Source organism: Jatropha curcas, chromosome 6 (genome assembly GCF_041381405.1).
Source record: "Jatropha curcas cultivar XTBG-Jc1 chromosome 6, XTBG_Jcur_1.0, whole genome shotgun sequence".
Classification (NCBI taxonomy): domain Eukaryota; kingdom Viridiplantae; phylum Streptophyta; class Magnoliopsida; order Malpighiales; family Euphorbiaceae; genus Jatropha; species Jatropha curcas.
In genome coordinates, this window is record NC_143156.1 from 12,037,561 (window position 1) to 12,109,649 (window position 72,089).

Below are 72,089 nucleotides of genomic sequence, written 5' to 3' on the forward strand. Positions count from 1 at the left end.
TTAAGTGAATTATATAGTAAAATATTATTTCAATTTTTAGAGGTGTATAGAATATGTTAAGTGATTATCATTTTGAAATAAAAATAGAAAATTTATAGTTCGAATCGGACTGGATCAAAATCGCTGCCACTAGACCGGTTCAGATTTTAACATTTTCATGAATCTTAACTTACCTTTAAACCGCCGCTGGCCTTTGAACTGTCGGTTTCGGTTCAAAACTTTAATCTGATTCAGTTTCGATTTGATTTCGGTTCAAAATGAACCGGTGACATGCCTAATTTAAACAGTTGTCGTGATTTTCAATAAATAAAAATTGTGTCCGATTTACTTATTTTGAAAAACTATACTAGTATTACAAATTTCATAAGAAAAAACAAAAATAGAAATAAAAAAAGAACGAAATACCATTAGTTTAAAGAAATAGCGAATGAGCTCTTAAACCGAGAAAAAAAGAAAACTTAAAAAGTACAATCAGGCATGATCGAGCAAATAAGTGGGATTTCCCATGATTACGCATGAGGTCTCCCTCATTTTACCCAATTTCTAATATCTAAACATAAATATTAAAATTGGACCAATTAAACAATTTTTATTTATTCATATAAAATTTATTTTTGAGCATTTTTAGTTTTGGGGAGTTGCTCTCTCTATCTCTCTCTCTCTCTCTCTCTCTCTCACACACACACACACACACACACACACACACACTCTTCAATTTCATTCATTCCTCCTGGCTTCATTAGCAAAAGTAGCTGATTTCATTCCCACCTGAATCATCAAATTCTCTTAATAATCTCAAAATCCCAATATCAATTCAGTCTTTCAGATCACAAAAGTAAGCAATTGATTTTCTTTTTCTTTTTCTTGCTATCTTTCTCTTTATCTCTCTCTCTCTCTCTCTCTCTCTCTCTCTCTCTCATCTAACTTTTTTCTTGAAATTTTTTAAATTTCTTTTTTTCACTTGCATTTGAGATTTTCATTTCTTTTATGGTCTATTAGATGACTTTTGCTTACAGTTGAAATTATCATCTAAACAGATTTTAGCTTTTGCTTTCATTTTAAAGAACATTGGCAATTTCTTGTTTCATGCAGAGTTCCATTTTGATTCTTTAATCTCAGCTTTCTTGAAATGATGGGTTTGTTTGGATGATTCTTTTGGGATTTGGGTTTCGAAGGTTTTCCTCAATGGAGTTTTGCATTTGCATGTGACAGATTACAACTGATTGGTCCTCTGTTCTTATTTTATTTCCTACGAGAAAGTGCGTGTTTGTTTGCTCTGCGTGTGTTTGTGAATGATGCAAAAGTTTCTTTTTTTTGGCTTCTTTGGAAGGTATTCAGATTCCAATGATATATGTATTGGGACATTTTATTTTGATTCTTTTCTCCTTGAATTGTGATCAATGGTTTCTGCGTTGAGGTGGATCTTCTTCTTCTATTATCTAGGGTTTATAACTATTTCTTCGTCAACTTTTCTTCTGATTGTTCTATGTTAGGGATTTTAAGCGGTGTAACGTTTTTAATTAATTCTGCTTGCTTAGTTGAGGTTATTGATTTGGGGTTTCTAGTAAAGGTTGTTAATTAATCCTGATTTATATTTTCAAAGTGTAAGTTTGGGGTGCAGTGGCATTTTATCATCCACTAATCTTGTTTAGTTACATTTAATTATTTGACTGTGATAAATTCTGTTCATTAAATTTTTTTTTTTCTGCTTTGCATTTGATTGGGTATTTCAGGTTCTCGTTTTGGGTTCATGCAGTTTCAAGATAAACTTGGGGCTCGGCTAGTAGAGCTAGTTGTTATTTCAAAACTTTTGAAGCTGAGAATTTGAATGAGTTTCATGTTGAATGGGGATACATACAATGGGATCCCAAGGTGATGGTAGTAGTAATGGAAAGCAGTCTCAGTTCCAGCCATTGACGCGACAAAACTCTATGTATAGTCTAACTCTGGATGAGGTTCAAACTCATTTGGGTGACCTTGGGAAACCTTTGAGTAGTATGAACCTTGATGAACTTCTCAAGAATGTATGGACAGTTGAAGCTAACCAGCCAGTGAATGTGGAAGTTGAGGGAACACAATTGGCCAATCAAACTGCTCTGCAGCGTCAGGCTAGTTTGTCATTAACTAGTGCTCTGAGTAAGAAGACGGTTGATGAAGTATGGAGAGACATTCAACAAAGTAAAGAAAATGGGGAAAATAAGTCTAGGGAACGACAACCTACTTTAGGAGAGATGACTTTGGAGGATTTTTTGGTTAAAGCAGGGGTTGTTGCTGAAGCATCCATGGACAAAAAGGATGGTGGTCCTATTGTGGGGGTTGATACAAGTATAGGACCTCAGTTCCCACAACAAGGGCAATGGATGCAATACCCGCATCCACAGTATCAGCATCCTCAACAGAGTATGATGGGGGTTTATATGCCATCACAGCCACTTCATGTTGGGGCTCCTGCTGTAATGGATGTTCCATACCCTGAGAACCAGCTACACTTACCTTCACCTTTGATGGGAACATTATCAGATGTACAGACACCAGCAAGGAAAAGAGGAACACCTGAAGGTATGATCGAGAAGACAGTTGAGAGAAGGCAGAAAAGGATGATAAAGAATCGGGAATCTGCTGCTCGTTCACGTGCACGGAAGCAGGTTGGCTTTCACTTATTTATCCATCAATCCATCCTAATGCACATTTATTTATTTTAAATATATAAAATGACACATACATTATAAATTATTTACTATATGTTTTGGTTGCTTTAATTCTCCACGATCTGAAAAACCATTGTAAACAGGCTTACACAAATGAGCTTGAGAATAAAGTTTCTCGCCTGGAAGAGGAAAATGAACGGCTAAGGAAACGGAAGGTGAGAATTTTTCTTCTAGATATATATATCATGGTTCATCTTCCTTTTGATTGAATTTACTGGAAACATCTGCTGAATTGCATGCTTTCTTTCTTTTATTTACCCCCTGGATTTTGATGAAGACTAACCTTCTTCTGATTGTTGAGACACTTTATGTTTGAAGAATTCATCATTTGCTGTGGAATGAAATTGTCTATGAAATTGTTAAATCAATTTAGCCTTGGTTGCTGGCTCAATTGAAATCCTATGCATGATTATAAAATCCCACAAAGTGGAAGGACAGTTTCAAAATTTATTTTCTTAGGTTTGTTTGGGAGGAAGACTAAATAAAGGGTATATTAAACAAATACTTTTCTCAACTTATTTCTTCGCCTGCCTCCACTACTGTAATGTAATAATCCATCTTCTCAGTTTATGAACTACATTACTTACTCACACCCATTTGTCAAGATGTGGTACCCTTGCATATGTTAGACCACGTCCTGGTATTGACATGGTCCACATGGAATGTCTTATATATACCATTACCTATTTTTTGACTACAGTAAAGCTCCAATAAATTGTGTCATAAGTAGGAATTTCCCAACATTATTCTATTTGAATCCATTTCATGAGATGTGATAACATTTTATGCCGGTTGTCATCTGCCACAACTTTCCTCCTTTGTCCGGGTTTAAGATTGTCTATATATGATCTATTTGATGCTATAATCATGCATTGGCCTATTTTGAATTTATGTTATTGTAAAAGTTTAAGCCAATATTCTTAACTTTTAGTGCAAATTTGGGCTGCTTATATATCTTAATACTCTCATGTGTAGCTAGAGTAATCTATTTTTTCTTGGTTAACATTCTTGTCCACCACAAAGTATTTGTTGGAAGGAAAGAAATTAAAGTGGATTCAATAATGTATTTTAACTCAAACCAAACTGGGAACAAATTGGAGAGGTTCCAAAATGTGTTGATAGTGACATGCATTTCTTTATTTCAAGGATCCTTGTTGTGACAAATGCAACCTATCAATTAGAGTTAATTTAATCCACTTCTAATCTAATTAAGGATATTGATAATTTCCTATCTTGGTCTGCTTTGTTCATCTACATTTGTAGGGAAGGAATATTGCTAATCCTCTTTCACCCTTTTCCATGGTCATCTTAGGTCAATTTCTAGTCTTTTTTATTTTTCAATTTACTGAGTGATGTGTTAGTTGGTCTTCTTTGGACTTCCTGAAAATAATAGCAATAACTCATCTATCCACTTATCTTTATCGTTGCCATGGTTCTAAGATAATGTTATTTCCTTATTGTCATCATACTACATGAAAATGTTAACCAAATTTCCCCTTTAACATAACTGAGTTTTAATGATTGATAGGAACCTCACAGTTCTTCATTTTCTCCACTATATTACCTAAATCGAAAGATTAACATACTTTTCTTTCTCACCATCTGTTTAGTATTAAAAACTAGACATGAAAAATGGGCGGTATGTGAAATCTCTACCCAATTGAGACTAACCTTTATTCTCATGTTTCCATAAATTTCAATACTTGGGATGCTTACTTCCATTTTATTTTATCTTTTCTTTAAATGCATATATTTTTTTTTTTCCCAAACTGGTGTCATCAGCAAGGAACATTAATAAGGACCATTCTCTTTTAAATATGTCTTATTATTTCCTCCAGTATCAAAGCATGAAAGATAAGAACTTAAGGATGATTTTTGGCATGAGCCAATTGTTAGACAAGTTCTTTTTGATCGCCCCTAATAAATATGTATGCTAGTTACAACTTCATATTTATGTTTCAAAACGTTTCCCATTTATGTATTGTACCATTCTGTATCAACACCGACCATAAATCTTATTTTGGGACAGTTTCATTTGGTTCTTCTAGTTTATAAACACCATTTTGAGATCTTTATTTTCTCTTGATGTTTCTCCATTAATACCCAACATAAGGAAGTTCGTTTTCATACTCTATCTTTAGGGATATGACCAAATTTATTATTGGAGATTATTGACTTGCATCTTCAACCCTATAATATTTTGTTTCTTCAATATGTTTGAGCTCTTTTTGAGATAAGAAAGTTCATTGAAAATTTTCTCCATGTGATGATTCTCTCACAATTTTCCATTTTTTTGGGCAATTGGCATGACCTTTTTCTGACTTTCATAGCTTTATTTGGAGTTATCATTCTCATTTTCTCTTCAGATTATATTAGATGTATGTTCTTTTGGTCATAGATTATAATAGATCTATTATTTTCCTTCCAACTTGGAATTTGGAAAGGCTTAGCATAACTTATAGAAACTTTCTTCATAATGTTATGGAGTAAATGGGTTTCGGACCATATGGAGGAAGTGGTTGATGGTCTGAGTATGATGATTGAAATAGGTGGCTGGAGGGTTGTGATATTGGTGTTAGAGTGGTGTCAGAGTGAGTTGTATTTGAAAAAATTTGCAACTATATTTCAGTAGATATTTATTGATTGAGGTTTTCAAGTTGTTTCAAGATTGTTATTTTTATTTTTGATTGGCTTCTTTGAATTTTGTATCTTTGGAAATGAATCTTTCTTTGGAAAAACAGATTGTTCAGTTTTTGGAAAAAGAACATAAAGTATCAATGGTACTGCCTATAGAGCATGTTATGCTATCCATTAATGGAAAAGCAGTTACCTATTTTTATAGTAGATTGTATGGTGAGCCATAAATTGGGAGAATTAGCTAGCTCATATTTTTTAGTCTTTAATTACTTTATGGCTATTTATAATCAAAACCCTTAATTTACTTATCAGTATTACTTTAATTACTTTAAGACTTCGTTTATTATGAAAACACTCAATAGACAATTTGAAATTTTGATCAATATGTTGCGATCATTAAAATCAAGGGTCAAACCCTTTTAGGAGGCTTTGAAGGAATTTGAGTAATTGATTGCTTCTCTGGTGGAGTGCTTCTCGATACAAGAGAAGAAAAACAACAAGTATATTGAGAAGCATAATATCTTAGCAGTATACAAATTGTGAACCCATTTCTTTGTGTATATTCTTTGATGATATAAGCAGCAGTTTGTTATTTAATTTTGTGGACTGCAGATTTGCAGTGCTAATCATAGATATATACTCTAGTTTGAAATTTTTGACTTGTAATCTTTACATGAGTACACTGAAGAAGCAATTTGTTATTGACTTATAGTTTGTTAGTGATTTCTTAACCTTTATATATGCAATGATTATATAATAGGTTTCACCTTTTTAATTTGTGTACATGGAGTATTAGTAAAGGCTTAACCATAAATTTCACCCTGAAATTTTAGTTTACTTCCAACTTACCCTAAATTAGTCTTTGTACCATGGGCATCTTGACTCGTCAACCTAGTAGCAATTGCACCCTAATTTATTTTTTCACCCTGAAATTTTAGTGTACTTCCAACTTAACCCTAAATTAGTCTTTGTACCATGGGCATCTTGACTTGTCAACCTAGTAGCAATTGCACCCTAAAAGTAAATTAGAGCATGCTGGACTTATTGATTTGTTGCAATTGCATTCTAGAAGCAAATTAAGGTTGGAATTTTGATTGGAATGATGTAAAAATGAACTCCATAACTAACCTAAGCTTAGTTAAATGCAAAACATAACATTTGAATTAAAAAGGAGAATTGATTGTTTTGCGCCTTTTCTCGTCCATCTTAGTATCTCTCTCTGCCCTTTATAGGACTTTAAACGGTGGCTAATGAAGTGGTAAAGGAACCACCATATTTTTTTTGTTATCTTGTAAAGAGTACCTTGAATTACTGCCAAACGCATTGTTTTTAAAATTGGTTCAATTCTAAAATTGAAGGCCTAATATTGATTTTCTGGTTTATTATATGAATACTTGGTTTGATTTTCTTGTTTATTGTTTAAATACTTGGGTTACAGCATTTGTTTCCCCTTTAATTCAAATGGTCTGTTTTGTATTTGCTTTTTTATGAGTCAATTTTTTGTTATTTTAATCAAAATCATAACCTTCATTTGTTTCTAGGGTGTAATTGCAACATATCAATAAGTTTAGTGTACCCAAATTCGCTTTTAGAGCGCAATTGCACCCTAACGTGCAAATTATGGTGTAATTGCTATTAGGTTGGTAAGTTTAGGATGTCCAAGGTACAAAGGTTAATTTAGGGTGAAATTGAAACTACTTGAAAAATTCAGAGTCAAATTGATGGTTAGCCGTTAGTAAAAGCAATAATCATTTGAAAAAATGAAGCAAATTTATGATTTTACTACACAATGGTTTATCATATGACAAAAGATCTGTTACTTTATAATGCAGAAAGAGATGTTAGCATCCTCTTAGGTGTGGGCTAAGATAACATAGTAAAAGAAATGACCCTAAAAGAATAGAGGATATAGGATCACTCAGCATTTGGGCTGACATTGAACTGCAACTAAACACATGGTCCATTTGATGACTAATATTTCTATGGATATGGACAGTGCAACAATTGATTCTGTAATGTTCTTGGTGTTCTTCATTTAGAGGTTGAGCGTGTTCTTGATGTTTTTAATTAAGACAGTTACTATTAATAGCATAATTTAATGTTTACTTTAAGCACCTGACTCGCTTCTTATGTTCTTACTTTACTGACTTTTCTTCATTATTAGCCCGAGTTATGCAACTTGGACTATGTCTTTATTTTTTTATCTCCAGGATCATGGTTTTTCTTTGAATTTTTTATCCTCTAATTCATAGTCTTGTTGACATTTGCTTTTTTTCTGTATCTTACCAATGTTCGGTAGCAATATCTTTGAGATTTCTTATATCTGCTCAACATGAAGCAGGTGTAATATTCACTGTTACTCATGAAGGCATTTCTGTAGCCTTTTTGAAGTCAGGACTGACTTGTTTTCTTTTCAAGCTTGTGAAGGTGTAGGAACTACTCATACTGCTTTATCACTTTCCTTTTTTCTTCTTTAGCGTCTTCTGCCCTTCTATCCTGTCTTTGATTTGCCCCTTCTTTGTCATATTTTTAGCTGGTAAGAACCAGTCCTAAGACTGCTACCAATATCGCCTGACCCTTTTACCTGTTGAACCAAAGCCCCAGTACTTTTATGTCTCATTTTGTGAAAATTTCATTTGAATTATTCTAGTTTATAAACACCATTTTATGAACATTTTCAGATAGATGATGAAAGTGGATGAATACAGATCAAGAATTTGAATTATTCTTGTATTTAATGATCAATTTATTGCACAATGATTCATGCAAGTACAATTACCTGAATAACTTGTCTAATTTTGAAATCTATAAAATAGCATGCCTGTATAGTTCTTCCCCTTTGAATAGAGTAAACTTTTTAATTCAAACTATTTTACTTTATTATGGATTCATTGTCCTGAACTTTACAGGAGCTGGAAAAGATGTTGCCAAGCATCCCCCTTCCTGAACCAAAATATCAGCTCCGGAGAACGACATCAGCCCCATTCTAACATCTATTTGTATGTGGAAGTTTTGTAGATCTTTCTGGTTTGTGCTTTAAAATTTACTTTCAAGAGGGGAAAAAAAGAAGAAAAAAAAGAAGATAAGCAAGGACTACATTCAGTATCAGCTGTTGCTTGTGCTTCTGGCTGTTTACTTCTCTCTATGATGGGGTATTCCTTGTATCTACTCTGAAAGAAATTTGGTTAGAGTTCTTATGGTACATTTTGTAATTTTCGATATTGGATGCAGCTAAATTGTGTAGTTTCAGTTCTTTTACAGATGGTCTGTATAAATGTTAGTTCCTTCTCTTGGCTGCCATGCCATCAAGTGTTAGCTCAGTTATTTTCTGCTATCAGAAAACTAATTATGTGCTCTTTGTTCAGGTTTGAGTGCTGACTGGTGATTTTACTTTACTGATTCTGTATTTGCATTGTGTTTGTAACTTGACATTGTAAATTTTATGCTTGAGAAGTAAATCAAACGATGAAACAAATTTGTCAGAAGTTGAAAGGTTTTTTTTTTTTCTTTCAATTCCATTTTCAAAATTCTACAAAAGAAAAAATAAACTAGTAAATGAATAGAAAACAGTTTGAACTTGGACATTTACCGTGTCGTTTGGCGAATTTCTAGGAATAGACATAAATTTTTGTGAACTTATTTATGGTGCATTTGTTGTCTGTTTCGGAAATTTTTAATCCCTTGTTTGGAAAGAAAATTTTTGAGAAAAGAAAAAATGGAGAAGGGAAATATGAAATCAATTTTACGTAAAGCAATGTAATTTTTTAAATTTATTCATATTTTCCTTTAATACGAAGAGATTCTAATTTTGTGGATTAGTATTTTTTTTTCTTTGATATTTTCTTTATCCTATCTAAATAAGAAAGGCTTATTTTCGTTGGTGTTCTCTAAATTATGGGGGTTATTGCTTAATAGTCTGTAAACTTTTGCAAGATAAGGGAACTTGGGAAGGACTACAAAGATGGGTTTAGGTCCCAAGTACTACAAAGATGGGCTTAGGTTGTTAGAGAGGGACAATGATGTCTATAAGATTTCACTGAATGAGAATAATGTAGGGACCATAGAATTATATGTTGAATAGGGATGACAATTTTATCCGATTCGATTCGATTCGATTTTGTGAGTTCGAATAGTGAATAGATAGGTTCGGGACGGAGTTTGGCAGTATTTTTACTCCCATATTGGATTCGGGTCAGATTCGGACTCAAGAACATTGACATCCATTACCCGTTTAATAAAAATTCAAAAAATATTTAAAATAATTATTTTTTAAAAGAAAATTTATATATATACACCTTTTTAATGATAGTTAATGCTATAATTATATTTAATATTGGCCGAAGTATAATTTCTTCCCTAAACTTTCTTTAAATTGCCATTTGTGTCCCTTAATTTTGCGAGGGACCGCTTGTGCCCTCGAACTAGTGTTTTTTTGTAGCTTTTTCATCTCTTACCACGCTAGATCAGTGGAGTGTAGAGGAAATCGCTATATAGAGCATGGATAGTAATCTTTCTATTTGACGTATAAGAGATGACGGAGTGTAGAGGAAATCGCTATATAGAGCATGAATAGTAATCTTTCTATTTGACGTATAAGAGACGACGTCGTATTGGACTCTATTTATCACAAATCTAGCACCTTTAATTAACTAACTCATCTCCAATCTTCTATCTTATTCTCTCTCTTCGTTTTCCATTTCTTCCAAGAGCAGAAATTAGGATTCTTGTAATTAGATGGAATTCACTTAAGAGTTCCTAATTCTGAGTTATAATTGCAGTCAAGTAGCCGTGATTAAGGTCTTATGCACCAATGCGAACTCAGGAAGGAGGTGTTTTGGTTGCAGGAGATATGGGGTAAGTCATATTATTCAAGTCCTAATTTAACTTTTTTTTTTTTTTTAAATAATGGGGTTTAAGAACTCATTGTTTGGTGTGTTTATCTCAGAAGTCAGGTGCATGTAATTTTTTTTAACCATTGCCAAACCATGTTCAGCATGTAATGATGGGCTTACTCAGGCGTATTAGGGAATATGAAGAGGAGAGAAAGAAGCACAATACTGTGTATCAACTTGGCATTAGTCTTTTTGTTTTGTTTGTTGTGATGGCAATGTGGGATAAAGTGAAGAAATGAGTTATTTAAAATTGCAGTATTGTGGATTAGGGAAGTAGGTTTTAGCCTTCATTTTGAGTAGGATAGACTGACTGTATAGTGGTTTTTGGCTTTGGTGGTTGGCACTTTTTTGTAGTTTGTATTCCCTATATTTATTGGAAGCATTTGCTTTGTAATTTCTAAGTTAGAAATGAAAGTGGTAATATTTTGACAAGATAATCTTCATTATATATATATATATATATATATATATATATATATATATATATATATATAGAAAATAATTAAATATTTATAATATGCATTATTAGTTAAATATTTAAGTTGAACATGTTGCTCTTTTCTTGTAATTTACAATGTAGTAATGTAGATTCTCTTAAATGTAATTAACATAAGAGAACAAATGCAATTTCTAGAATTGGTAAATTTCTATTAACAAAAACCTGAATCCAATACACATATTAAAATGACAAAAAGACTAAATATTGGTACTTGTTTTAATTATTTCATAAGTACCAATTACAATAGACAGAATAGCAAAAATAAATGTGATTGGGGGTTTGCGCTATGCTGGGATGGGCAGTTACTTCCTTATGATGGCTAACTCATTGCAGAAGAGTTGCCTGGTGGTCTTGCAAGTTAGAACTGCCTATGCTGATGTTGCATATCAAGTCTTTGTTGCTGTAGTTACCCAGCAGTTACTGCATTTTTTCCCTTCCACTTCAATCCAGGAGCTTTGAATCCCAAATCCCCAGTTACAACATCAGAGTTCTTCAGCTGTGATCCATGACTTATAACCCTGCTACCATTGTTTAGTGATAGCTGTAAAAAGATCAAAACTACACAAATTACCATAAAAACTAAGCATTTCACAATCCTTTTTTGAATCAAAAAGTTAATTGAACCAATGCAAATATTGACAGCAAATGGTTTTAATAAACCTGATATGTTATTGCACCAGTCCCTTCATTTATGTAAATACCTATTCCTCTAGGGGCAACATGTCTTTTAGCCTGAGAAGCCATTGTTGGCTCTACATATCTCTTTCTCTCAAATGGAGGAATTGGTTGTGTTCCTCTAACTCCAGGGTTGATACTTTGACTTGCTTGAGCTGGGTTTTTTACTGCTACAGCTCTTATATATCTTGTAAAATACATAACAGTAGGTGTAGCAGGAGTTGTGCTTTGTTCAATTGCAAATGAAGACACGGTTAAATACAACAAGTCACCATCTAAACTGCTTAATACAATGAAAGGAGATAACAAAACATGGAATGCATGATTGATCATTTACTGCTATTAGTTGGAGTGAAATTGGTATTTTGTCTTTGAGTTGTTTCCCGTGGTTGACTTGGATTGTTGTTTTGTCTTGCTCTTGGCTGAATTGATATAGTATTTGTGGTTGGAGTTGGTGTTGTAGGCTCAATTGGAGTTGTATTTCTGCTTGAAGTAGCAGCTCCTCTTGGAATTGCAGGGTTGGCATTAATAGTCACCTATACAAAAAATTACCCTATTAGTGTTCTACATGAAATAAATAACATAAAGTAGCAATTGGAAAATGTTTCAATTCATTACCTGAGCTGGAGTTCTCCCTTTATATGGACATCCCCTTTTATTATGCCCTGGATTCTTGCATAGTGTACATGTCATTACAAAACCTCTCTTTGAATGCTTCCTAATTTTCTTTTTTGGTTCATCTTTGTCCCTTCTTCTGTTTATCTTTTTCCTCCTTACTTTTTTTTGCTCAATGATTGGTGGTAGCATAATAGGATTTTTGGTCTTAGGCCAAAGCTTCATCCCTAACATTTGTTGCACATTGAAACCTATGTCCCCTGTCCAAGCACTGAGGGAAAGGATGTTCGAATGACGGAGTCCTTAATTCGGTCAAGCCCATTGGTCGATTCATCATGAAAACTAGAAGGAATTCCTTACGGTTCATAATGTTTGATTAATTAGACTGATTGTCAGGTTGTGGCTTAGTTTAACGCTTAAGTGATGTCGGGTTGGCTCTTTGGAGCGCTTTGACAAGTGTATGATGTGTTAGAGTCACCACCTTAATTTCTTTTTGTTTTTGGAGAAAAGATTAAGGAAAAAACCTCGTGACGGACTCCATTTTCAGTTTGCCTTTTAGGATAAAAGCACTAGCCTCGAATCATTGGGTTCGAGGACTAGGTTTTCAGCTTCTTATTGAAATGACTCAACAGTTTGGGTCATAACCGAGAAATCAAAAGTGTTTTGCATGAATGTCAGTTTATCAATGCATGAACATACTTATAATGCATGGCAATTATAGATAAACATAAGTAATTGAAAAAGCATGTAATTCGGAGGGGAGCCCGACTCTAGCATCGTTTATCGAGGATTTTAGGTCGTGCAACACATTCCCCTAAGTCCTAATCGGTCAGTTTGGTAGGGGCCCGCTATTAAGGCTGAAATCCGTAAGCATGCCTTTGTACCTCGTTTGTATGAGGATCAAGGCGCATAAAGTTCTACCATCGATTAGGATGGTAGGATTTTTGAAGGTGTCACTTGGGGAGTAGGCTTAGAAGGGGTGTCGGGCGGACCGAGCTTTAGTTGAAAATTGGTTTTGTGATTTTGTCGGATGGACTAGGCTTCAAAGCATGCTATGTGTCAGACAAATTGGGCTTGGCAGTTGATAAGATGCCAGAAGGATTGGGCTTAATTAACAAAGATTAAGTTCGAGTGGTTATACCCTTACGCTTGTCACATTGCCGGATCGGAACTCCATGATTAAAACGACCAAGGAGGTCGAGTCTTCCTCCAAATCAAGATAAGGTAGGGCATCAGGACCCTAGTATAGTTTTTATAATATTGTAAATCAAACGGATTAATTAAGAATAAATTAATTAACTAGTAGTTTTGGTCTAAGGTAGACAAAGTGTTAGTGAAAGTCGAAAGTATCGACTTTTGAGTACAAAGTTAGGCCTTAAACTCAACTAAGGAAGAAGAGCAAGGTCAGATTATATTGCCTTAGAATCATTCGAGGGAGAGTGAGAGTTGTTGATAATAGTGATTTTCGCAAGTATACGAAATCGCAACAAGTAATATAGAATGAGTAGAGTATCGTATCCACAGGGATTATATATAGAGTACCAAAATTATGTTAACCTATTATTATTTAACGGCAATAAGGGGGATTATTTTAAGAAAAATAAATAATTAAAAGAGAACAAAAAGAAATTAAGCAACAATATTTGATGAAAATAAATCAAGGATTTAAAGCTACTAGGGATTTTGACTTCACTTAATTCTATCCAATTTATTCTATTAGTTTGATAATCAATTTTAATTGTTTATGTAGGGGAAACAACCCTAAAATCACTAACAAGCTCTCCCGATGTATTGTTAGCTATTTTAACTCGGTCTAATTACCTATCTTCCAATAGCGCAATCAAACATAAATTAAATCATTAAGTTTTATGGTTTGTTTTGTGAATTCATAACCTAAGGTCATTAACTTATGAAAACCCCCCATGAGTCAAACCATATAGCTTCCGCATCAAGTTATTATTCTCATGTAATTAATTACCCTATTCATATCAAAAACCCTTCTCCCGATACTGATTAATGAAATAAATCAATCTAGGGGAGAAACTCTGCCTGGAAGTATTAAGTTCATTAATAAATTATATCATGAACAAGGAAAAGCAAATCTAATATTATAAATTGGAATCAAAATTAAGCTACATCAAATCCCTAGTATGAGAGTTTTAGTTCAACATAGTAATTAAATAAAACTCAATTAAACTTGTAAATATTCTCATAATCAACATGAATATTGAAAATAAAACAAGAAAAGAGTTTAGAAATAAAAATTAGTTAATGATTGGCTTGGGCGGCTTCCTTGAATCTTGACACAAATCTTGAATACTTGAAGTCTTGGAGAGAGAGAGAAAACAATAGAACAAAAGATGGAATATACAATGAATGGATCCCTATACTCTCTATTTATATAGACTTTCTAGAGTATCTTCGTGTTCGTTTAGGAAAGTGAATCTTTATTGAGTAAGAAATTTTTTGGAGATAGGAAACTGTTCAGCCTTTGTATTTCTTTCCAATTAGGACTCTCCCAGTGTTTAAATAGGATTAAAACTTGATTTTCACGTCAGGAAATCATCTCATATGGGTCCATGCAAGTGGTGCTGGATGGGCTGACGTTTTAGGCCTAAGGCAAAACCTGAACTTCGGTACAGACATGCCAGCCTTTGAGAGTTTTGCTTATTTTGCTCTTTTCTGTGTCAAAATCCTACAAATTTCCTTAACATCAAGTAAATTATGATTCAAGGAAGCTTTGAACAAAAACATAAATAAAACTAAATAAAAACTAATTAAAGTAATTAAAACTACTAAAATTCCTAATAAAAATTATATTAAAAATATTATAAAAATAATACCTATCAGTTGATGCTTGAGAAGTGCCTCAATCAAGCAACAAGAGGTGTTTGAAGATGAGGGGGAAGTGCCCTTTCATAGGTTAAAGGACTATTGGGTAGAGGGTATGACGGTACCGATGTCCTCCAAATTGATACCGTTGTGCCCTAAATCGATACCGATTGAGGTGTTCGGCAGGCACCAAAATGGCATTAATTAGGGCAGATCAGTACCGGCCAGGAGTTGGCCAGCGCCGATCAGCGCAAATTATTGCCCTACCCCTAACCTTTGATTTTAGGGTTTTTAGGCTTTCGGAGGTTTGTTAGAGGCCCAAACGAGTCCGGTCGAGCTAATTCTCACACCATCAGAACCTTAGTGGAATTTTCTAAGGCCCAATGCTGAAATCATGGTCAACAGTTTGCCCCCTCTGAGAGATCGGAGCTGATCAAAGTCTGATATTTTGAACTTTGATTTTAGCACTTCTAAATGGGATTTTGGTTTGAGAACCATGCCTGAAGAGTCGTAGCAATACCTTGAACATCCTTTGAAAATCTCCCCTGATTTTGAGAATATTTCTTCAGAGCCAGTCCAGTTCGGCTGATTTTTTGGCCCTTTTCTGTAATCGACTATCAAATCAGAAGGTACCGTTGCATTTAAAAATCCATTGTGGTTGATTTGGCTAAAATCGTGTGAAGTTCTAAGTTCAGATGAGCCTCGAAAAGTCCAATCTCCGGGCAAAGGCGAGGCTTGTCCTCCCCTTTTCTATAAATAGGAGGGTGGAGGGTGGTGGCGGCCCATTTGCCCCCAACACTCTCTTTCTCGCCTCGTTTAGTTTTCTCTCTTTTGACGATCTGCTTTCTTGTCCTAATCCCGCCATATGGGCTCTCAATCACCTGCATCCTCCTATTCCCTGCTTAGTGACTTTGAGAGAAGCGTGGATGCTATCCGTTCTTCACCACTGACTAGGCAAGTGGGAGAAGAGTGGGGTCCACCATCACCACCGAAATTAGGGATGAGCTAGAGGGTTGCTATCCCTGAGGTACCAGACCTCCTGTCTGAGGGTATGCAACGAGTGAGATATGTCACTCGACATGGCATGGCCTCGTACATTCTAATGGACGATGTTCCAAACCATTGGCTTGTTTATCCCTAGGGTGCGATGATATTTCCTGATTCTTTTAGTTCATCCATTTTCTAACTTTTGCATAATTTTTTGACTTTGAAATGTTGTTTAACCATATAGCCTCTCCCAGGCTGGTGCAGGGGGACGATGTTATTGGTTGGCCAGCTCCGAGGGGCGCTGTCCGAAGCCTTGAGCTGTGAGAGCTTTCTTGAGGACTAGATCAGGCTACTGCAGGATGATCTTAGGCACCGCTAAGGTCTCTGACCATCATTTTTATTTCATTTATTTTTATGATAAGCCTCCTACCTTATGCTCCACTAGTCTAGGCACTAACTTTGTAGCACATTTTGGGCTAATATTGCTCTGATAGCAGCATCTTCTTTTGTAAAGGGCTTGGCCACTTTGCTTATTATTATACTGATTATTCTATCTTGTAAATGAATTTCATAATTTTTTTTTTTGGAAATCTGGTCTGCTTGTTCTCCTTTATTATTTTGCATTGAATGCTTGGACAGTCTAATTGTGGTTGCACTGACTGCCTGGATTTCTGTGACTACACCGGTTGCTCATCTTGCACTGAATGCACTGTTTTGGGACCAAAGACTGTACTTATTGCCTGTTTTGCTTGCACTACTTGCCTATCTGAACTTGATTGGGGCTTGCACAAAATTGCACTGATTTTTGATTTTGGCACTGGCTGGCCCGATTTTCCGGATTTGGCACTAGTTGCCCTGATTTGAATCGTTTAAACTAGAAATTCCATTGATTGCCTATTTTGGTTGCACCACTTGCTTGTTTCTTCTTATGATTCACTGAGTGCCTGCTCCTCTTGCCTTAATTTTGCCCTGAAGGTTATGGTTAGGGAATAAAACATTTATGCGTGATGCATGAATGCCATTCTTGATTTTTGGCTCAATTTTTGGGTGAATGTCTTTAGAGATCTTAGGCTCAGTTTGTGAAAATCAATTTCTGAAAATTACTGCATTTGTGGTCTAAAAATACCGGCTTTTGCGTAAAAAGATACTTATTTTGCGGTTTGAAAATGCTGACTTTTCACAAAATGGTTGATTTTTCTGTCAAAAAAATCATATTTTTACGACAGGATTCTTCAATTCTTTTCTTTTCTTGAAAAAAAAGTCAGATTTTCTCATGGAGGTAGGGGCAGATCGATACTAGGGAACCTTGTGCCGACACCGATACCCTCGGAATCGGTGCTGGTTTGAGGAGCACCGACATGCTCTACCGATATTGAAGGAGCATAGGCCGATATCGATTTTGAGCAAATCGGTACTGGTGTTTTTTAGGGTAGGCAATTGGAGCCTGTAAATACCCAATTTATGGCCTCAAAACTGTGTCATTTTATGCCCATGAAGCCTAGTTTCTTTGATTTTCAAGCACTTTGCCTAAAAATGGAGCCGTTTATTAGTTATGGCATGCAAAGATGGACCAAGAAGCTAGAAAAGGTCGAGAAAATTAATTTACATTGGTAGGGTATGGCGTCTTTGGTAACTTTGAGAGGCTTACCGGTCGACTAGGCTTCTTTAGATGCATGCTTACACTTATGGGATCCACAAGCTCATGTATTTCGATTTGGCACACACTATGAGGAGATGTGCCTAACATACGAGGAGTTTGCAGCACTGTTGGGCAGTGATTTTGAGAGGGCTCCGGTGGCTGCACCGATTGAGACTGGATTTTTCTGGAGTTTTATGAGGATGTTGGGCTTGTCTGTGGAGGAGGCTAGGGGACTAGTGGTAGATGACCAGGTCGATCTAACTGGCCCATTGAGCGGTATCTGGACTCACTCAGTTTTATGGATTTAGAGTTTTAGACGTTCAGGACCCGAGCTCTGGTTTCATGTCTGGTGAGCACTATATACTGACTGGATCAGTCGGCTGGGGTGATTTGAGGGTGGCTGACCTAGTCCTCCAGATGGAGCGAGGAGCTGGGATAACCAGCATAGCTTTGGTAGAGACTATCTTGAGCCTCACCGAGCTTATACAATGGAGGAGGTCTGGTTAGTTAGCCTGATCTGCTTCAAGTAAGCATTCTCGAACTAACTTAGTGTGTATTTGGCTTTGGTTAAGGTGCTTTCTAAAAAAGGTTTAGGTTTTGAATAATTATGGTGTCTAAGGGATTTAATATGAATGCCTATTTATTATTTAGATAGTTAGGGGGGAAGTTTGATCTTGCATGCTTTCAAAGAAAGGCTCAGGAGTCTAAGTTTGGATATAACTGAATCTGCTTGGGGGGGGGGGGTTTACATTTGAATGCCTGTTTTATCTTTGTATTCGTTGGTGTAATGTCTAGTCTTACAAGTCTAGTTGAGAGATCATTTGAGGTTGGTGGAGCCACCAAGATGTTGTCCTTATGAGCCATCCCAATACCGATCTAGGCGAGTCGTGGTGAGACTCGGGTCAAAGGATGAGTGGCTACAGTGGTTGTTGGCACTGAGGGCGGATCATTTCTTATGGAAGTGTGACTGGTATGAGATTAGGATGTTTCTGGTTCGATCAGCTAAATTCCAGATAGCTTATCTACTTAGTATGGACAGCATCACCTTTTATCCAGGCTCTAGGCTGATGAAACAAATGGAGGCATACATAGGGATTGCCACCAACTGGGGCTCTTTTCTCTCAGAGTTACTATGGTCATACTAAGTGGTTGGTTGAGAGGGGCTCATGTGGTAGAGGCTAGAGTTTTTGGAGGTAGGACTACTGCTTATGAGGCTTGGTCGATAGCTGAGCATGGCGACCGAGAGAGAGAGCGTAGAGTGACTCTGACTCGGGAGATTGACATTAGACTCCAGATGATGACCGAGACGACCCTAGACTCTACCGGACAAGTTGAGCTAGAGGACTTTGATGAATTCAAGGATATGCATCTGAAGCCATGCAAACGGGTTGCCTAGTCCTTTGGTGCATACCGAGCTTCTCTTGATGGGGTATGGATTTTATTCTTTGATTTTGATTCAGCTTGTATTTTTGGTGAGGGCTTTGAGATAGGATACTGATCCATGATGTATAAAGGGTTCAGTTGACACTTGGATTTTTGATACTCTAATATTAAATATCTAAATATTAAATATTTAATAAATACTAGTATGCAGAGATTACTGACACAGACACAAGACATGGATATATGATAAAGACAGATAGAGATAGATGACAGAGATAGTAGCCTAGGAGATGAGACTTTTCGTGATCTGCTTTTTACATAGCTAATACTGATTTGGGATATGTAAAAAGGAAATCGTGTTGACAATTTTTTTTTTTGAAAGATCCTTTATGAGATTGCTGCTTTTAAGCTTTAATTTTTGCCTAAACCGCCTTTGCGGGTTTTCGATTTAGCTGGCCGCCCTAACTTTTGCCTAAGTCGCCCCTTTGGGTTTTCGACTTAATGGGCTCTTCTGATTTTGCCTAAGCTGCTTACCCTTTGATGCGATGCAAATACTTATATATTTTTACACTAAAATCCCCCTAAATTAACTAATAAAATGACTATATACTTTAAGAAATTTGTAGAATTCCAGTTTTATGCAGGGAGGAACCTCAAAAATTAAAAAAGATATATTCTTCATAAAACCTGCAGAAATATTGGCAAATGGACCTGAAAAAGCCCAATTTGAGAGCTAACATTATAAGCCCATGTCACAAGCCCAAATTGAGGATAATCTACGGAGAAAAAGAAACCCATAAACTGAGCCTAGAAGGAGAAAAGCCCAAGTCCAACAAGATGTAAAAAGTTAGGCTATCGCCTAAGAAATGAAAAGAGACAAAAAGGAACTTAGGCTATCGCCTAAGCCAGGGAAGAGAGGCTAGGAGACCACCTAAGTACACTAGGTGATCTCCTAAGTCCAAAACCGTCATCATGCGATCTCATAAGTGCAACTCACACTCCAGGCATTCTTCTATGGCCAAGATACCATCTAGGCGATTTCCTACAAGCACCAGGCGACCTCCTATTGATGAAACACTACTTCAAGCGGTCTCTTATGGGTGTTAGGCGGTCTCATATATACCAAAGACAAATCAAGCGAGCACCTACACTAGTTCCAAGGCTAAAAGTCCCCATTCATTGAACGATAACTCATGCTTAGCTGTAATCTGATTGGATGTAGCTCACTTGCCCCACTTGCCAAATTAAGTAGAGAAGAGTAACCTCCAAGCGTCTGAGTGCTATAAATAACAACATACATCAACAGAGAAAAGGGCAGGTTAGCTAAGAAAAAAATAGAATATGATTCAGTGGGACTCCAATTGCTCTTTGAAGCATATGGAACCTTATTCATGAACAATTTATTTGACGACGATACAAATTTGGTCCAAGTATAGGCCTAGTCGCCTAGCATAAAATTGTGATTTATAATATAAATTTTATAAATTAAAATCCAATAAATTAAAGATTTTTATTATATAATAATTTTTTACAATTTTGATTTTAATTCATAAATTAATAATTTTTGTTGTAGGCATGTGTATAAAATCTTCCGATTTCATGATCTCATTTACGATTTAATTTTTACAGACCATCTACCAATTCTATTTAATAAAGCGATTTTAACAACCTTGGTGGTAATTCTTGATATTCAATAGATCAAACTTGTATCTTATAGTACTATAACTTCACTGCAAGAAAAAAAGTTTGAATGTTCCTTTTTAAAGGCGTAATTGATTCTATAAAGACCCAGCTGACATTAGCTGAAGATAGATGATGGGCCATGCAATGCACATTTTTAGTTGATGGAAAAAAAGTTAAAGACAATAAGTTGAGGAAATAATTTTTTATGTGATCAAGCACCTATTGGCGAGACTTTTAAGACCAGCTTGAAGTCACGGATCATAGAAACATTAGCACTAGGTTTTATGATGGATCTTTTGAACTAGCCTCCATCTAAATGGTGTAGAGCTTTTCTTGAATGCCAGTAAGTACTACATAATTGATAATAATATATGTAAAAGTTTTAAGCGGAATGTCTTCAGCTTTAGAACTAAGAACATTGTGACCATGCTTGAAGAGGTAAAGGTAGGTAGTGATAAGGAGAAGCTACAAAATGGGTTATTTACATTAGTTTTGCAGCCATTGTAAAGCTAGAAAAAAATATAATAAAGCTTGTAATTGCCATATAGACTTCAATTTGATGACGAGAATGAAATCTTAGAAGGAAAAGACATATATATAATTGAAATGGTTTAAAAGGCATGCACTCATTTTTGGCTTCTCATATTTCAAGCTCATCATCAACTAATACTTGATTCCTTGATAGTAGTGCTACCAGTAAAATGGGCAAAGATGCAAATTTATTTAACACTTTGGACATATCTTTTAAAAGTAAAATAAACCCAGTTAATAGTGACAAAGTGAAACTCAAGAAAAATAAATTGTTGCTTTTCACTAAGCTTCTTAATTACTAGTGTATTTTTCATTCTTAGCTTAGATCATAACCCTTGAGTATTAATCAAATGTTAAAAAAGAGGTTATGCTCTGGTCTTCGGAAACAAAATAAGATGATGTTGAAATTACAAAAGTTAAGATGATAGGCAATAGTTTTCCTTGGAATTTAGTTTCATAATGTTCCTTTAATATGAAATAGATTTAGTCATTACAACCTTAAGTCTTAAATTTTTGCAAACTAAGGAAATGATAAGAGATAGGTCTGAAGTTAGCTTGAAAACTGAGGTGTGTAGTACTTGTCAATTGGGAAGATGCATAGAGATTCTTTTACTGTAAATGAGTCTTGGAGAGCTAAGAGACATTAAAGCTAATTCATACTGATTTTTGTGGCGCTATGAGTGTCCTCTTAATCAAAATAAATACTTTGTTTTGCTCATTGATGATTTCACTACAATGTCCTAGGTTTATTATCGCAATAGAAAATCACAAACTTTCAAGAAGTTGGAAGTTCTTATAGAGACTCAAAATGGCTGCAAAACTAAAACTTTAAGATCTAACAATTGCGGTATACTTCACAAGAAGTTGATAAATTTTGTGAATATTCAAGCAAGAATCATTAACTTATGTTAGGTATACTCCACAATAGAATGAGGTGAGTGAAAGAAAAAATAAAGCCATTATTGAAATGACTAGATTTATATATTTGAGAAGAAATAGCCAAAGATATTTTGGTTTAAAACTGTTTATATAACAGTTTATCTTTTGAACAAATTCCTTACTAAGTCTGTAAAAAATAAAATCATCTCCAGTTGACACATGAAGTGGTTCAAAACCTTTAGCAAATCATCTAAGAGTATTTGGTTCTCTTTGTTATGTGCTTGTACCAGCTGCAAAAAGAGCCAGTTAGATGAAAAAGTTGAAAATGGTATTTTTCTTGAATATGATACTCAACCCAAAGACTACAAAATTTATAATGTTCAAACTAAGAAAATGATGATTTGTAGAGGTGTTAAATTTGATGAAATTATCTTACGGGATCTGGAACCAGACCAAATTGGAAAGATTCTAATATATATCAAGAAACTCCCAAACAAAAAATTTTAGAAGATGAAGTTAAAAATCCAAGTCCTTCAATTGCTAATGAAGAACTAGATGATTCAGAACCTGATTCACTAGTCTTGAGAACTAAAATCTTTTAATTAAAATTTTATGAAAGGTACAATTTTGCAAAATCAAAACTTGTCACTAATGAATAAGTTTCATAATTTGAAGAATGACAACCAATGAAATGTAAGATTGAAATAATTGCGAAAAATTAAACTTGGGAGCTCACCTCTATACCCAAAAGCAAAAATATGACTAGTGTTAAACGGGTTTACGGAGTAAAAATAAATCATGATATTCTATCTTCAAGCATAAGGCAAAATCATGATCTTCTATCGTCAAGCATAAGGCAAGACTGCTGATAAAGGGTTCCTCACCAAGCTGGTCTTGATTATGGAGACACTTTTGCTTCAGTGGCCAGGCGTGATATAATTAGATTGCTTTTAGCAATTACAACTCAACATGGCTAGGAAGTGTTTCATCTTATGTTCAATTAACTTTTTACATGGTTCACTTCAGGAAGAGATTTATGTTCATCAACCTATAGGTTTTTCTGGTTAAATGGTTGGAAGATAAAGTCTATAAACTCAAGAAAGCGTTCTATGGCTCGAAGCAAGCTCTAAGAGCTTGCTATAGCATATTTGACAATTATATGCTACATTAAGGTTTTAGGAGTGAAAATAAAGCTACATTCTATGTGAAAGCTTGCTATGATGAAAAGTTATTTATTCTTTCTTTATATGCTAATGATCCCCTTGTTACAGGAATTTATTCAAGTTTGTTACATCCACGTCAAATGTGAAGCAAAAATTTGAAATGTCAAACTTAGGTTTGACGAATTATTTCCTGGAGATGGATATTCATCAATGGAAGGCAAATATCTTCATGTCTTCAAAGAAATATGCTTTAGATGTTTTGAAGAAGTTTAACGCGCAAAACTCCAAATCTGTAGTTGTTCCACTATCCCCAAATGAAAAATTTTCTAAAGATGATGGTGAAAAACCTTCTAATGTATCTTTTTATAGGTCTAACAGGTAATTTGTTTTATTTGACCACTACGAGGCCTGACTTAATGTTATCAGTAAGTTTAATTTCAAGATTCATGAATTTTCCTGGTGAATTTCATATGCCAGCCAAAAAGAAAGTCTTGAAATACACAAAGGGTACAACTAATCTTGGTGTTTGGTATTCGAAGTTGATTAACTATGAAATTTGAAAGCTATGTTAATAGTGATTGGCTGGTTGTTTGGATGATATAAAGAGCAAGATGGCATTTTCCTATTTACTAAGAACAACAAATACAAACTGACCAATCTAAATGTAAATGTAAAGTCATTATTAATGAAAATAGACAAAGAATATATGCTTCTTTGTTTTGAATTTTGTATTGCACCCAAGTAGATGATGGCCATTTCATTCGTTTTTGTTTCACCGCTGAGCTAGGAAAGGCTTAAATGTCATCAGCACTCCAATTGCTTCAATCACATTTAAGATGAAGAAGACCAAATGGTTACCTGCATTTAGAAACATCAGCTACTGGGTATAATAATTAGAGGTGTATCCAATTCAAAATACTGCATAAAATTTGATGAAACAAACTTACCTATAGTACCTGTATATCCATTTCCCCTATAATTAATTAGGCATGATCACGGTTCCGTTTTAAACTGGAGCCTAGTAAAATTAAATTATTCAAAACTGACACCAAAACATGGTTAATGGTTCTCAGTTCCAAACTGTAACCGACACCGTGTATTTATGCTTCAGTTTTGGTTCTTTCATTTTTTGAAATCAGAATCGACAGTTTTAGTTTAAATTCGGCAATCACGATTTGAAACGGCGGAAAAAAAATGTTTTTAAAGAAACTCCAAATATATTTTTTATTTTAAATTATAATTTTTTAACATACATCCAACAAAATATATTAAATGCATTGTTTAGCCTCGAAATTTCCTTTCTTTTTTCCCAATCGGAATCTTAAAAGAGAAAAGAGGCAGGATGTTGGAGTTAAACAACGTGTTTAGCATACATCAGTTGAGTTACTAAGGCCCCAATCTTTACTGAATTATTTCTTTCATTTAAAGATAATAATCCACATGAGCAAATTCCAATTAATTGACAGGAATTGAGTCGAAGGCTAATATTAAAATTAATTTATTAAATTTAGTATTTTCTTTGTTAAAAAATAAAAGTTGTGCTGGAATTAAAAAAATCTTAAAAAAGTTGCAATCGAGACTGATCAAGCTAACTTTTATATAAGCCGTTTTTCTTATATTAATTGCTGTTGGTTCTATAAAAAAATTGCAGTTGTTAAATCTGAAACAATTTAATATAATTTTTGGACCACATTAATTTTTGTTAAACACTTTTCAACTGTACTTACATAGTAGAAATGATTTACACTGAAACTTTGGAAAGAAAGCTATTTAATTGAAAAACATTAAAAATGACACATAGCTAGAACAATTTACATATCCTTATTCAATTGTTATTTTCCTCTTTACCGTGGCGCAACCAGAAAAGTTAATTAGAGAGCGTGAAAATTATTTTTCAACTTTTAAAGGAAACGATATTGAAAAATATCACTGTTCTACAGATAAAGGTAAACTTTTCTATATTAAAAAAAAGAAAATTAAATTCACTGGCCACTCCTAGTTCCATTATTGCTCTTTAATTTATTCCATCTCATTCTTACCGATTTCATTTTGGAATAGAGAAAGTCATGATAAATATTTGATTTTTTTTTAAAAAAAAGAAGATAAATAAGATAATAAAAAGTTTTAAAAAATTAAGAAATAAATGGAGGTTTGTGTCTTATACATTTATGGTGGGGTTAAAAAAAAAAAATCTTCCAACTAAAATGTGCATGTCCTTACGTGGCTTTTTCTACTTCAGTTAAATAATGTTTGAGCATTTATAAATGACTTCAGAATATATATATGGTGTTGATTTGGGCATATATGGTTTTGAGCTATGATGCACGAAAACTTCTAGCCACAAACATTTTCACGTGTCTATTTTCTTGTATAAAATGTTATTTTTCCATATAAAATTATATTTTAAATGCTTTTTCCACGTATCATTTCGCATTTCATAGTTTCCGTTCTCGTGCAACATAGGTTTTTAGCAATAGGTAGGTTGTGATAATTGGATTTGGAACAATTTCTATTATAGTTTAGCAACAGCAATGGATGACAAATTTAATCAAATAACATACCTGGAAGAAATGCCAAATTCCGGTGCTTTTGTGCCCAAGAAAATCTACAAACACCCAAAGTTCTTAGTATTCAATACATATTTATATCAAGAGGCAACATAGCAGGTTATAGATATCTTAAAATGCATTGCATAAAATATTTAGAAAATGGCACATTAAGTGTTTAAAATAGATTAGTAGTAGTAGTAGTAGAAGAAGAAGAGAAGCCAACTCATTAATATCTGTGCTACTACAAAAGAATAATTTTTTATAATTTAAAAAAAAAATAACCACACAAAGGCAACAAGTTTTAGTCCTAAACTAATTGGGGTCGGCTATATGAATTGTTTGTTTCTAATAGGTCTAATTAAATTAATATCAATACAAAGCAGAGTATAAGTCGAAAAAAAATCTAAAATATTTTTTGTAAAAAAAAAATTTTTGAAGGGGAATTTTAAAATCATTGATATATATTTTTTTTAGCATTCAACAAGGATATCCCCCACATCCTGATTAATAGTTTGATTATGTTAAAGTATTTCCCTAGATGCGGATTTCACGACTTGATCATGCAATCGTCTAGGTGGAGTCTAGTGCGCTTCAACCACTAGACAAAGTCATTTAATATATTAATATACTAATAAAAAGAAAAAAGCATAAATTGGGCAACAAAATTTAACTAGGGTCTATTATATGATTTTTTTGCTCCATTCTATTTTGTTTGTAGCTATATCCTCGCTAATATTCAAAACCGTAAATCCTACATGACAACTTCCCTCCGAGCAATTCTAGTCCTCTTCCTTTTTAGTGCCTGTACTACCAAAATATCACATTGTGAACAGCAGTATAAGGAGGTCTACGTAAGGAGAATGAGCTTTTTACCTATTAACCATGGAACTCTGAGGTAGAGGCATTTTGCAAATGATTATGAGGTTGATTGATAGTCAACCTAAAGTTTTTGAACTCATATTATGCAGTTTTGGTGTCATTTTAGAGGGTTACCATAGAAGTATAGTAGCATTAGCAACGGTTAGTATCTGTTTGAAATTGTCACGAAATGACTTTTAAAAAAGTGAACTTTTAGATGAAACTAGCTTAGCTGTTTGAGAGTTTTATGGCCAAAACATGTTCATTCCACCATTAGAAACTAAATATTGCATGATAATTCTATCTTCATCCCTTACTGCCACACTTCTCTAGATCCAAGTCTAAACTTGAATATTATCATCAATTGATTTTTTTCGATGTTAACAAAACATTTTACATACCAGTTTATGAAAATTAGAAAAAAAAAAAAAAAAATTAGAAGGACACTCACAGGGCACCAGCTCCAAGTGGACCAGCTGCTTTAAAAAGAGACATCCCTGTCATAGCAAGACCATTTGCAGCTCCTCTTTGGTGTTGACTCTGATGTTCAATTTGCAGTTAGATTAATTTAATTACCATAGAATGCAGATACAATAGACCAACTAAGGAAAGATATTTACCACAGCTCTGTTCTGCAGAAGGAACAAGCCTGTTATAATTGACACCTGATCATGCAAAAGCATTTTGAGGATTAGGTTAAAAAATATCCAGCGTGTATAAGCAATAAGCTACACAACAATTCTTTGTGTAGAGATGCTAGCCCACCAATAATAATTTCCAAAATAAAGTAAAACAAGCAGGGCTAAAGGATCAGCTGTTTTTAGGAAGTGGTTCTAATGAATTGGGCTGCCAATATCTAATTTATGCCTGTTGGAATTGTGAGATTTTTGCTGACATTCTCTTAATTAGTTTGAATTTCTGGAGCGAGTTAGTGCTGTCTTTTCTTTTGAAACCTTTCTATCCAGCAGATAATTTCCACTGTAACTGAAATTCTAGTTTACTGTCAAGTAAAGTAAGCATGGTTTGAAGGAGAAACAAGGGAATAAAAAGAGAATTTTATGAAGGATTTGAGTTCCCAAAACTCAAAGTTAGAGTTCTTTCAAACAAGCTCTAAGAAGTTGTAGGGTTCTCTCTTAATGAGGCCTGATTCTACTTTTATGTTCAGTCATACAGATCTATAACTAGATCACAAATTTAGGACCATAACAGGCGCCCAATGTTAATAACACTGCTAAGCTAAAATGTGACCACATACTAAGCAACAAAAACTGAGCTTTCCAACAAGTTCAATCATGGATTATTGGATTATTGGATCCAAATATTCACCTTTCTTGTTTTTTAGTTCTTAGTGAAAAAGGTTTCAAATAGCAGACGTCATACACTACACATATAGTTTCTTGTAAGGCAAAAAAAAAAAAAAAAAAATACTTTTAGAACAAAGAGGAGAATGGTCTGCACTTCAAAAGAGAAAGTGCATAATGTGGATGACTTTATAAGAAAACTTCGAGTTGTAGAGCACTTACAGATAGAACATTCTTCACTACAGAAGCACAATTTAACAAAAGGGTAAGGTTGAACCCTGATAACTTAGCAATAAAAGGGTAACTTGCCAACAATGGAATAGATATAATCTGCATATAAAAAATATATATATAAAAAAAGGAATTATGTCAAAATAAACATTAGCAGCATAAAGCATACAAGCATTGGACAATATGGAATAGTTACCCCTCCTATCCGAGATATCGTTATGGGTCCAAAAATCCTCTCCAAGCATGGATACAAAGAAAGTTGAAATACTAGAAGGCTGAAACCTAGTATTCAAAAAACTCGTCAGATATTTTCTGCATATATTTGTATTGTGTGTGTGCAACAATTATGACCAAAAAGCATGGATGTCGGGCTCTACTAAGTCTCAATTTACTGCAGCATTGTTAGACCTAGTTTTTGCAGTATAATTACCTTCTTCTATTTGTGATTCAATTCAGATTACATACCACAAATGACAGTTTAGAGATGTTTATGTTGTTTCCACTCAACAATATTCTCCTAGTCTTGAACTTATATTTATATGATATATCTTTTATCCTATGAACTAGAGCTACAAACTCTAATGGATTTCGAATATAAAGTGAAGTAATTAGGTTGTAAGATGTATATTTGAATGAGGTTGGCTAATTTAAAGGAAAATCAAGCACATAACAATAGAAATGGCCTTAAAAAGAAAGAAAAATTGCATGAAACATCTTTTGATATGACTATTAAGTACACTGCTTCATCCGTCTAGAACCCTAAATTCTCACACCAAGTACTTCAATTCAACTAAAAGCCAAATATGCCTATAGAGGCTACAACCTTATGTAGAGAAAACTAAAATAGAAATTGTTAAAAGTAGTCCTTCTAAAATATAAAACACTTAAATTGCCTACTAAACATAGATAAATCACTTACCATATTTCCTACCATCAAAAGAAGATAAATAAGTTGAAAGGAGTGGGGGGAATATAAACTACATCATTCTCCACTTCTTCTGAAGAGTACAACCTCGAAGGATTTGTTGTAAGCAACAGAATATAAATCAAATATTCTTGACCTTCATATTCATTAGACCCTAGTAGTCAATTGGGCTATAATTTCTTCATGTTCATTTGTCTTTATAGACTGCATCGTCCTTTTTCCATCGAACCACAGTAATGTTCTGTATTCTTGAGGCACTTCTTGTAACTATACCCTTTTTCCTCTAGAATCTTAACACTCAAATTCGTTGAACGTTGACTTAGACTATTAAAGTTGGAAAGATTTGGCTGGCATAAGAGTTGAATGTCATTTTCATCAAGTCCATCATATACTAATTCCTCTTCTCAGCGTCCCTCCCTCGCATAATTGCAGCTTCAGCAATAGAAGAAAATAACCTTCAAATTAACCTGAATGCCTTAATTAGGCCCACCAATACTTTCAAGAATTTTACATTGCTAATGTCTTTTCGACGTTACTGTTAGCAACTTGCTTAAGGAACTCCAAGGTGTAGGCATCAATGTCCTTGTCCCCTTGAGTAAGAGCACATAGATCGGAATACAATTCCCTTTCATAATGAATGGGAATTAACTGTCCCCTATTCAAAGTCAAAGCAAGACTATGCCACCGTGTGCTGTTATATTCTCCGACCAACTCCTAATCATTCCTCACAGTATGGTATTTGAAGATGCTTTCCATAAGATTGGATTCAACCAATCATGCCGATTCTTTAGATCACCCTCCCAATTAAATTCAGGTAGATCAATTTTTTAACATAAACTAGAGCATATGTTTGTGGAGGTGGTGGTGCAGCAAAGTATATTTCAGTATATATGATTAAAATAATATGAATTTTCTCCACTAAATTATTACTTTTTTTCCCCATTAAATTATTACTTTTATTTATTGCCCCCAATAACTAAATATTCTGGATCCATCTTTGTGTGTTGAAAAAGTTGATGATGAGGGACAGTGTTGGTAATAAGAAAATTAAAAAATATATAGAAGAAAAAAGAATAGTGATGATGATGATGATGATGATAGATGAAGCTAATAGTAACTTTATTATGAGATAGTCTATGCACTAAGATCCAATCTTTTATTGCACACCTGAAATGGAGAGAACTTCCCCAACATCCTCAGTTGAGTAGCTCAGGCCCCCGAACTTTCTAGGGCTGACAGCCCATAGTGAAAATATCTATAGAAGATACATTGAATTAATAACATATATCCAATCAGACATGAAAAACTAATAACATAACATAAAATAATAGTTCAATTTGGCAGCATTGCAGAAGTTTCTATTGGAAACTGAACCCAGTCTTAACTGCAATTTCTAAATCAGGAACCTCTTATTTCACATTGACAATTATAGTTCATTAAGTTCTAAATAAATCTTGACAACAGCAATTGGAACCCACAGACTTTGGATTCATGCTAATTTATTAAAAGGGCAAGTATTAACATTTGTTTCACTCTAGAACACTTCCAAAAGAACTAGGCAGTCATAATGACAATAAAGCTACCCTTCATTATACTGATGATCTAACTAAGAATGCTAGAAATGTAATAGCTTATGTTATCTTGAGTTCTATCAAAAAATGGTGATATTTATTGTGGCAACAATCAATGGTGGTGTTATTTTTTGTTATATGGTACTGCAGATACTAATGCTAGTGGGAAACAGCTACTAGTTGGGGTCACAACGATAGAGCTAACTAGACAAAAGTAAAGCTCAACTTTCTTCTCCTCAGCTTAATGATATGGATCAGCTGGCACGACTAATTCTACCAATGCATAATAGTATCATACACTATGCATCAAGCTTGTTTGAAAATGAAAGGCCAGTTTAAAGAGGGTCTTTATGAGCAGTTACCCATGCCATCCAAATATCAACAAATCCCAATGCTTCTAGCATCTTCAGGAAATTTACGAATCAAAACTACTTCAACCGTTCAATAAAAATTAGTGTCCTTTGGTTGTTTGATCTTATGATATTTTACAGTGCAGCAAGTTAGAAAAAACCATATACAAGAGAATCCTCTATTAAGAGATGCCCTAAAACACAAAGAAGATTCTTTCATGAGAAAAAGCACTATTGTGTTGTTGTCTCATTTTGAAGTTCTCTTGGATCGGCAACATTCTACACCAACAAGCTTTCATCAAAGTGGGGAATTGGTTATTACTGATCAAGGCAATACATCAACAAGTTTTACAGAGAGTTAACACTCTCCTGAGGCAATTACTTAAAAATGCAAATGGACAAAATATTATTAACAATGAGATTAAAATAGAGATATTCTACTACGATATTGATAAAATAAATATTATTGAATCCACAAGCACAGTCAATGAAATATTGCATGCTAAGACTTGGTATGAGAAATACCTCTCCATAAGCCATATCATGAAGAGCGAAAACACAATATACAATGATAGATGACATTAAAGGCCAATTCCTTAGGAGGCTTTCCTCAGAAGTTGGTTTATTTCCCTCGTTGTCTGGTTTTCCTTCATTTCTTTTAGACCCAGTAAATCCAATTTCCTTATCGTCTACTGTATCATCAACTGAAGAACTATGTTTGTCATGCGTATGCAGTGTTTCCTGCAAAAAAAAGGAAGGTGTCTTTATTGCAGTAAAGATTTATTTTACATTTTTATAACAAATTTTAAAATTTTAGTGTTTGTTATCCCTGTCAGTCAAATAATACAAATACTTTCTATAAGAACCCACCAGAAAAATGCATGAATTTCATTATACCATTTCTAGGACTGTCCCTTTTCGTCTGATATTTCATTAGAATAAATATAAATATTAGAGAATGTAGATTTTCCTATGTTTCATTTTTGTTATCTTATTAGAACAAATTAAAGTATCTTATTTACCACACGTTGGAATGTCTCTTAGTAATGACTAATGACACCTCACCTGATTTGGAATAGAAAAACTAATATCTACTATGCGAAGTAAAACCATTGGTAAAATAAGAACAACCCTATATTCAAAGTCCCGTTTTAGCATTTACTTGTATTTTGGAGCACAGAAATTATCATGAATGCTTTATGAAACTTTGCTTCTTAGATGGTGGTTGGGCTTGCATTGGTTATTAGTTTCAAACAGAAGATTAAAATTTAGTGAGCTCATTTTCGACCTTTAGTTCATAGATGCATATTTGATAACTATAGATACACAATAAAATTAGTAAATAAACTTAGATACTTGATTAAAGCTCACAAGCACTATTGCAATATTCAAACTTTACTCCACTCTCAATAACTTAAAACTGAATTCAAGCGCAAACCCAAGTTCTAATGGCATGCAGCTCAAATATTTAGCAAGCCAAGCCTTAGTGTCTTGACTAATTTATACCCAATAGGAAATAAAAAAAATAAACGCAGCATAATAAAGACTTTCTTTACAATGTGGAGAAGATTAAATTAGGAACTCAGCTCCATTCCATCAAATCAGTAGCTAAGTACAATTAGAGAATAATTAAAAAAAAAAAAAAGAAGTGCTAGACATAATAATTCTTTAAATGTATAACAAAAAATCACTCTGAAATAAAATAAAAAGCATAAGTGCACAAGAAATAGCTTATTAAGACAAGTACCGGAAGCCAGCAAGAAGCAATTGTGACCCCCAGTGCAAAAACTGACATGCAGAAGCAGGGTAGGAAGTATGGAAATCTGCATTATAAATCATGTTGGGGATACCATTATACTAATAGAAAAAGTACATAAATATAAAACCATTCAGAAATCAATATCTTACAACAAAATTAGAACACTAACCTCCCAAACAAAGATTCTTTCGAAAAAATATTTGGATATTTCTCTGCTGGCTGAAGTGTCAAGTTGTCCACAAACATTAGAAGCACAACTAATTAGCAGAAAAGGAGGTGGCAGAAAAACACACAGAGAGAGAGAGAGAGAGAGAGAGAGAGAGAGAGAGAGAGAGAGAGAGAGAGATAAGAGTAAGACTGAGACAATGCAAACTAATCAGGAACAATGATTCTATACAAGCAATGAAAATGAAATACTTTCAAGAAATACAAACTGACCAAAAAGTATATAGATATGATTTATATTTAAAAAAAAAGCTATTAAAAAGGGTTTTTCAATAATTAAATTAGTTTATAATGCCATAGTTATACTAGCTTCCTAATTTTAGCTTGCTATGTAAATTCTTTTAGTAATTAATATATTCTTAATTCTCCTTTAATTCATTGAGTCTCTAATTAATATATACTACTTCCTAATTAATATATTTTTCATTCTTCAATTCTCATTTCAATGAATCACTATAAATACAATTGTATACATCTTTTCAATATTATAAAAGCATAGAAGCAAGTATATCTAGATTTCAAATTCAAGCTTGTGTACAATATGTTAGAATATTGCAATTACGTGATGAGATTATGCTTATATTAGGTTGATATTAGGCTGATATTATGTTGTAAATTAGGCTGTAATTATGAGATCCATTTTCCATACAGTTTCATTCTTTGTACTATTCATACCCTAACAAGCTTGAGGAAATAATCAAGCTAAAAGCTTCAAACTTCTCCCTCTCTCTTAAGTTTTCTCTTCTCTTTTCACATGGTATCAGAACCTAATGAGGTCTGATTCTTTTCCTCCTCTTACCCTCATTTTCTTTCCATATTCTGTTGTTGCTGTCTCTGTCTCTGGTCTCATTTCTGTCACAAAACTACTGCCAACTGAACCTACCCATTTCTAATCTCAAGCATCCCTCAAGTAATTTCATTGCTAGAAGCCTAGCCGTTGATCACTGCACACTGCCACAGAATCTTAGGCTCTGATCCATGCGCCAGCTTGTGAGCCGTTTTCTAGCTACTTCTCCAACCGAAAAGCATAGCTACAGCCTCGCAAGAAGCCGGTGACCATCCCCACTACTCTCTCACTCGGATCATCTTCCTTCTGTCAAGGTAAAAACAGTAACTTCAAAACTGTCATGTCAAGTCTTCAGTCTCAACATGGCCGAAAACGTGCTTGAGATCGGTGAATCTTTCACTCCAGGTCTTTCTAAACCTCTTCTCTCAAGATCTACTATTACTACTGTCAAATTACAAGGTAATAGTAATTACATCTCTTGGCATGCTTAGATAGAGTTAAGGTTTATGGGACGGGTTTATGACGACCTCTTAAAAGAAAATGCTACTCATATTGTTGCCATGGATAGGACAAACTGTTATCGATGCATTCGTGGGTTGGGTTGATTTCTTTAGCTGGTAGTTATTTCCTTTTTCAATAAAACTGCTGTTTGGAAAGTTGATTTTCATTAGGAAGTTTTCTTTTATTAGGAAACCTGCAACATGACTTCTATTTCTGCACTAAGTCTTGCCTATTTATGGGGTAATTGCAACAATAAAACGTAAGTCGTAGTTCAACAAAAACAAGAGATCGGAGTTCTCTCTTCCATTGAAATCTAAGGTTTCAGTCTCCCTTTATCGAGCTGAATTGATATTCAAAATACGTCGACTTAAGAATCCAAACAAGAGCAAAGGAAAGTCAGATTTAGATTTTCCCATTCATCATCCTGTGATCTGATCCTTAACTAGAAATCCTAACAATTTGGTATCAGAGCCAAAAACAATGGGCGACGACATCCATGCTCTATTAGAGGAAGAACGTTGCCTTACGGACTCAAAATTATCAGCAATGGAACAATTTCTACGTGAGAGACTTGCACAAATACTCCAAGAACAATTGTCCGGCTTGGGACTCGACGCCAACAAGCCAATACCTAACGGAAGCGAAGCAAGCAACAGCAATGGATGAACCGCCGGCGCCGGCGCTACACTTCCTTACCAGTCTACGGTTCCCAAGTATGCAAAATTAGATTTCCCAACTTATGACAGAACGGAAGAACCTTTAATTTGGGCTCATCTTTGCGAACAATCATTTCAGAATCAAAATGCAACTGAAGCAGAAAAAGTGGGACTAGCTGGTTTTTTCACCTTTTAGGAGGAGCACAGATGTGGTATTACCAATTGAAGAGGGCTATGGGTTCAATGCATTGGGCAGACTTTTTGAAATTTTGTTTTGAACAATTCGCGCCCCCTGAGAGTAGTAACCCAATTGGAGAGTTAGTCACCCTTAGACAGACGGGAACAATAGAGCTGTACCCAAGGCAATTTCAGGAAAAATTGGGGCGTGCTAACGAAATAGTACCAGAACATCTACATGCAGGTTTATTCGTTTTTGGGTTAGATGACTTGATAAGGTGGATGTCCAATTACTCAGACCGCCAGACTTGTCCGCTGCCATGAGCTTAGCCAGGGCATATGACCAAAAACAACAACTCCAAAAAGTTATCAACAGTAGCAAGGGGGTGTGGCAGCCGCCTAAAACAAGTTTGGGTGATTCAAAGAACTTGCAAACAAGAAATACCAGTACCTTACCAACTTCTTCTACAATGGCTAGTTCTCCAGTCAACAACTAATCCCTCTTCATCAAGAGACTAAGCAGAATGGAGATGGCAGAAAGGACTAAAGAGTTGTGTTACAAGTGTGATGAGCCCTATTCCGCAACCCATCAATGCAAGAAACTCTTTCGGGTGGAATTGGGCAATACGGATGATGGTACGCCTACAGAAGATGTCTTCCTTGGAGCTTGAGGACAAGCTCTTTCAGCGGGAAGGGGTTAATGTTATAGATGCATTCGTGGGTTGGGTTAGCTGGTCGTTATTTCCTTTTTCAACAAAACTGCTGTTTGGGAAGTTTATTTTCATTAGGAAGTTTTCTTTTATTAGGAAGCCTGCAATAGGACTTCTATTTCTGTGATAATTCTTGCCTATTTATGGGGTAATTGCAGCAATAAAACGTAAGTCATAGTTCAACAAAAACAAGAGACCGAAATTCTCTCTTCCATTGAACTCTAAGGTTTCAGTCTCCCTTTATCGAGCTGAATTAATATTAAAAATAGGTTGACCTAAGAATCCAAACAAGAGCAAAGGAATGTCAGATTTAGATTTTCATGTTCATCGTCCTCTGACCCAATCCTTAACTAGAAATCCTAACACAAACTGGACTGACATTGATGCACAACTATGTAGTCTTTTATGGCATCCTGTTGACACTAAATTGCTAACTCTGTTTCAATCCTGCAAAACCTGTTGTAAGGCCTAGACTAAAGCTAGAACTTTGTATATTGATGACATTTAATTTATGTACAAATTTGTTTCCAATATTGGCCATTTACAATAAAATCAACAGGATATGGCGAGTTAGCTTGGAACAATGGAGACGTTGAGAGATGAATTTAATTATGTTATGCCCTTCTCAGAAAACATTGTTGCACGAGAACAACAGGGAGACAAGTTCTTTATGGATTTGTCTCTAATAAGACTTTGGTCTTATCTTGCTTCTATAAGGGACCAAGTATTGACATAATTCCTACTCTTGAGGATATCTTTGCACATCTTCTTCGAATCTCTGTCACTCCCAGAATTGAAATTGAAATATCTGTGCTTGTTGTACAGCGTCAACAAGGATAGAGTGGTCATAAAAAATGGAAAGGCAAAGGTCCAAGTCATATTGTAATTAGTATGACAAGGGTGGTCACACAAGACAAGCATGTTAGAAACTGCATGGTAGACCACAAAATCAATCCATCAATACTGGTAGGCTTGTTGCTCATTTGGCCCAGACTAGTGGAACTGGACTTCTCCCATTACCTGATTAATCACTCAATTCTATCACTTTGACTGGATCAGATTACATTGAGTATTTAATATCTCAAGCGTCCAAACAACAAGCTAAACAACAGTCATCTACCATCTCTTATTCTAGTAATTTAGTTGCTTGTCTAACCAAATCCACAACCACTGATGTTCTGACCATATTTCTAGAAATGAAACTTTTCTCCTCCGCTCTTTTTGTTCCTCCAACATTTACAGTCACTCTAGCCGATGGTTAATTGTAATTAAAGGAATTAGGGAAGTACAACATTCTCCTTTACTTACTTTAACCTCAGTGTCATTTCTCTAGAATGTCCATAAACCTAATTTCCATTAGCAAATTGACCAAACAACTTAGTTGTATTGTATCCTTTATAGCCCTCTATGTTTTTATGCAAGACCAATGTACGGAGAAATGATAGGAGCAGGATATGAGTCACAAGGGTTGTATTACCTCTCTGCACCGAAAACCACAATTGCACTTACTTCCGTCGAACTCCTTCATTGCCACTTTGGACATTCCAATATCATTAAACTTAAACAATTAGTTCCTACTCTTTCAACATTGTTTTCTCTCGAGTGTGAGTCATGTCAACTTGGCAAACAAACCCGCATTTCTTTTCCTAAGCAAGTCAATAACAAAGTTACATTTATTATTCCTGTTGTACTTGGTTATTTCTTATGAAAAATCGTCCTGAGTTATTTTCTATTGTCCAAAAGTTTTATGCTGAAATTCGCAATCATTTTGGTGTTTCCATTAAAATGTTATGCAATGATAATGCAAAAGAGTATTTTTCTCACCATTTTAATCATTCCATTTCTTCTCAAAGAATTGTTCATCAATCTTCTTGTACTCATACTCAACAAAATGGAGTTGTCAAAGGAAAGAATCGGCATCTTATTGAAACAACCTGTACTTTATTTATCTATAATAATGTTCCACTTCGAGGGGATGCTCCTCTTATTGCTTGTTTCTTATTAATCTAATGCTGTGACATCCCAGGTTTGGGGCACAACACCTTAGGCGAATCCCACATCGGCTACGCACAAGGTGGAAGTCCTATACATAAAGGGTGGCAACCTTGAACATGGTAGACGCGTTTTGGGCTGGCAGAGTGGAGGTTTCCCTGGCCCAGAAACAAAACCGTGCGGGCTTGTGTGGCCCAAAGCGGACAATATCTACCATGGGCTGGGCTGTTACAAATGCCTTCTTCAAATTTACAAAATAAGAGTACTTAATCTATTCTGTTTCCAAACTAGGATCCCTACAGTCTTCTTCTTCGTGTTTTTGGGTGTACCTGTTTCGTTCGTGATCATACTCTTAAAAAAGAAAAACTTTAACCAAAATCAATTGAGTGTCTTATGAGGATATTCCCATCTCTAAAAAGGCTACAAATTTTAATGACCCAATTACTCATAAATATTTTATCTCTATAGATGTAACCTTTTTTGAGACCTCTTCATACTTGTGACATCCCAGGTTTGGGGCACAACACCTTAGGCGAATCCCACATCGGCTACGCACAAGGTGGAAGTCCTATACATAAAGGGTGGCAACCTTGAACATGGTAGACGCGTTTTGGGCTGGCAGAGTGGAGGTTTCCCTGGCCCAGAAACAAAACCGTGCGGGCTTGTGTGGCCCAAAGCGGACAATATCTACCATGGGCTGAGCTGTTACAATTTGGTATCAGAGCCAAGCCTTGTCCCTCTGGCCGGTGGTGGGGCAAACCTCAGCGAGGACGCTGAGTCCCTAAGGGGGGGTGTATGTGACATCCCAGGTTTGGGGCACAACACCTTAGGCGAATCCCACATCGGCTACGCACAAGGTGGAAGTCCTATACATAAAGGGTGGCAACCTTGAACATGGTAGACGCGTTTTGGGCTGGCAGAGTGGAGGTTTCCCTGGCCCAGAAACAAAACCGTGCGGGCTTGTGTGGCCCAAAGCGGACAATATCTACCATGGGCTGGGCTGTTACAATACTTCTCCAAAACATAGTTAACCAAAGTCTTATTTCTGAGGCTCTTCTTATTCCTATCTTCCGGCCACCCCTCATCCTCTTCAAGTTTATTCCAATCGAACTCTTTAGAGCAGCCTACTATTAACTCTCTTAATGATGAAAGTACACTACCTATTGATTTATCTCCTACATCGATATCACCTCCTACGCTGGTCATGCTACCAATAGAGGAAGCTAAACCTATTGTTCTTAGAAATCGTATTCGTTCTACATAGAACCCTTAATCTATTTACAATTTTTTGAGCAATCATCTTTTATCTTTTTCATCTTATGCCTTTGTTTCCCCTTTGTCTAATGTCCTTATATCAAAGATTGTATGTGAGGCATTATCACATCCCAGATGGTGAAAATCCATGCTCGAAGAGATGACTACAGTCCATGCTAATGATACTTAGGAATTAGTTCCATCACCAAGGTAAAACCATTGTTGGTTGTCTTTGGGTTTATACTATCAAAATTGGTCCAGATGCCAAAGTTGATGGCCTCAAAGCTCATCTTGTTGCTAAGCAATACACTCAAATCTATGGCCTTGATTATAAACACCTTTTCACCTGTGGCTAAGATAGCATTTGTCTGATTTCTAATCTCCCTAGCAGCTATTCATCATTGATCACTTCATCAAGTTGATATCAAAAATGTTGTTTTACATGAAGAGCTAGCGGAGGAACTTTATATGGATCAACTACTGGGTTTTGCTGCTAAGCGTAGCCTAGCTTAGTATGTCGTCTACATTTATCTATGTATGGTTTAAAGTAGTCTCCAAAGGCATGGTTTGGAAGATTTAGTGTTGTTGTCAAACAATTTAGGACGAGTCAAAGTCGATCATTCGGTGCTGTATTAGCATGGAGATCATAGTAATTTTATTTACTTAGTGGTCTATATTGATGACATAGTTATAAGAGGCAATGATCATGAAATGATTTCTCAACTCAAATAACATTTTGTTTCACCATTTTCAAAACTAAAGATTAAGAAAAGCTCAAGTATTTCCCAGGACTTGAGATAGCACAATCTAAGACACATTTTGTTATTTCATAAATGAAATATGCTCTAGATATATAAGAAAAAACTATCATGTTAAATAGCAAACACGTGGACACTCCAATGGATCCTAACATTAAACTTATTCATATACAGGAGAAGATATTGGAAGACCCTAGTAAATATCGAAGATTGGTTGAATTTTTTATGGTAAATGTGGTTAGCCTATTTCTTCAATCCCCATGTGATAGTCACTAAAATATAGTGATTCGCATTCTTAGGTATATCAAAGGAACTCTTAGACATGGCTTGTTGTATAAAGATAAGGATCACTTGCAAATTGATGGATATTGTGATGCAGATTGGGCAGGTTGTCCCCTCGATAGACGATCCACTTTAGGTTATTGTGTTATGATTGGAGTAAATTTGATATCCTGGAAGAGTAAAAAGCAAGATGTTGTAGCCAGATCAAGTGCAAAAGCAAAATACCGAACCATGACGTTGTTCACATGAGAAATTATTTGGTTGAAGTAACTTCTCCAAAAAAAAAAGAAAAATGAAGAAGTCAAATAGATAAAATTGATTTGTGACAATCAATCAACACCTCATATCGCCTTAAACCTAGTGCTCCACGAGAAAAGAAAATATATAAAGACATATTGCCATTTCATCAGGTAGAAGATGGAGTTAGGATATATTGCCACCTCCTTTGTCAATTCAAATGATCAATTGGTAGATATCCTTAATACATCTCTTAGAGATCCTCTGGTTTGAATACATTCGTAACAAGCTAGGAGCATATAACATGTACGCTCTAGCTTGAGGGGAAGTATTAGAATATTGCAATTATATGCTAATATTAGCATGGCATTAGATGATATGATGCTATAAATTAGGTTGTAATTAAGGGATTCATTTTCTATATAGTTTCATCCTTTGTACTATTTATACCCTAACAAGCTTGAGGGAATAATCAAGTTGAATGCTTCAAACTTCTAACTCTCTTTCAAGTTTTTTCTTCTCTTTTCGCATAATATAAACTGCTTTCTAATTAATATATTCGTAGTTCTTCTTGTTTACTTTCATTGAACTCCCTAATTTAATATAAACTATTTTCTAATTGATATAGTTTTAATCCTTCCTATATAATGTCTTGAGTCCTTGTAATAGGAGTGTCAAAATGTGTTATTACATGGGAACGCGATTTTCCAAACACAAAAATTAAGCGGGTTAGGATTGAGTTTAAATGGATTTTTATCATAAACGGGTGACTCATATATGATACAGGTTTAAAAGAATTATGTCATGGGTTGGCTCGCGAAACCCATCCAACTCGTTTAATTAAGGATAAAAAGGTAATTTCATGTATAACATTATATACCAAGCTGGTTATACATATTAGGTTTTCTGACATGTATGTGATCCACATACGACTTATTTAATTAATTGAGTTGGATTTTCTAACCCACATCATTAAACGGGTTATACATGTCGTGTTCATATGACCTATTTAATTTTTATGTTCTGTTCATATATTTGTCATGATTATTAAATGGATCATGTTCATATTGATCCTAATCATGTCAAGTGTCAAGCGATTTCTTGTAGAACCTGACAGCTAGGCTTGGCCACGGTTCCGGTTCCAGATTTTCTGGAACCGGAACCGAACCGTACAGGACCGGTTCCGGTTCCGGTTTGGAACCGTCCGGTTCCGGTTCCGGTTCCGGTTCCGATCCGATTACAAAACCGACGGTTCCGATCGGTTTTCCGGCGAATCGCATAATTTTAACATTTTAAAATTTGAAAACCGGTTTAAAAAAATTTTTTTTTGAACATAAAAAATTGAAAAATACACCTAAAAAATTTAAAAAAATTTCTTTTTTGAACATAAAAAATTGAAAAATACACCTAAAAAATTTTAAATCTTGAAGAACGGTGTAAAAAAAAATTAATTCAACATAAAAAATTTAAAAAATAGAATAAAAAAAATTTAAATTTTGAAGACGGGTTAAAAAAAATTTTTGGAACATAAAAAATTAAAAAATACACTTAAAAAATTTAAAATTACTTGAATTCCATTTATTTTTTTAAAGACTTAACAGTTGAACATAATTTTTTTTTTTAAATTTCAACTGAATTTTTTTTTAATGTTTGAACATAATTAAAAAAAAAAAATGGGAACTTTGTCTTGCTCTTGTAAAAATTTTTGCTCGTTGCTCTTGCTCTTGTTCTTCATCTTCTTGAAATTGCTCATTAAATTCGGATTCTTGAGTTGGAATATCCAAACTTTCATTTGGAAACCCCTCAAAATTAAATTGCTCGGGAATTATATTATAGATGTCGTTTGTAGGAATAGATGATTCTCCAATTTTTCCCTTGCCCTTACCCGAATTTGAGTTTCCTCCACTTGCCATTATATGATAATAAAATATAATTTGGAAAATTGAATAAAAAAAAATAGAGACAATAATTAATTAATAAGAGAGATTATAGAGTAGAGAAGAATAAATGAATAATATAGAGTAGAGTGTAGTATATTGTATAGAGAGTAAGTAGAGAGTGTAGTATATTGTAGAGATAAAGTAAGTAGAGAGAGTTGAGATTTTTTTGTAATTAATTTGTAAATAAAATGAGGTATTTATAATAAATCCAAAAATTCTTTTTTCCCAAAATACCCTTAAAACTAGCCGTTATATAGCCGTTTATAGCCGTTGGGAGGGGTAATTAAGAGATTTTACAACAAATTTACAAAAAAAAAAAAAATTCAAAATCTGACAGTTACAACGGCTAGAACCGCCGGTTCGAACCGGCGGTTCTAACCGGCCGGAGAACCGGCGGTTCCAACCGGTTCCGGCCGGTTTTCTGGAACCGCCGGTTCTGGTTCCAGAATATCTGGAACCGGAACCGAACCGGAATCTTCCGGTTCCGGTTCCGGTTCGTCCCGGTTCCGGTTCGCACCGGTTCCGGTTCCGGTTCGCACCGGTTCCGGTTCCGGTTCGGAACCGGTTCGAACCGGCGGTTCCGGTTCCATGAACCGTGATTTGGCCATGCCTACTGACAGCCAACCTATTTTGACACCCCAAACAATATTCACCTTTTCAATATTATACAAGCTTTTTTTTTTTTCTTGACTTATTGCTTTAACACATGTTCTCATCATTAGATGAGTAATATTCATATCATTTGCTCTTTTTGTGCATTGACATTACAAACATATTCTTAAAGTAAAAACTTAAATTCTATGTTTGTTTAATGTCGATTAACTTTATAAGTTTTAGAATTCTAGTGAAATTATACCATCTAAACTTTTAATTTTCACGATTTATTGAAATAAAATTTCATAATATTGTTAAATATGTTTTATTTGATATTTATCAATTTTTATATGTTAATTATATATTTTGTATTCTACTTAATAAATATATTTTAAACCATTTTAATCCATGCATACTAATTATATTTAATAATTAAATTTATTAAAACTTGCTAATATGAAATCATATACATGTAAACACACATGAAGTTGTAGGGGTAAATTTATTGCTTGCTCTTTTATTATCTTATTCTTTCAGAGTGTCTATGAAAGTATTATAGCAAATTTGTCTCTATCCCTCTTTTCTTTCCCTCTCTTCTTTTAGGATGGTTTGGCCTTAACGAGATATGAAAGTTGATAAAGTTATTTTGGCTTTTGCTTGAGTTCTTTTACTCCCATTTACTAAATGTGTTAAGCCAATTGTTTCTATATAGTAGTCCTCTGTTAGATGAACCCATTTTTTAGTTTTAGATTACAAATACCTAAAACCAAATAACCAAACTAAACTTTAGACCTGACAAAACCAATTGATGCATGCTCTGACTTGTTCCTATTGATCTAAAATCCCTAGGATCCCAATAATGGGACATTTAGGAATACACATTTGATCAGATTCCGATGCCTAAATAAGGGCAAGTACCAATATTCACCAAACATAAAGAAATTTCTCAGAGTAAATAGTTAATAAACTCAAATACCTGGGCAAGGAAACCTCCTAGAGCTGGACCAATGATCAATCCTATACCCCATGCCGTACTCACCTAAAATTGCATTTTATATCTTTAGTATTGAGTCACTAAGGCAATCAAGAACTGACATTATACAAAGTTAATCAGAGCTCACTGTTGACAATCCTAAAGCACTATATTCCTCACGGAAAATCTCGCATGCATATGCCTGTTCAATAAACATAAAATTGGAAAACTGAGAAAATAATCGAATACAAGAAGCATCTAAAAGAATCACAATATAATTTATTCAAAATGCAAGAAATAATAAAAGCTATGCCTAAGTAATAATGATGATAATTAAAAAAACAAAATCACAGTGCAAATTTTTACCTTTATAGGTCCAAGTAAACCGTTGAAACTCCCAAGAAAAAACCTTGTAGCGATAGCCATCCAAAAATTTGTGCTAAGGCCAAAGAGGGTGTTGAAGATAACTCTGAGATCAATTAATGACCATACAATCATGAAAACATAACATGAGATATTTTAAACTAAAAGTCCCAAGGGTACTAGATACGCAAAACTAAGAGTTCTTAAGAAAATAGTTGTTACTAACACTGTCAAATTCCCTATAATTATAACAGGTTTTCGTCCATAGCGATCAGCCACTATTCCCCAAAAAGCAGAAGTCAAAGCTCTCCCAAGCATATATGTAGACCCTTAAAAATATTTAATGGCTTGTTAGAACTCGACTCCAGAAAATATGCAAGAAAATTGCAACTGTGGTCACTAAACTTGGTACTTGATTTTAAAGTTTTCTTGTAAGATCAATTTCTTACAATTTGGCCATCCAATTAGAATTTTGCTGGAACTTCCATAGTAGAACTAGAACATGAATTAAACTTTGGTAACCAAATTATAAGAATTTGATCTTACGTCAACAATTTTATAATCAAGTGCCAAGTTTAGTAATGACAAGTGCAATTGTACCTGAAATATGCCATTAATGAATATGAAGCATGAAGTGTAAGCTCACCAACATATCCTGCATAATAGCCAATGTCTTCCTCCCGTTTTGCAATATGAAAATCCCTAACCTTCAATGACAAATTGATCATAATGTTAAATTTCTAGAACAAGTATGTATGATTTTAAAATTATTGTTGATACATGGAAATCCAAATGCACTAGCAAAACATCTGTTGGTGGTAAAATCAAGATTTTATTTTGTATCTTCTAAAGAAAGGAGAAGAAAACAAAATAAATCATCAAATAGGATCGAGTATCACTTTCACAATCTCAAAGAAACACAACACAAATACATATGTAAATTTGTGCGTTTGAGAGAGAGAGAGAGAGAGAGAAAGAGTTGCTATTTTGAGACAAGTGAGTGTCGTGGGTGTAATTTTGAAACAAGAGGTCCATTATTTATAACTTCAAAATTGAAGATTATCCTTCAACGTTTCAGTTCCCAATCGTTGTAAGAAGTTCAAGCCATCCAGGATAAACTAGTGCGAATTGGATATCATCATCCCCTCCATGACCCAATACATACAGCAAGTGTCCAAGAAATGATGAATGGATAGTTAGATAAACAAATTCATAAAAGAATATGGTGAATAATCTCTGTCCTTGTTGTCCATAAGTTGAGATAGTTGCAACAATTTCCCATTTCTTTAACCATATCTTTGAGTGGCAACCAGCAACACTTTGCAGTTAACAATGGTCAATCAACTGAAGAAAGTGAAACATAGAAAAGGAAAAGAAACCAAGATGGCAACGCTAAAGGTGGAGAAGTTGATATCTTTTTCTGCCATAGGACAGTAAGAACCTGGGCAAGTTGACAGCTTTCTACAAAAACATGAACATGTATGGATTTTTTTGTATGTCACATTCATATACACCAGTAAAATATGTACAAATATATACTCTGGACCACACTGAGAATCAATAACAGAGTTATGCACTGGTCGTATTTTAGAATTTACTGTTTAGGAGCCATTATGACATAGGACAGCTTGGGGTGCAGGATTCTAATGCTGAATATCAGGTTACCTGAAAGCTAGAATGGGCGGATGCTATAGAAATTTTTTAGAGTCTGATATCTATTAAGTGTGTGTGTATTTAAATTAATTAATTGCTGGCATAATAATTTAAGGGCAATTTTATGGCTCCCATCTATGTTGGAAAATCTGTCCAACTTTTTTTGGGGAGTCCTTAGTTTTTATTTGAGAAATTTGGTTTGCATCCTTATTGTCTTAAGATTTAGAACTACAAAATTTATATTAAAAAAAAAAGACAAAAATATGGCTTAAAAAAGATGTCAGGTATGAACTAGAATAATGGAATTAATTCAAAAGGCATACACACACACTTACCATGAAGTAAAGGAATGGAAAGAGAGATGATATTGGTAATGCTGCAAAAATTAACACTGGGGTCATATATTTGTCCAAGGAATTGCATAACTAAGCAACATGCAACTGCTACTCGTTCAAGTGAAGCAGGAGACCAAAAATGTGTCAAACAGTAAATAATGAACTAAATGCCACTCAATTCTGCTATAAACCAAAGTAATACTGCTACAGTGGGACTATTTATCTACTAGAATATTAAGATATGAATATAAGATACAGTTCAAAGAATCCAAAATAATTTGTTTCCACTAGACATTTTCCATAATGAACGCAGTATGTTATAAACTTTTTTCCCGAAAATAAAAGGTAGGATGTTTGGCATTAAGCATATTTAAAACCAAAAAAAAAAAATTGAGTACAAAAAAACATGATTTGGAATCCATAGGTACTAAATCAACAGTGTTCAGAAACTGTTATTCTATTATCCTGATTTTTTAACATCTCCAAAAATTTCCATTAGTAAATTAAATCTAAATTGAGAGGAATGTAGAGATCCTTTATACACCATATCCACAGCCACCAACTCTGAATTATCCTCTGACTAGCACCAAAATTTTCTTTGCTAAAACACCATTTGATATAAATGGATCTAAAATATAGAATTTATTTCTAAATGAATTCTAGATAAAATGTTAAGTTTGATATGATAAAATTAAAACATAGATTCAATTGAATTCCAGAAATTCATATTCAGAATAAACATAGAGTGCAGATGATATTATATCCTTAGAGAGAGAGAGAGAGAGAGAGAGGGAGGGAAAAAAAAAAGAAAAAGAAAAGAGAGAGAGAAATAGAAAGTAGAGGAAATGAGGGAGGAGAGAAGAGAAGAGAGAGAGAGAGAGAGAGAGAGAGAGAGAGAGGCAGGGGGTGTGACTAAGACAGAGGATACACATTTTGGTCTAAAGTTTTAGTTCCATAGGTTTTAGGTAATTCATTTGAAATTCCATGAATGGAAAATTTGTTTAGTTATAGTCAGTTGTATAAAATTGAATTCACAGAATAGAAATGAACTTTCTTTTACATACCAAACATGAAATATAGAAATGTAATTGAATTCCACAAAATTTTATAGAATTTATTTATACCAAATTAGGGGATAAATCTATTTTCATAAAACTCTAAAAAGAATGAACTGAAATTCCTGATACCATCAAACCCATAAAAGTACTCTAAGACAATATATTGTCTTTGTGCTGGCAGTTGGTTTTTTTCTAAGAAATACTTTTTTATGGAGCTTGGGATAGCGGTAGTCCCACCAGAGCTCCGTCCTATTAGCATTGTAAAAATTCACTACTTTATGCAAATAGATCTCGTAATCATTCAAGACCAGAAGATGCAAATAGGTTTCCATAATATGTTTTACATTAAAACAAAAAAAAAAAAAAAAAAAAAAAAAAAAAAAAAAAAACTATTTGCTTCTAAATACCACAACTCATTTACATACTAAACCCATGACCTTAGAATTTTTATGCAACAAATTATATAGTTATTCACCATATTCTCGTAACTTACGCACAAACACACATTTGCACCATATGGACAAATATGATCATTCAAAACCATTAGAATACCAAAGCAAAAATTTGAAACCCATATGACTTTCAAGAATGGAATCAGAAAATACAGTTTGAGAGGCAAAATATAATTTTTTAATTTTAGAGAGCAAAATGAAGTTTTTTGAACTTTGGAGGAGAAAATGTCATTGTTTTTTCTGAGAAATATGTTTTTCGGGAGCTTGGGGCGGTGGGGCCCTCCAAAGCTCCACCTTGTTCTACATCTAATGACTATAAAAATTCAGTCTAATTAAAATAGGTTTCCGTAACCAATCAAATTAGTTTCCTTAACTCAATACCCTACGAAAAAGTTTCCTTGATCAATCAAAACCAAAAGATGCAAATAGGTTTCCTAGATATATCCTACGTCTTGCACAACATTTTTACGGAATTTTTACGGAAGAAATTATATATTTATTTGCCAATATTCTCCTCAATTATGCACATAGACACATGTGCACAAAATGGACATAAACAATCATTCAAAGCCATTGAAAGTACCAATGCAAAAAGACGAAGGCAATATGATTTTATAGAAGTTCACTATTCTATGCTAAATTATATCGTAGAACTTCAATAACTGAAAGCCTAACAACAACTGGCAATAAGAATGCTTACCAGTACCAAGCACAACAATCCATATTGAGAAAAGTTCTCGAATAGGCAGTCCTTTCTTCAACTCTTTGTATCGATCAACCTTACAACCCGGGCAATTCTCATAGTAATTCTTCTTCAAAAGTGCCTCTGAATAGTCTTCTGCCATGCTTTCATCCAGACACCAAAATATTCTGCAGGAAAAGAATTGTTTCCTCTTGGAATCCAATCTTTATATATGCATTAGAATATAGGACAATTTTAATTAATTATTAATCAATAATAAGAATGTATAATTGAGGGAATCTTTTCAATCAAATGAACATGGATGGACAAAAGAAATTAACTTTTACAAAACATACATGAAATTTTCTCTCTTTGAGGTGCTTTAGAAACAGACCCAGAAGCACTTTTTCAGTGTTAAAAGAGAGAGAAAAAGTACGAAACGGCAAGCATTCTCCTCCAGCCATCATTGCACACGTCACATCCTCCCTGGTCTGACAACTCAGTACACATCCAAAAGGTGAATATCAATAATGACAAGAAAGGAAAAAACATAGAAAGAATCAACCTTTCACAGCCTTTTCAATAATGCATGCACCTCACAGTTTTTAGGAACCAAAATACAAATACAACTCTTTAGCTAGTGGCCATATTTTTTTATTCCCATTTCTGTCAAACACAAATTCAAACAGGTTGCCTGTTTATATTCACAAAAGGCAGCAAATTTTGGTTGGTAGTATAGTATTTCCTTAGAATAATTTGTTTTTTTTTTTTTTTTTAATGATAAAACTAAAATCTGATCATGCATATGGTTTAGGTCCAAGAAGCGACAACACAAACTCCAGGCCATTGTCGTACTTACAATTTGATGCAGATCCACAATCTTTGCACCTCACAACTTTTAGAAACCAAATTACAAATACGGCTCTTTAACTAGTGGTCAGTATTTTGATATGGAACTGTTCTAAGGGTAGAGTACTTTTCTACACAAGGGTATAAGTGGATTTATAAACCAATCCAATCCGATAAAATCATTTGGCGCAAAAAGGGATATAGTGTTTTTCACTTAAAAGAAAAAAAATAAAAGATTACCATAGTAATTTCTTTCATGGCAATTAATCATTGGCTTGGCACCTAATTATCTCATAGACAGACCTGAGCAAGTCATTGGCTTAGTTTATGCATTGTACTATACACCAGACATAAAACAAACAGGTTACCTGCATTTATTGAGAAAGGGTACAACACAAAATTGTAGGAACACTAAATTTGGTGGGTAGTATTTACTTTGCAAAATTTGTTTTTATTTTTATGATAAAACTAAAGTCAGGTCATGGATGTCGTTTAGATCCAAGAATACGACAACACAAACCCAGCCAGTTTCGTACTTACAATTTGATGCAGGCCCTATAATCTTGTACAGGGACGTCGCATGAGGTACGGATTTTTCGAGTGACGAGTGGAATGAGATTTTATCCACTGTTCTAGCGATTTCCATTTCACGAGGGGAGGGGCGAGGTTGGATGATTCTGGTATATTGTCAATTTCTGATATGTAAATTCCAAGTGCTGGAAATGATTTTATGTTTTTCACAGGTTTCTTTCTCCCCCTTTCTATACGGGGAAAAATTTATCGTCTGAGCTTCACCCGTGGATCAAATCAATAAAAATAAAATTTTTTATTAAAACAAGAATATTTTTTATTGTGAAAAAAAAAGAATAAAATCGAAATATTTTTTATAGAATTTTTTACTGTAATTAGTTTAGTCTATAAGCGTAATTATGAACTCAATCTAAATAAGTAATTTCCTTCTGTACGAGACCAAACCAGTAACGTGGAAAGTTTAGCTACGGTTTCACGGAAGTTAAATATTGTTGTTTGCTCTTTTAAGGGATTTGCCATTTAATTTTATGAAAAACATTTTATCCAACGTCTTCGGTAAAATCAAGGCACTTAAATTTTATAGTAACTAGTCACGTATCCGCATTGAGTGGATTATAAAGAACCAAAAAAAATATCATGAGTTAATTATTATATTTTTAACCTTGGCTTAATTACTTCTATGTATTAATTAAATTTTAGTGCCATTAGAAATCTATAATTCATTTAGCATTAGAAACTTTAGATGAGTAAATAGTGTAGCATAATATTTCTATGTCAATCTAAATATCAAAATGAATAGGTAGATGGGTGACAGAAAAAAATCCTGAAATTTGAAATAAAATTAAGGTTATTATTTAATAATATTATTAATTGCATTATTAGAGAAAGTAGCTCAAAAATTTATTAGTTATAAAGAATTTAATTGTGTTAATAGTTTTATTAATTATTGAAAAAAAATGAAAAATATACCATTAATACTATTAAAAATATTAATAATTACCTTTATTAATGTTCAAACTAAATGAAAGAAAAATAGAAAAAAAAAATAGTGCCAAATGAGCACTCTAAAGTCCTAATTTTATGCCACTTCAACTTTTAAGTTTATGTTTTTAAATAATTTTTTTTTGAAAAGTGTTTTTAAATATTTATATTAATAAATATTATCTCTGTTTCATAATGCTTGTCATATTTCGAATTTCACGTTCTTTAAGAAAATCATTAAATTTGTCTAAGTTATAATATATTATTGAGTAAATTGATTATATTACCCTTAATTTAATACTAATTCTCTAAGAAAGTCATTAAATTGAAATAATAATTATTGGTCATATATAAAGTGTAAATATGGAAAAAAAATATTTATTACTCCTTGAAACCAGAAATGTAACTAGTATTTTGGAACAAACTATTTTCTTAAATGTGACAGGTATTATAGAATGGAGGTAGTATTAATTTTTATATGCACAATAATTTGTATTATTTTATAATATTTCATAATATACTGTAAAATAATTACTTTTTATAGCAAACATCCTTTTTATAGAGAATGCTTAGAATAGTTAGGCCATGGGACATGGGGTTCTAATGCCAAAATACTTTGAAAACTTATATTAATTGTTTTGTTTCAATTTCATTTAAATTGAAATTAATTTTGTGAATAAGCAAAAATATAAACGTCAAGACATAATAATAAATAATATAATAAGAAATAATAATTATTTGACTAAATAAATGATTAAAAAAATAATTAGGACAATAAAAATTTCTCCACTAAATAATAGTCATTTTAAAATCATAAATTTTTATTTGACTAAATAAATAAATAAAATTAAATAGAATATTTTATTATATCACATTATTGTCATATATTTTGTAAAAATAATTTAATATCATAATTACAATTTACAAAAAAAAATTTTTTGGTATAAACTACCGGCCACAAGTGTTTAAAAATGGAGATCAAGCTCGAGATCTCTTCTCATATGCTCAACTTGCATTGCCAACTGAGCCATAATCCATAGATTATAAAATTTTATTTTTAACTATATTTGTGAAATTAAATTTGAACAAATTTCAAATTATTTATTTACAAATCAATTATATAAATATTAAAAATATTTTAATAAAATGTGAGATCTACAAATTTAAATTAAATATAAAAAAGCCTTTTACTATTGTACGAAGGTTAAAGAGTTCTGTATAGAGACAGAATTCTATTTATGTGACACTTCAACATATCAACTTATGTTACCAGGTTAGCCGTTAAATAGTCTTTTATTACTTTTTTTCCAAACAATTTTTTATTTTATTAATTTTTTTATTTTCTTTAGAATAACTTTTATTTATCATTAAGACTATATATATATATTCTAAATATTTTTTTTAATAGAATATAATTCTAAATTTATTCTTTATTAAAAAAATCATATACAATATTACAAATGAGATTATGAAATACTCTATGATTATATAACAACGTATAAAAACATAAAAACCAATTTCACTTCAAATTAGGTGATTGAAAAACTAGTTGTAAATACCATAAAATTAGGACTTTAACAAAATGTATAGATTAAAAAAAATAGAGTTAGAAATATGTATATATAAAGAGAGATTTAGTGTCACAACCCGTCTCCTTGGGCCGGACCAACACTAGGAGTTGGGAAAGCATAAAGCATCCAAAGCTCGTAGTAAGCCTTTCCTATCCACTATCACTTCTAAGCCTAATATTATATAAGGTCTAACATTTGAACCAAAACACACAAAATACAAATTCATAAGTACTTTCACTAAGTATTAAGGAATAATTCAAAATACATCATTTAAATCTTTAATTAACCAGCAAGTTCAAGGTTTATAGTAATTGTGGAATTTGTCTATTATTTATATACTCTGGAATCCTTCTAAGATAAGGGATGAAACTGCTCCACAGGGGTCCAATCAAATGATAAAAGAATCTAATGACCTGAAAAATAAATGAGGTGGGGGTGAGTGCCTCAGCTCAATGAATAATAGTAAGCATTATAATTACTACACACAGTCATATAAATGATTTCATTAAATTTCTAAAATGTCACACACTTTAGTCACACAATGTCACCCAGTAATAAAATATAGTTTGATACAAAACACAAATGGAAACAAGCTAGTATAAACCTTAAAACATGGAATTATATTTATTAAACATACATTTAAAAGTGGAGCTTTCAACATCATAACATCTTATGTGTCACTAAGACGGATCACACATTACAATAGTGTCTCTTTCTCTTTTCTTTTTCTCTGTTAATCATATTTCACGATAGAGGAGCCCATCCCTCTATCAGGGCACGATGAGTCCATCCCCATTACGGACCAAGGAGCTCATCCCCTAGATATGAGCCCAGGAGCCGATCTCCCTGACGACTGAGATACCATTAATCCATGTATTTCCATCATCATATTTCACATCTCTTCTGTTTTTCCCTTTATTATTTAAAACATAGAATGAAAAAATTGCATTAACAACACATTTCATATAAACACATTCGCATTATCAAGGCAGCGCAATAAACGCAGCAAGCCTGAAAATTACATTGCTAGGCACCAATAACTCAAATTCAAAGATCGTAGCAATTAGAAATAATATTGATCTAATTTTTTTATTACTTTAATTTATTATCCGAAAATACTTAAATTCTACTTTGGTTGTCTATTCAAATTATTTCATTCGTTTTTTTTATCATATTCGGATTATAATTGATTTCATTATCCGATCAAAAGTTTGGCAGCACCTCCTCTAAGAATTAGACTAATCACTAATCAAAATGTTACAATTTCAGTGCACATAGCACATATATTCACACAGCCATCCTTTGGACATCCAAACTTCTCATTTATAGACCATCCGCCATAATCCTTTCTCATTCACTATAGTCATAGGTTAAATATTTTAAATATCAGGATGGAATTTCTATAAATCAATTTCCACATTTCCTATTCCACAATATGCATGCATAATTCAACCACACAAATATTATCAGGTCAAGTAGAAATCTTAATAAGGCACAATAGCTGTATTACCAAGCATTAACAATCAAATCTCCAGTTGATAAGAAACCGTAAGAAATACTTGTCTATATATCAGAATATTCCCATAATGATGAATGCAAGTTTAATTTCACATTTAACCTAATCAGAACAAGCAAATCAAAAATAAGGATCACTATTATTTGCATCAAGTAATATCAAATATAAAATAGCGCTTTGCTTAAATAACAAACACATTATTCACAAATAAAATAATATATATATACAATATCATTAGAGTAATGAGATTAATTGAGGAAATGTAGGTAGAACGCATGTTTTAGGTATAAATAATGCTTGATACTACTTGAGGATGTCAGATTTTTCCCAAAAGTGATTTGGAAAGAATCGAATTGAACGGGCTTGATTTGTTTTATTTAGTAATAGTTTTCTTTTTATTAAACTCGTTTAATCCTCAGAAAAAAAAATTTCTTATTTTAATAAGAATTTTATTTTGTAGTCGCCACCCTTATTACAGAAAATTCTCGAATCAGCCGATTCTTTGGAATCGACTAATTTGGTTTTAAACCAGAGATAGGGTCCGGGAGTTAGGTATGAAATGGGAAGGTTTTAGACACCCATTTCGCCAGGCTAAGTCGGTCTTCTAGTTGTCCATAAATTCACAATAATTTAATAATGCAATTAACTGAAAAATTGAGATGTAAAATCTTTTATGCACTTTTGGAAAACATGTCAAACATACATTCAAACACGAAATAAACCATCCAAAGAAGAGAAAGTGAGGAGAATAGAATACAAACCAATCCCTTAAAATACAATCTACCCTCAAACCCTTCAAATTTCCCAAACCCAATCTATCTATTACAAGCAAGCTATAATGGGAATCACATTAAGGATCCCTTACATTTTGCAATAAAACTTAAATCACAAATCCATACTACAAACAACAAACATAAAGAATAACAAATATTCACAGAAGGATATATTAATTATAAGATCACAATATAATTAATTATTCAACAAGCATGAATATGATGAATATAAATGATATAAGATTAATAAATAATGGGTTAGCATAATGACAATGAACATTAAACTAAATAACAAGAATTTAAAGATAGAAATAATAAAGAACAGAAATAGTAAAGTGATTGTAAAGTAAAAAGCAATAATTAAATGACAGAAATTTAAAGGTTTCAACAAGATTTGAGCTCATGATCTTCATGTTCATCCTAGAAGGATGAACAAATCCACCAATCATTGCGCTCAATCATATTTTATTTGTTTATTTGATATATATATGACCTAATATGCGTCATGAACCTTTTAAGGTCGAAGCTTGGCTACAGGATCACCAAATCAGGATGTTTATTGGATTTTTATTCATTTAGAGCCACTGAATTTAAAGGCCTTGCGCTACAAGGGACTATGGCGTGCGTCTCATGCTTGTGGCGCAAGGCCTTTCCAAGATCAGGAAGGCTTCTGGTGTTTCTTAGGTGAAAACAGGGGACTTGGGCACTAATGGCATGAGGCACTAAGATGTGGCGCATGCTACTCTTGTTGGCCTCGCGCCACAGAGGTGCAGAACCCCTATTTGGTTGATCCTTGGCCTCACAAACAAACTTAGAAAAAGTGTCTTAAACAACGAAAAAGAAAAGAAAAAGATGAGAAAATAGATTAAAGGTTCTCAGAAATTACCTTTAGTGGTTTCACTTGGAGATTGAATGAAAAATGGATGAAGAACCCAACTCCTTAGTTTTCAATCCAATGATCTGAGTTTCAAGATTAAAGTTTGTGTTTTTAGGATTTTTTTTATTGACCACAAGGGGTTTTTGATTGATTAAATGCTAGATCTCAATTTGAATCCAAGGTTAACACTGGTTGCCTTAGGGTTTTTGAATTGAGTTTTAAAAATGTATGAGTCTCCCCTTGTTTTTTCCAAAATCCTCCCCCAAAGCCTACCATCTAATGTCTACTTATAGACATTTGAGGGTGGGGTGGCCCTATTTAGGGCTAACATGGCAAAAATGCCACTGTCGGGCCTCGCAACAAGATCGGATCCACTTTTAGAAATCAATTCGGATGGCAAGTGAAACAAGGCGGTGCACCAAAAAGTGTGTCGGGGGACCCAACATGCTTTCTGAGCCTAGTTTCACTGCGAAGCGCCCGGTAACCTGGAAAAGTAAAAATTGTTAAACACATCGGTAATCTGAATATTTATTATTCTTTATGTTTGTTATTTGTGGTATGGATTTAGGATTTAAGTTTTATTGCAAAATGTAAAGGGTCCTAACGGGATTCCCATTATAGCTTGCTTGTAGTAGATAAATTGGGTTTGGAAAATTTGGAGGGTTTGAGGGTACATTATATTTTAGGGGATTGTTTTGTATTCTATTCTCCTTACCTCTCCTTCTTTGGATGATTTACTTTGTGTTGTATGGATGAGATTGAATGTATGTTTGATATGTTTTCCAAAAATGCATAAAAGGTTTTATATCTCAATTTTTTAGTTAATTGCATTATTAAATTATTGCGAATTAATGGACAACTAAGAGGCCGGCTTAGTCGGGCAAAATCGGTGCGTAACACCTTCCCATTCGTACCTAATTCTCAGACCCTATCTCTAGTTTAAAATCGAATTAGTTGATTCCAAAGAATCGGTTGATTCGAGAATTTTCCCTAATAAGGGTGGTGCCTCCAAAATAAAACTCTTACCAAAGTAAGAAAACATTTTTTCCAAGGATTAAAGGGGTTTAATGAAAAGAAAATCAATTTACTAAATAAAATAAATCAAGCTCGTTCAATTCGATTCTTTCCAATCTTTTGGAAAAAATGCAACATCCTTAGCCTGGTGACTCCACTGGGGATCGAACCCAGGATCTCTGGTTTTCGATTTTGGGTTCGAATAAGAGCGTTGACTTCAAAATTTGTCCAACTATTCACAATCTATAATAATGTTATTAACTTAAAATTGAGTTTACTTTTCGTACTTATAAATGTTATTCATGCATTTATCCTCTTCTTAATCTCATTTCTACCCTAAACCCTAAAGGTGATATTAGGGGTTGTGATCCTTTTGCTCTACTCGACTATTTAGATCCACCACTAATATACACCACCCATAAGTCAAGTACCATTTGGTATTGGGTCTACTTTTCCAATGTTGAACTGATTCATGCCATATCAAAAGAATTGGCACAATGCGTATCACCATTATGCTTAGACCCAAAGCAAATGGAAGGAAACAACCAATTCTCGCTTATAGAACCTAAGACTTAATAGACCCGACCTAAGCCTATGTAATTGACCCTAGTTCTTTCCTTTAAGATTACCATAATAATTTATGATTGTTGCATTCATCCAAAAATGCGAGAGGCATTGGTCCAAAACCCTATGATGCTTTATGGGCCCAACCTAAATGTCCTAGGGTTTAGAAAAAGACCGTACCTTGAATCGTGTGTGGGTGTTATAAAGGTGGAGATCATGCATTTTTCGACTCCCTTTTCCCCTTGTTTGTATATAATTGCTATGAATGTGTCGTGCTTCATTCATGCATAATTTAACTTATTTTCTTATAGCCATCTAGGTATATTCCATCATGGCTCGATCTTGACGATCAAAGTGCTAAAGGGCGAAAGACTTAAGAGAAGTATTGGAGGCAAAACGTGCTAAAAGAGCTCTTTTCAATAGTGACTATAAGGCCAAGGCCCAAATGCCTAGGAGGGAAGCTCCTCTAGTTCCAACTCCGATGAAGGAAGACTGATTAGAAGAGGCTCATCAACTCTTGCTTAAAATAAAGCAAGCGCAACTTGAAGCCATGACTCTCTTCCAAGTTATGGCGGCGCGATTCACTCTCATGTGCAATATCGCCAACCGCCTTGTAGAAATTGGCCACTTCACACTAGAGGATGCAAAGTCGTATCAAACCTCTTAGGCTTTGAGATTCAAAAATTGTAAATATTTAGTTAGGGCCTCAAAAAGAATCGTTAATGTAAAAAGTTCACTTTTGGAGAATTAATGAAAGAGTTTATTTTTCAGCCAAATATTATCAATGCCAATAAAAATAATAATAAAAAAAAAGAGAGAGAAAAAGGTTTCAAATGTATAAAGGACCCTCATCTAGTAATATTATGCTCGAGGCAAAAAGTAAGGAATATGAAAAGTAAGGAAAGAATAAGCAATAAGGTCATTATAAGTATTTGGCTATGAAATAGGGTGCATTTTACTCCTAATAGTTCTCAAGAGCCTTTCTTCGATTTTTGATTTCGGCAGTCGTGATAAAGCCACAAGAGAATATAGCATTAGGTGCATTTCACGATGTTGTGATTGTATGATCGCATTATTGTATGCCTTTTCATAAGCATGCATTCATGCATAGATGCATCATGTCGTTTTTTATAACAATCATTTTGTGAAGTCAAGATAGCACCATAAAGAGAGAAAGCACTGAAAGCGATCAGTTGGTTGGGGACAAACAGCTGGTTGATTAGAGTTGAAAAATCTTCAACCCCCACTGATTTACCTAGTTCAGTTTCTTCTAGTCCGTCGGGCTCCTGCTTTGAGATTGAGTATTCTTCAGTTCAAACAGATTTTCCAGTTTTAGCTTCCGCTTCTATTGATAAAATGGCCGAGACTAGTGTTCCTCTATCTAAAATGGAAAAGATGATTGAGAAAATAGTGGCAGCTAGCCTTGAGAAGTTCATGAGATCTGATAAGGGAAAAGAGAAAGTGGTAATTGAAGATGATGAAGAGGCTAAGGATGAGTCTGAAAAGAGGGAGCATGTCGACAACATTTAGCCAGACGATGAGTTTTTTAAGAAAATGTTGCTAAGAAGGTTGAGTCTGAGCCAGTTTTTTAAGAAGCTCGAGAAGCTGTATGTGTTCATCAAGTCTAAGGGGATGGTCCAATATGTTGACCTAGATGATGATGAGAAGGAGCTAGAGTTGAAACAAGCTACCCCTGTGACTTACAAAATGCCAAAAGTGGCGAAATATGATGGAAACGGTGACCCAAAGGTGCACCTCATGCAGTACAAGTCTATCGTGGAATTGGCGAGTCTACCGTCAAGGGAAAATTTGAAAATGTTCCCGATGTCCTTAATGGATTATGCCAAAACTTGGTATTACACTCGAGAAGAGAGTAAGAAGAGATTGAAATGAGCTTACCACAGTTTTCCTTAAAAAATATGTATACAATCTCCAAATGAGTGTTAATTTGAGAGATTTAAAAGCGACTATACAAAAACAAGACGAGACCTTCACAAATTTTATGGCTAAATGGAAAGCCAAGGTCATGCAAATGAGGAAACGTCTAAATACCAAGTAGCAGATCAAATTCTTTATAAAGGGGACTTTGCCAATTTTCCGTGAGAAGCTATATTATATGCCACTGACTAAGTTTACACAAGTTTATGAGGTGGGGACTGCCATCAAGGACAAAATTAGAGAGGATAAGAAGTATGGGAATCGTGTTGGAAGCTTTAACAAGTCTGGGTTCCAAGGATCTGGTCAGTCAACGAAGGCTCCAAGCACCAATAAGAACACAACAACCGCTGCTCTAGATTTTAGAGCTACCAATGTGCCGCAAAGGAGTTCTCTAACTTTGGCACTCCTCTCTCTAGAGTATTCGAGAAACTAAAAGCAGCGGGTTTGTTATGACTGCTTTCGCCAAGACCTCCTTTCACAATTTTGCCAAAGAATATCAATTAGAATGCTTATTGTCACTTCCACCAAAGTAAGGGCCACATAACTGATAGTTGCTTACGATTAAGGCACGAGATCCAAGATCTGATCAACAATGGCAAAGTGACTGATCCTGAAAAGTCAAGGCCTAGCGTGAGGATTAATCCACTCCCTAATTTTAGAAACATGCCGCCTCCTAAGAACTTATATATGGTTGAGTCTGGAAAGACTCCCGAGGAGGTGTTGGCCGAGTTTGAAGAAGAGGAGGAGGAAGGAGAGAGAGAGAGAGAGAGAGAGAGAGAGAGATGCTGTTGGATCAAATCTATATTATGGTCCTTAATGTTTGGAATGGAGATGAGGAGTGGATCAATCAGAGTGAGGAAGTCTAGATTGGAAGCGACGATGAAGTAGTGAATCACATGACCCGCAGTGGTCAAATTTATCAGCCAGATATGGTCAAGCTGAGGGAAGAAAATGAGAGAGCAAGGCATTATAAAGAATGAACTATGAACTATGAACTATGAAGAACTATTATTAAACAAAAACTAATTAAAGTAATTAAAAACTAAAAATTCTAATAAGAACTATTATTAAAAATACTATAAAAATAACACCTATCAAAATTTCCTAAACTTAAACCATTGTTTGTCCTCAAGCAACAAAACTAAAAACAATAGAACAACACAAACTAAACAAACTAACAAAGCTAGCTTAATATGATTGGAGATAATTATTCACAATTTCAAAAATATCAAAAATTATTAATATGAGAATAAATAAAGTGTTTCCTATGCTAATTATATTCTAGTAAAAATTCAATTCTCAACAAACACATTCCTTAATTTAAACATAAGTTAATAAGATTTTCAACACCAATAATTATTCAACCTATGACAAATAGAATATGAATTTTCACAAAAATTATTTAACCTTTATATAAGATGTTTAACAAAATAAGTCTAACATTCCCATAGGCAAAATTAGTAATCTCTTCTCCACAATTGAAATGCACACAATTAGAAAGATTAAAAGGTCTTTATTTAGGTTGTAATGGGTTTTAGGGATATACTTTAGCTAAACAAGGGAAAGGATAAAAGGATAGACAAAAAGCACAAAGAATACATAATCTCAAGATTTTCATTACATCAAAACATTTTTTTTTTTCAAAAGAGAGATTACTATGGAATAATTTACTAGCACAATATTAGAGAACATTTGGCAAGGATTATTCTTCTTAATATTAATATTTTGATAATAACTTCCTTGCTATAATTCTCCAAACTTGAATTTTGATTACTTTTTATTTCATGAGGTGATCTTTTTTTTTTTTTTCCTCTTTGATTGCTAGCATTAATGAATTAACTCTCCTTTTTATTCTTTTCTTTATATATATTTTAATGTAGCTAAACCTCATAATTATACATTCTTGCACTTAGGGCAAGGATTTGAAATTGCTTTAACGGCTAGGTTAAACAAAGGTAAACAATAAAATTTGGATATAGGCTTCAAATTTATTGCAAAGGTCATAATTTAACTTAGGTGGTTTAGACTAAATATGAAGTTTAGCAAAAAAATGCCTAAATCGTCTCCTTCTAAATGTAAGCATTTAAAATTTGACCTCAAATAGAATTCTAATTTATTCTAGGAATGCCAAAGTTAAATAAATTTTGATTAAAACATACCTATATACCATAAAATTCACAAAAATCAGTGTTCAAGAACTTAAAAACAAATGGTTAAATCAAAGAATCATGTTAAGTCAAAAATTTAAATTAAAGCTTAAACATACTAGACTAGAAAAACAATTAAATTTATCACAAGTTACTAAATTATGATAATTTCAAGGTTGCTCACAATTATTCCAACCATATTAAGCTAATGAAACAAATAAAACTAAAATTTTAACTAAACTTTTCCTTCCCCAACTTAATCTAGCACATTGTCCCCAATGTGTGTAAAAATAAGACCACTTCCCCAAACTTATCATATATTATCAAAACAATGTGCAAAAATAAAAATAGAGCTGAGAACACCTTATCACCATTGTATTGAAAAATACAATAATACTTATGGAAAAGATTGGATGAGAGCCGGGCTAGATTCTGAAAGTGGAAGAAACTACAAAAAGGAAAAACAAACAAAATATCCCACATATTGAAAATAAACTAGAATGATTTTCAAAACAAAATAAAACAATAGGAGTTGTAAATAACAAAAACACAAAAAATAAAAATAAATAATAAAAAAATAAGAAGCATTTTCACTTTACAAGTGGTCGAGGAGATTAGAGAGAGTTGGAGAGAATGTTTGAGAAGGTATAGTGGGCGGCTAAGGCTTTTAAAAGAGAAGGAAAGACTTAGGGTTGGATTTGTGCGCGGTTTCTAAAGTCAACTCGCCTTTGTAAAAACTGAATTTGCAGCATGGCCTAGGGGTGCTGGGTAGCATCCATTGCCAATTACGTTGCTTGTACCTCCAAATTCTTCATAGTCTCTTGTTGGATCTTAAAACTCTCACGAGTTTCATGCATATATTCCATGTGAGATTTAGTACGGGCAGCAATCACTTCCTCTAAATTCTTCTGCTTCTCTTCTTCATTGTCTCTTGTTGGATCTTAAAACTCTCACGAGTTTCATGCATATATTCCATGTCAGATTTAGTACGGGCAGCAATCACTTCCTCTAAATTCTTCTGCTTCTCTTCTTCACACTCAAAATTTGGAGGGTATTGGTAATTCCAACCCTGCAGTGAAGGATCCCAATGCCAACGGTAGTCAAAATCTGCAATATCATTTAACATGTAAAATACATCTCCATAGCTACTTTCCGGAAGGTGAATGCTGGTTGCCGGAAATCGATTATCTATCCAATTTCTTGTTTCTTCATCTAATCCAAAGTAGAATATGTAATTGAGATATTTATTTATAAAATTATGATAAGGAAATCTCTCCAACAATTTGTTAAATCTTACCCAAGCGGCATAAAATGGCTCTGAATGTTGTTGAATAATACTTAAGACTACTTTTTAATGAAACATCTCAAAATATTTCGCAAGAAAATAATAAAAATCAATAAAAACAAAGAAAAAAATACAAATAATATAAACAAATATTTCAATTAACAAACAAAAAACTAAAATAAAAAAATTATTTAAATTAATAATAGGTTAATTAGTATTGATATTGGTAACACAATCCCCGCCAACAACGCCAAAAACTTGATTAGCTTTTTCGCAAGTGTACGAAATCGCAATAAGTAATAAAGATTGAGTACAGTATCGTTCCTATGAGGATTATATACAAAGTACCAAAATTCTGTTAACCTACTATTATTTAGACGATAATAAGTAGAATTATTTTAAGAAATTAAATTTTAAAAAATAAAAGAGAACAAAAAGAAATCAAGCAAGAAAGTTTGGTAAAAAGAAATCGAGGATTAAAAGCTACTAGGGATTTTCATTTCGCTTAATACTATCCAATTTATTTTATTAGTTTGATAATCAATTTTAATTGTTCACGTAGGAGAAACATCCCGAAAATCATTAACAAGCTCTCCCGATATATTGTTAGCTATTTTAACGGGGTTTAATTACCTATCTTCCAATAGTATAGTCAAACATGAACTAAATCATTAAGTTTTATACTTTTTTTATGAATTCATAACCTAAGGTCGTTAACTTATGAAAACCTTGCATGAGTCAAACCATATAGCTTCCGCATCAAGTTATTATTCTAATGTAATTTATTACCTTTTTCATATCAAAAACCCTTCTCCCAATAGTGATTAATGAAATAAATCAATTCAGGAGAGAAACTCTGCCTAAAAGCATTAAGTTCAATAATAAATTATATCATGAACAAGGAAAAGCAAATCTAATATTATAAATTGGAATCGAAATTTAGTTACATCAAATCCCTAATATAAGAGTTTAGTTCAATAGTAATTAAATAAAATTCAATTAAACTTTTAAATAATCCCATAAAAAATAATAAACAAAAAGAGAGTTTAAAAATAAAAACTAGTCAACGATGGACTTGAGTGGCTTCCTTGAATCTTGACCCCAACTTGAACACTTGAATACTTGAAGTCTTAAAAAGAGAGAAAATTATGTAGAAAACAATAGAACAAAAGATAGAGTATACAATGAATGGATTCCCCCCGATCATGGCTAGTCTCTCTCCTTATATAAACTTTCTGGAATATCTCCGTATTCATTTAGGAAAGTGAATCTCTATTGAGTAAGAAATCTTTTGGAGATAGTAAACTGTTTAGGCTTTGTATTTCTTCCCAATTAGGACTCTCCAAGCATCTAAATAGGATTTAAACTTGATTGGCACGCACGAAAAGCATCTCATGCGAGTCCATGCAAGCGGCACGGCTAGAGTTGTTGTTTTCGGCCCAATATGAAGGCAGGCATTCAACACAGGCGTGCTAGGCTCTGAGTCCTTAAGGTGGTTGCAGCACGGGTCATGCTTGGATGAGCACATTCAGAGATTGATAGCCTCTTATAGCACGGGCGTGCTCTCTGGCATGGCTTGGGCATGCTAGACTCTGAACCTCTATAGAAGTTATCTTGAACATAGCACGGGGGTGCTGGATAACACGCCCAGGGCGTGCTAGCCTTTTTGCTTAGGTACACTCTTTTCTGGATTTTTGGCTGGTTTTCTATGAAAATGCAACAAAATTCCCCAAGATCGAGTGAAATGTGATTCAAGGAAGCTTTAAACAAAAACATAAATAAAACTAAATAAAAACTAATTAAAGTAATCAAAATACTAAAAAGCCTAATAAAAACTATATTAAAAATACTATAAAAATAACATCTCACAAGGTTCAGTTATGATACACCATTTTTTCATATAAAACTAGATCGGGATTCTCGATCGCTCTGGTTTTGGACCAATGGTTTGTGGCTAAGATGGTGATATGTCTAACCACTTTTACCTTTTTGGATTATCGGGCATTTCACAATGAAACTAAGCTCGGGAAGTATGTTGGGCTCGCTCGACGCACTATACGGTGCACCACTACGTTTTGCGTGCCATTCGATCTGATTTTATAAAAGTGGAACTGGTCCCATTGTAGGGCCCAATAGTGGTTTTTTTTGCCACATCAACCCTAAAATGGGTTCACCCACTGTCATTTGACTATAAATAGGCATTAAGGGGTGTGTAAATAGGGGACTCTTTTGGAAAACAAGGGAACACTCTTGCATTTTAAAAACTCGACCATAGAAATCTAAAGGTTATTTGTGCTAACCTTAGATTGGTGGTGAGAATTCATTGTTAATCAATCAAAAGCCCTTGTAGACAATCGAGAATCCTAAAAACACAAACTCTAATCTTGAATCTCGGATTTTTGGATCAAAGACCAAGAGTTGGGTTTTCCTTCATCCATTTTTGAGTAAATCACTAAAGAAATCACAAAAGGTAATTTCTAAGAACCTTTAAACGCTTTCTTCATCTTTTTCTTTACTTTTTCAGTGTTTAAAACACCATTTCTTGGTCTGGTTGTGAGGGAAACCAATGATTAACCAAACAGGGATTTCTACACTTCTGTGGTGCGGGACCAACAGTAGTGGAGTGCGCCACTTCCCTGCGGCTCATGCCATAAATGCCTAGAAACCACCCTTGTTCTTACCCAATACATGTCTTGATTCGGTGATCTAATGGCCAAGCTCCAACCTTAAAAGGTTCGTGATACGTATAGTGTCATATATGGATCAAATAAACACATGAAACATGATTGAGAGCAGTGATTGATGGATTTGTTCATCCTTCTATGATGAACATAAAGATCATGACCTTAAATCATGTAAAACCTTTAAATTTATGTCAGTTAATTATTGTCCTTTACTTTACTAGCACCTTATCATTTCTGTTCTTTATTATTTCTGTCCTTTAAATTCTTGTCATTTAGTTTAATATTCATTGTTATTGTGCTAACCCTTTATTTATTAATCTTGTACCATTTACATTCATCATATTCATGATTGTTGGATGATTGATTGTGTTATGAGCTTGTTATTAATATGTATAGTTCTATGGATTCTTGTTATTCATTATGTTTGTTCCTTGTGGTTTGGATTTATTTTTGATTTAAGCTTCTTATTGAAAAATATAAAAGGGTCCTTAATAGGATTCCTATTATTGCTTGATGTAATTATTATTTGGGTTTGGGAAATTTGGAGGTTTTAAGGATAGATTTTATTTTAGGAATTGGTTTATATTTTTTTCTCCTTCCCCCTTTCTTTATACGTTTTGTTTAATGTTTGCAATAATTGCATGAATGACATCGTTTTACATAATTGCATTAAAGCCGTTTTTACATCTCAATTAAAAGTTAATCTCATTATTGATTATTGTGAATGTTTGGACAACGAGGACCCTATCTCTGGTTTAAAATCGGATTAGTTGATTCCAAAGAATCTATTGATTTGAGAATTTTCCCTAATAAGGGTGTCGACTCCAAAATAAAACTCTTACCAAAGTAAGATAACATTTTTCCAAGGATTAAACGGGTGTAATAAAAGAAAACCTTTTTTTAAATAAAATAAATCAAGCCCATTCGATTTGATTCTTTCCAATATTTTGGGAAAAATTCGACGTCGTCAGCGCACCTCAAGTTAGCGGTGGCAAGGCTCTTTGATGAGCATGTATTTGTAAGTATAAAAAAAACAATGCAAAGAAAAGTATACAATGTCTATGCTATATATGCATGAAATGCAGTTACTAATGTCTATGAATGAATTTAGAGAGTTAACATGGTGCCTCCTGATGGCCGAGGTCGGGGAATTCAGCGTGGCAGGCATGCTGGTCGTGGAGCTAGACGCAGACCAGTTATCGTTCAAGAGGCCGAGGAGTCCGACAGTGATGACTCGGAGGAGAGGGCTTCAAACATGTCTTGAGTCGGCTACCCCAGTTTATTTTTCATGTTTTCTTCTTTTTTCTACTTTTTGTATTCCATACCACGTTTGGGGGAATGAATATTTGTAAAGAATGAATATTTTTATTCATATGAAGGCGAACGCCAATATTTTTACATGTTTCTGAGTGGTGTTGGTGTATTTTTGGTTTATAGCTGATATTTGTACTTTTTGTTGGAGTCTAGAAGTTGAAATGCAGCAAAAAAGCAAATTTTCTAGCTGTCTGCTAACTAGTGTCATGTGTCACTATGCTGTGGGTTGTGCCACATGTAGTGGCATGCGCCACTAGTGCTGCAGTGGCAGCCAATTGTCAAATTTGTCCTTTTATTTCTTGTTATAAAAACCCATAACACCTATGCACACTTCAAAAGCTTGTTGCTCCATTTCTAGATGATAGTTTTATTTATGTTTTTGTTTAAACCTTCCTTGAATCATATTTCACTTGATCTTGAGGAATTTTATAGGAGTTTGATAGGAAACTAGCCAAAAATACAGAAAAGAGTGTTCCTATGCAAAAAGGATGGGCGTGCCATACAGCACCCACGTGCTGTGTCCAATTCAATAGAGGTTCACAGGCTAGCATGCCCAAACCGTGCCAGAGAGCACGCCCGTGCTACAAGAGGCTATTAATCTCTGAGCGTCCTCACTCCAGAGGCCAGCACGCCCAAGTCGTGCGCATCAGCACGCCCATGCCACAAGTAGCTTTCGATCTCTGAACGTGCTCATCCAAGCACGGTCCGTGCTGCAACCACCTTGGGGATTCAAAGCCTAGCATGCCCATGTTGAAGACCAGATATTTCCTTAGGCCAAGAACATCAGCATGGACCCACATGATATACTTTTCTGACGTGCCAATCAAGTTTAAATCCTATTTAGATGCTGGGAGAGACTTAATTGGGAAGAAATACAAAGCCTAAATAGTTTCCTATCTCCAAAAGATTTCTTACTTAATAGAGATTCACTTTCCTAAACGAACACGAAGATATTCTAGCAAATCTATATAAAGAGAGAGACTAGCCATGATCGGGGGTCGAATCCATTCATTGTATATTCTATCTCTTATTCTATTGTTTTCCACATAATTTTCTCTCTCTTTAAGACTTCAAGTATTCAAGTTGGTGTCAAGATTCAAGGAAGCCACTCAAGCCCATCGTTGACTAATTTTTATTTGTAAACTCTTTTTTTGTTTATTATTCTCTATGAGATTATTTACAAGTTTAACTGAATTTTATTTAATTACTATGTCAAACTAAAGTCTCATACTAGGCATTTGATGTAGCTTAATTTCGATTCTAATTTATAATATTAGATTTGCTCTTCCTGGTTCATGATATAATTATTGTTGAACTTAATGTTTCCAGGCAGAGTTTCTCCCTTAGATTGAGTTATTTCATTAATCACTATCGAGAGAAGGGTTTTTGATATGAAAAATATAACAAATTACATGAGAATGATAACTTGATGCGGAAACTATAGGATTTGACTCATGGGGGTTTTCATAAGTTAACGACCTTAGGTTATGAATTCATAGACAAACCATAAAACTCAATGATTTAATTCATGTTTGATTGCACTATTAGAAGATATGTAATTAGACTGGGTTAAAATAGCTAACAATACATCGGGAGAGCTTGTTAGTGATTTCAGGGCTATTTCTCCTACTTAAATAATTAAAATTGATTATCAAACTAATAAAATAAATTAGATAGTATTAAGTGAAATCAAAATCCCTAGTAGCTTTTAATCCTCGATTTCTTTTTATCAAATTGTCTTACTTGATTTCTTTTTGTTCTCTTTTATTTTTTTAAATTTAATTTTTTTTAAATAATTCTCCTTATTATCGTCTAAATAATAATAGGTTAACACAATTTTAGTACTTGGTATACAATCCTCGTGGAAATGATACTCTACTCATTTTTTATTATTTATTGCAATTTCATACACTTGCGAAAATAGCCTATCAATGGGTCGGAATTGCTTCAAGTAGAAAGGACTAGGAACTTTAGGAATGAGGAGTACAAGGGTCGCATTAAGCTAGCTCACTATTACGCCCCGCACGGCAGGCATGCGAAATTGCGAGACAACATCTGAAATGGCTTGCCAATGTGCAAAAATTTCTAGAAGCCTTCAAAATTCATGGGAAAAGCTTAGAAGGCTACAAATGGACTGCCATAATGAGCAAAGACTTGGGAAGCCTCAAGCCCAAAGGTGCAAGCCTCAAGCCCACAAGGTGTTTTATGAAATGCCTAGGACATTCTAGAATATTCCAGCACACAAGATGTTTAATGAAATGTCTCAACCAATCTAGAATGTTCCCTTATAATCTCCATCACACATTTTTGTAGGCAAATTGTAGCCACACATTAAGGAGGTAGAAAAGCCTCTAAATACCACTCCTCCCTCATTTGTCATCATCATGTACAAAGTGATTCAAAAGCAATACAACAAGCTCTTCCAAAATCCTCTTGTGCTCTCTTCCATACTTAGCTTCTATTTTCGCTCCAACACACTTCAAGGCTTACTTAGAACATCCTAAACACTCAAGGGTGACTAAGTGCCTCAAGGATAGGCATAGTTAAATCCTATCTCCGTGACTGTTGACGCGTGTCTTTATGCCCCCATCTAACCCGATGAGGATACAAGGACGCGGAATGAGGGATCATGGTTATCCAGAAGTCTTTAAACCCAGGGATTGATTTAAACCAATTTGAGGGTGACTGATTTGTGTTAGAGTTGCGTCACGCAGCTATAAGGTGCGTGACGGCACTAACAGTTGCGTCACGCAACTCCAATTAAGATGACGTCACCTTGAAAGCCGGCATAACGGTTTTACATTCTGTTTGGATACGTGGCAACGGTCCAGAAAGTGAGCTGCGTCACGCAGCTATCGGGTCCGTCACGCAGCCATCAGTTGCATGACGCAGCTATCCCCTGTTGCCCTACCCAGATAAATACTGCGTTTTTTATCTTATTAGGGGAGGAATTTTTAGGGCGTAAAAAATACAATTGCGGCTAGGTTTTTCTGCAGAAACTCTATTGAGTTCCCTTGAAGAAAAATAGCCTTTAGATATTAATTAAGTTAAAACGAAAATCATAAAAAAGAGAGAAAGGAGAGAAAAATAAGAGAGAAGAAGGTGGGTGTTGAAACTTGGTGAACAAAGGCTTCTGGGACCCTGAAATCCCATTCTTTAAGGCGTTCAGATTGTTTACAATCCTCAATCTGAGGGTTAGGTAATTATCTAAAACTTCTCTTGGTATTTTTTTTAGTTGATTATTCATTATTATTTATTTCACTGGTGTTTTAGTAGTGTGACCTTAATTAAACGGTATTCTGCCCATTCTTGGATGTTTCTGGGTTGTAGTAAAACATGTTTTAATAAAAGGAAAATGTAAAAAGGGTTGTTTGAAAGGTAGATACGGACCAGAGCAGTTGCGTCACGCAACTATAAGGTGCGTGACGGAACTGTTCATGTCCAAAACATAGTTGAATTGCCCAGATTAGTTGCGTGACGGAACTGTTCGTATTTATGATTTTATTTCACTTTTATTTTCTGTTTAGAACTATATTTGAAATAAACGATGGATGGATCTGAAAGTTTTCCCAAATCATGAACAGCTGCGTCATGCAACCGTTAGATCCGTCACGCAACTGTTCTTCCATAAAACAGCTGCGTGACGCGACTGTTCTAACGTTCCAGGAAAGATTTTTGTTCTTTTTAAAAAAGTAATAATAATAATTTCATGCAATTAAATAAATATTTAATTCTCTTAATAATTCAAGAGACAAGCAATTGTGGGCAGATTGCAGTTTAATCAAGTCTAGTATGTTAATATATTATTATGCATGATTTCGATTTTTTAGGGTTTCTTGGATTTAAATTGGGTAGAATGTATTTTAGGTTCGGTTTGTGGCCCACCTTTAACCATAAGGCAAGAGCGGGTCTTTTGTTTATTTTGACTTAACTGCTGTGGGTTGAATGGTTGGTGTGGTTTGAATGATTATGAATGCAATGAATGAATTTATTTGGGACGATTAAATAATTTTCCACATGGGAACTCGGTTCGATTCATTCGGGTTGGGTTTGTATAAATAATTTGGTTTTTCTAAACTAAAATAAATTAGAAATTGTAGGTTAAAAGAGGCCGATTTTTCGTGCGTCGGCTTCCAATGGGTCGATGTACCCAATTCCCTTACCCAGAATCGCACTTGGTGCGCCTGACCAGTTCTCTAAATTGGCCTTAAACAAAAATGGGGTTTTAAATGAAGTCACTTTTAAAATTGGAAACGGTCCCATTGCCGAAAAAATGGGTGGCGACTCAAATATTTTATAAGACCGATATATCAGTATTGTATCCAATGAAATGTTTTGTCACCACTTTTTCATAATAAAATCACCTTTCCAAATAAAAACAAACGGGAACGCTCTTCGGATCGCTCGGAGGCAGTGCGAAAACAGATTGGCGACTTCACTAGGGAGCACAACCACTGATCCCCGGTTATTTTTTAACTAGATGGTTGCAGTTAGGAATTGACTCTAAACCTACATTTTCTAAATAAAATTGATTAGAAAGCCGTTGGAAAATTCTTTAATCGTCCGTATGTGTTTATGTGTTTTCCTTTATTTTTCTAGGATCTTGCATTCATACCGCATTTCTCTCTTCTCATCACTTTCTACCCATATTACCCTTCGGTATTTTTTGTTAATTTCGAAGGTGGATCCAGCCTAAACCTCGCGCTTTAGGTAATCTACCCAAGAATTAGCAAATGTACCAACTGCAAGCCTAGTACCTTTAAAGATGCGTCAAAAGGAGTAGGCCCATAAAAGCCCGAATCCTGTTTGCGGAACCCAGACTTTTTAAACCAAATCGACTAAAGCCCATGCATGTAGTCAACAAACCTTAGTTACTTCCCCTAAGGAACACCTGGTTCTGTTTACTGTTATTATGCCGCATTCATTTCCGAGAGTTTATATCATCAATCTCAAAACCCCCTGTTGGTTGTCGAGATTAGACCAAATCCTAGGAAACAAATGTCGGAATTTGTACCAACAGAATTCGTGTGTGGGAGAGATAAGGTTGGAAGGCATGCATTTCCCAACTCCCGTTCCCTACGTGTTATAAACTGTTCGTATGCTGTGACATTCATGCATCACATGAAGGAACCTCTCATGCGCAAAAGCAAAGAGAGAGGAAAGGCAAAGCACCAATCACACCATCTTCTCAAACAGAAGAAAAAGAAGACGAGTCGCTGGATGGAAGCAAATTTTGAGTAAAGTGGATGCCTTACAGCAATCACAGGAGCATTTGCAGGTTACAGTTTTTGACATGGGAGAACAACTGCACATGATCCAGGCAAACCAAGCACGTATGGAACGGAAGTGGATGAAATATTTCCAGAAACAAAACATCAAGGTTCTCCAGAGGCCCAAGGCTTTTCTATCCTTTTTTGTTTTTCATTTTTTGTAATTTCTTGCATGTTTTATGCGTGTGTATTTTGTATTTTACGCATGTATCCTCCCACAATGAGGACATTGTATCTTTCAAGTGTGGAGGAGACCCATATTTTCATTTCACTTCATTTCACTTATATAAAAAAAATGTGTAAATAAAAAAAAGGGGTCAACTTCTTTGCCTTAGCTCAATGTTTTAGTCTCTACATGTTGATTGGTTTACATTTTGCTTGTTGAAATAGAAGTCTTAAATAATATACCATGATTAAGAGATTTAAATGCTTATATGAACTTAGGTATTAAGATATCACATATGAAATTTTTCTTTAGC

The 72,089-nt window shown here is 34.1% G+C and overlaps 2 protein-coding genes across 5 annotated transcripts; one reads left to right on the plus strand and one right to left on the minus strand.

Moving 5' to 3' along the window:
* Positions 1 to 625: 625 nt before the first annotated feature.
* AREB3 (ABA-responsive element binding protein 3) lies at positions 626 to 8,830 on the plus strand. 3 transcript variants are annotated; one of them, XM_020683255.3, is made up of 4 exons: positions 626 to 835; positions 1,757 to 2,645; positions 2,792 to 2,863; positions 8,255 to 8,830. In XM_020683255.3, the coding sequence occupies exons 2-4, from the start codon at positions 1,845 to 1,847 to the stop codon at positions 8,333 to 8,335; spliced, it is 954 nt and encodes a 317-aa protein (XP_020538914.1). In that variant the 5' UTR covers positions 626 to 835; positions 1,757 to 1,844; the 3' UTR covers positions 8,336 to 8,830.
* Positions 8,831 to 23,631: 14,801 nt separating this feature from the next.
* Positions 23,632 to 48,877, minus strand: LOC105644236 (protein ZINC INDUCED FACILITATOR-LIKE 1). Of its 2 annotated transcripts, none has more exons than XM_089722515.1 (18): positions 48,653 to 48,877; positions 48,315 to 48,484; positions 46,105 to 46,145; positions 44,763 to 44,823; positions 44,343 to 44,445; positions 44,120 to 44,222; positions 43,902 to 43,955; positions 43,757 to 43,819; positions 32,837 to 32,886; positions 32,656 to 32,731; positions 31,434 to 31,649; positions 30,155 to 30,242; positions 28,259 to 28,344; positions 28,054 to 28,161; positions 27,151 to 27,195; positions 26,982 to 27,070; positions 25,685 to 25,728; positions 23,632 to 23,981 (listed from the first exon to the last, which is right to left on the minus strand). In XM_089722515.1, the coding sequence occupies exons 2-18, from the start codon at positions 48,457 to 48,459 to the stop codon at positions 23,896 to 23,898; spliced, it is 1,458 nt and encodes a 485-aa protein (XP_089578641.1). In that variant the 5' UTR covers positions 48,460 to 48,484; positions 48,653 to 48,877; the 3' UTR covers positions 23,632 to 23,895. The 2 variants fall into 2 exon arrangements, with proteins under 2 accessions (XP_089578641.1, XP_012084910.1); XM_012229520.4 differs by having other exon boundaries at positions 48,315 to 48,520; positions 48,653 to 48,876.
* Positions 48,878 to 72,089: the final 23,212 nt, after the last annotated feature.

Coding starts and splice junctions, on each gene's coding strand:
- AREB3 (XM_020683255.3), top strand. CDS start 1,845: ATGGGGATACATACAATGGGATCCCAAGGTGATGGTAGTAGTAATGGA. Junction 2,646..2,791: donor GTTCACGTGCACGGAAGCAG/GTTGGCTTTCAC, acceptor CATTGTAAACAG/GCTTACACAAATGAGCTTGA. Junction 2,864..8,254: donor AACGGCTAAGGAAACGGAAG/GTGAGAATTTTT, acceptor TGAACTTTACAG/GAGCTGGAAAAGATGTTGCC.
- LOC105644236 (XM_089722515.1), bottom strand. CDS start 48,459: ATGGCAGAAGACTATTCAGAGGCACTTTTGAAGAAGAATTACTATGAG. Junction 43,956..44,119: donor GTTTACTTGGACCTATAAAG/GTAAAAATTTGC, acceptor TTTATTGAACAG/GCATATGCATGCGAGATTTT. Junction 27,071..27,150: donor TTCTGCAGAACAGAGCTGTG/GTAAATATCTTT, acceptor ATTGAACATCAG/AGTCAACACCAAAGAGGAGC.